This window comes from Bombina bombina, chromosome 5 (genome assembly GCF_027579735.1).
Source record: "Bombina bombina isolate aBomBom1 chromosome 5, aBomBom1.pri, whole genome shotgun sequence".
NCBI lineage: Eukaryota > Metazoa > Chordata > Amphibia > Anura > Bombinatoridae > Bombina > Bombina bombina.
This window is the reverse complement of record NC_069503.1, coordinates 947823295-947895383: the sequence shown is the minus strand read 5'-3', so window position 1 is coordinate 947895383 and position 72089 is coordinate 947823295.

The window sequence follows — 72089 nt, the reverse complement described above, 5'->3', positions numbered from 1 at the left end:
TTATAGTAGCGGTGCGGTCCGCTCGGCAGATTAGGGGTTAATAAGTGTAGGCAGGTGGAGGCGACGTTGAGGGGGGCAGATTAGGGGTTAATAAATATAATATAGGGGTCGGCGGTGTTAGGGGCAGCAGATTAGGGGTACATAAGGATAACTTAAGTAGCGGCGCTTTGCGGTCGGCAGATTAGGGGTTAATTATTGTAGGTAGCTGGCTGCGACGTTGTGGGGGGCAGGTTAGGGGTTAATAAATATAATATAGGGGTCGGCGGTGTTAGGGGCAGCAGATTAGGGGTACATAAGGATAACGTAGGTGGCGGTCGGCAGATTAGGGGTTAAAAAAAATTAATCGAGTGGCGGCGATGTGGGGGGGCCTCGGTTTAGGGGTACATAGGTAGTTTATGGGTGTTAGTGTACTTTAGAGTACATTAGTTAAGAGCTTTATGAAACGGCGTTAGCCCCGAAAGCTCTTAACTACTGACTTTTTTCTGCGGCTGGAGTTTTGTCGTTAGAATTCTAACGCTCACTTCAGACACGACTCTAAATACCGGAGTTAGAAAAATCCCATTGAAAAGATAGGATACGCAATTGACGTAAGGGGATCTGCGGTATGGAAAAGTCGCGGCTGAAAAGTGAGCGTTAGACCCTTTTTTGAGTGACTCCAAATACCGGAGGTAGCCTAAAACCAGCGTTAGGAGCCTCTAACGCTGGTTTTCACGGCTAGCGCCAAACTCCAAATCTAGGCCACATTTTATTTCCCCATAGGATTCAATGGGGCTGCGTTAGGAGCTTTACGCTGCTTTTTTGCAGGTGTTAGGTTATTTTTCAGCCGGCTCTGCCCCATTGATCCCTATAGGGAAATCGTGCACGAGCATGTTTTACCAGCTTACCGCTAACGTAAGCAGCGCTGGTTTTGAGGTGAGACGTGGAGCTAAATTTTGCTCAAAGCTCACTTTTTTGCAGCTAACGCCGGGTTTGTTAAAACCCGTAATACCAGCGTTACTGTAGGTGAGCGGTGAGGGAAAACTGCTCGTTAGCAACCAACAGCCTTACCGACAAAACTATTGTACCTAGTTAAAATAAATACAAAGTTGCCTGTAAAATAGAAATAAACCCTAAGCTAAATACAATGTAACTATTAGTTATATTGTAGCTAGTTTAGGGTTTATTTTATAGGTAAGTATTTAATTTTAAATAGGAATAATTTAGTTAATGATAGTTATTTTATTTAGATTTATTTAAATTATATTTAATTTAGGGGGGTGTTAGGTTTAGGGTTAGACTTAGGTTTAGAGGTTAATATAGTGGCGGCGATGTTGGGGGCGGCAGATTAGGGGTTAATAAATATAATGTAGGGTTTGGCTATGTTGGGGGCGGCAGATTAGGGGTTAATAAGTGTACGATTAGGAGTGTTTAGACTTGGGGTTCATGTTAGGGTGTTAGGTGTAGACATACATTTTATTTCCCCATAGGAATCAATGGGGCTGCGTTAGGAGCTTTACGCTGCTTTTTTGCAGGTGTTAGGTTTTTTTTTCAGCCGGCTCTGCCACATTGATTCCTATGGGGAAATCGTGCATGAGCATGTTTTACCAGCTTACCCCTAACGTAAGCAGCGCTGGTTTTGAGGTGAGATGTGGAGCTAAATTTTGCTCAACGCTCACTTTTTTGTGGCTAACGCCGGGTTTGTAAAAACCCGTAATACCAGCGTTACTGTAGGTGAGCGGTGAGGGAAAACTGCTCGTTAGCAACCCACAGCCTTACCGACAAAACTCGTAATCTATGCGATATTGTTTTATCATTATTATTTTTGTTTATTTATAAAGAGCCAACATATTATGCAGTGCTACTAGACCAGAGTGGGAGCGAGCTACATTTAGTTCAATGGCGCGAAGCACTTTTAAAAATCAAAGACCCGCTCAGAAGAGCCTGGAGTAGAGACTAGATAAGTCCAACTTTGCTAGCAAAAATCTCGGAAGGCTTTTGATTTACACTATGTGCAGAATTATATAACATTATTGTTTAAGTTTACTGCCCCTTAAAAAATGTTAAGATTTGTAGTTTTAGGAAACATATTTTCATAGGGCAAAATAAGGTCTGTATAGTAGTTTAACCCTATAGTTTTTGACTTATCTCAAATGAGTGGGTTATACTTTCTATGGGTTAAAAAGAATATGCATTTTTTTACTTCTATAATTTCCATTTGTTCTCAAAAATATGCTAAAATTCTGCTATGTGAATTAACAAATTAAACAAAAAATTCTGGAGCTACTTCATAAACAAGTGTTTTCCTTGCACAATTTTTTCTGGAATTTTATATTTCTTAAAAAGTGTTCTTTAAGGAATAGTTGTTATATATATACATACATACATACATACATACATACATAGAGACGTGCACTCACAGGAACAAACAACCAGCTCAATACTATTGTTAGACTGTTCTGTGACAATTTACCACCTGGGTGCAGCTTCTCTTTAGCCCAGTAATGCTTTTCACAGAGTAGAACTTTCCTTTTTCCCGCCTATTACGGTCAGTCCAGCGCTGACATGCCAGGCAATTCCTCTCTGAACAAGGAGAACAGCAACCCCAGACGATCATTTTGGCCGTCATTGGGCCTCGTCAGTGAGGTGTAGCCATATTCCTCTAATCACACTGTCCACATCAGGTTGCCCCTTTTTCCCTTAAGGAGACTAAATACATATAGACATATGCGCACTAACAGGAATGAACAAGTAGCTCAATACCATTGTTAGCTTGTTTTGTGGCGATTAACCACCTGGGAGCAGCTTTTTTTTAGCCAAGTAATTTTGTTTTGCATATGTATTATGACCCCGGGATAGTCTCCCTAAGGTGATGGGGGAAACCAGACGTGCTTAGAGGGATATGGCTGGACCTCACTGACAAGGCCAAAATGATCATCTGGGGTTGCCGGTTTCCTTGTTCAGAGGAAAATTGCCTGGTATTTCGGGGCTGGACTGAACTTGTTAGGTGGTATCAGACTGATATACTACAGGAAAGTTTTCCTCTGTGATAAGCACTATTAGGCAGAAAGAAGCTACTCCCAGGTGACAGTCGGGCCATAGAACAAGCTATTGAGCGGCTGTTTGTTTCTGGCAGACTGCTTCTCTTTCTGTTTTGCATATATATATTTTTTATTTATTTAATATAATTTTTAGTTTAATCCTTGTAAAGGCTTATGTCATGTTAACATTTTTTTTCTCTATGCTAGCCAAAGGGAAAGATATACATGTTTGGTATGATTAGTCTGAAAACACACTGGGTTTCTGATATTACCTATTTTGTACTTCAACCAAAGGCCTTTTTTTAATGTTCTATTAATTAAAATGTGTGTATTTTAGAAAACATATGTTTATAGGGTTAAATTGTACCTGTAGTGGTGTAGAGCTCTGATTGGGATTTTATATTGGTAACAAAACTCATTTTGAGCTAGCCTATGAAATGTTGCAAATTATGGGCTATTCTGACGATTAGCTATAGAAAATATAACCATATTTGATATCTGTGTGCTCAGGAGATGTGAGGCGTTACTATTAACTCCCTTTTGTAACACACACATTTTGTATTTTCTAATTTATATTTAGATGTATTTAGTATTATATGTGTGCATATTAATTGCACATTACATGGAAGACAAATTTAGGTTACAATGTAAAACAAAAGGAAAGTATGCAATTTTTCCTTCTTTGCTTTAATTGTTACAGTCAATAATAGAACTAATTGAAAGTCAATACATTTAGTACAGTGCATATTACAGTCTATCTTCCCTGCCTATATATCAATAGGTCATTCACAGTTAATTAAGTGAAGACATAATCAGCTTAATTTATGTAGTTCAGGGCCGTTAATGATGTCTTTGTACAGTACCTGATGTTTGGCTTGCCCATATAACTTGTCAGAAATGTCAAGCTTATACTGCAGATGTTCAAATTCAGCATTCCAATCCTTAAGCTGGGATTTCAAGCCTTTTTGTCAGTCCATAGCTGGCAAATAGTATGATCTTCAGCCTGAAAATAGGAAAAAGCCCAGTTAAAATAATGGATTAGGAAAGATGTGTGGCATAAACATATGAATTGATCTGTATTGCCTTTAAGGAAGCATGACAACATTATTTCTATTGAAACTGTTTATTTATATATATATATATATATATATATATATATATATACACACACACACATATACATACACACACATATACATATTCTAAAATAAAAAATTCTTGTAGATTTCTATTTTTTTTTTTTATTCTTGAAGGAATTTAAATGACTATTATTAAATGTTAGGTTTTATGTTTTTACAGTATGTACTAGATTACAAGTGTAACATATGTTAGTGTGGGATGCAATAATATTGAGGCTGTACTAACTAACTTGCATATTACAATTTGAAAGTAAATGGTTGTGATTGTGTACAAACATAAACTGCACTCAACAGATTAGTGTGCCTGAAGATCTAGCATAAAATGTAAGGGTAACAAAAACTAAAATTTGTCACCAAATACTCAAAAAACACATTAAAATAAACTATTAAACTCATATTTAAACGTTCTGATAAAATTATTTTATAGAAATATATGAATACAATTTTTTATAAGGGCTAAAAGGGATATGGTATATGGCAAGGTATTTGACTGTAAAGGGCAATAATTTGAGTGTCCCTAATTTGTAAAACTTGGCATGTGATCATAAAGCACAACTGCTAAAGTTGAACAAAAGTCTGTCTTTGTTCTGTCTACATCTGGCACCTTAATCCTCACTGCCCATCCTTCTTATGCTTTTGGGTGCTCAGAATCAGACAGATCAGACAAATATTTGCTTTTATTAGCCTGTATCTCTAAGCCACAATTAGCGTGGGTATCTTATTTTACCAGTTTATTGAACATATACTATGCTTTACCTGTTAATGTGAACATCAACTAGTTAAAGTGAGGAATAACATTTTTTTAGTACTTAAAGTGAAGGTAAAATTTGCTGTATTACTATAAACATATCTACAATACAGCACAAATAAATTGCACTTTAATTCATGAAATTTTTTAATTTTATCATTAATCCTATTTTTCCCCATTTTTATTATCAATCTATCAACCTTCCAATTCAACTCGTAATATTTTTTTTTTATCCTGCTGGTCACATTTTAACACCAGCCAATTGACTTTCTGGCCGTTAAGCGGCCGTCATTTGACCTCATCGCTATCTTCTATGCTCTATGCATGCGTTTGCTTGTTACCTATCCCTGGAAAACCAAGCGCGGCCCCGTTTCGCGCATGCTTCCTGCAAAATTTTTGAGATGAATGATGAGATGCCAAGATGAATGATGCCTGCGCTGTATCAAGCAAATACTGGCATTACCGCATGCGCATTGTGGACCGGCGTCGAGGATTTGCACATGCGCAGTGGTTTTCTTCACCATGCACAAGCATTGTAGACACTATAGAGCGGGTGAGACCGCTTTATACGGCATAAGCTAAGAAGTCAGGAAATGGACCATGGGCGGAGCTTGTAATGGAACGGTAGGGGGGAATAAAATCAATTTATTATCGAAATATGTAATGTTAAAAAAAAAATGTTAGCGACTGTGGATTTTACAAGGTGCTACATGACATACTGATTGCAGAACGAGCAAACTTTACCTTCACTTTAAGCGATGTGATTCAGTTGATGTTGGCAATAACTAGGTTAACATTAACAACTATCCAACATTAGGGTTAACAACTACATGTATACACATATCTGTATACACTTTTGAGCCCTTTCCTGTTAAATACATTGAAACATTAAATATTATTGTTACTCAATTTTAATAATTTTATAAGTGTTTTATTGTGTTTTGAATATAAATACTTTATATTACAATGTTTCTTACATAGAATAAATGTTATGTTTATGTATGAACATATATTTCTATATATATATATCTATATATGTATATATCCATAAAGCTATATAGGAATAGATATATAGATATGTATCTTCTTAAAAATAATCATATATGTGTATGTGTATATATATATATTTATATATATATATATATATATATATATATATATATATATATATATATATATATTATTTTATTACTCATTTTTTTAAATTAATTTATTTTAAAAAATATATATTTTTTCTCTCTGAGAAGATCATTGGAATGTAAAATATTAATAATTTCCTTCAGCTTTAGCACTCTTGGTCTAATGTAGTGTTAGCTCAACCAAATAAAGTCTTTGGTAAAAGAAGTTAACGTGGTTGCCATCATTAACTTTTTGCTTTCAACTTATAATATGCATGCTAACCCATCAGTGTTAAACTTTTACTTTCAGCGGATTTAGCACCCAAACGTAAACATTTGTATTAATGCTGTTTATTGATTCTATGGCAGAGTTTAATCTCAGTTTCCCTTCTTTCCATAGTACATAATGGTTGAAAATGCCATTATCGTGCTATTTGGTTGTACAATAAGTCGCTCGGATTGTCATAGAATATTCTGCCCTGCGAGGCGCCCAAATCTATATTTAGATATAATACATATTACTCATTTTATTAATTGCTTTCTATCAAAATAAACTTTTTGTAAAACATTAACTACTTTACCAGGATAGCAATGCCACCCTTTTTCTCTCTTCTTTTTACTATATTAAAAAACACTTGGTACTAAGATGTGTATGGTGTTTAATCCCCCCCTCTTGGCAATTCATGGTGCTCACATGAGATGCACACATCCCGGACAAGTGCTTCCAGGAAACTGGGGTAATACAGTGACTTTTCATACTGTGTGATTTTCTCTTTCAGCAGTTTCCCAAACTCCACAAAGTCACCTCATGAGGACGGATTCATAACATCAATTCAGGTAACAGGGACCCCAAAAGCTTCATTTGCTATCTCAAGATCTGAATCTTCCTGCAACTTCTTCAGCCTGAGTTTTTCTGATCCTCTGCAGTTAACTCAGGGTTTCCATCAGACACCTCTAACCTCTTTTTTCCTCTTGTCTTTTTTTCAGTTGCTTTTATTTTTCTTTTATTTTTTCGTTCAATTTCTTCTTTTCAGTAACTCTTTGTTTTAACTTTTCAGGCTCCTGTTTATTTGCATTGTCTACCTCCTCTTCAAGTTTCCCTTCTCTTCCAATAAATGAACGCGCACACAGTCACTGATACTCCCAGCGCAAATTAGCTAAGTGGTGCATTTTCTTTTTTGCTAAACGCCTAATAGCACACAATTCTATTGGAGGATTGTGAAAATGTCAGAAAAAAAAATTAATTGGCGACGGGAGAAGGAAGAGGGAAAAATACAGATATGAGTGGTAATAAACCTTATCATATGTAGAATAAAAAAAAAATCTCATGAATGAAAGTTAGGGTTAAATTTAGCGATGTTGAGCAGCTTAGCAGAGTTTACCATCGCTTTAATCATGTATAAAACATACTATTGAACAAAGCCACTTTTTAAAAAAAGAATCCACGCAAGACTTCTCTCACCAACTGTGACACCATAAACATTTACTTAACACATTTTATATCCAGACCTAATTTAATCCTTATGTTTCTGCTATTTTTTTTGGCCATTCACTTTAACATGTTATTATATATCACATAATTTGCATGGCAACATATTCTGTTCAGGGTGGATAAAAAACAATTGTAAAAATATATATCACCAAACTGCCTCCATTTGTAGCTACATACAACATGCTCCCTCCACATACTATTATTATCTGGTACCAAGGTTGATGTTTCACGGTTGCTTAAACTTTTTATAAACATTCTCATTTCTCAGAACAAGTAACTTTCCACTTGTTATGTTGCAATAGCATGGGCGTATATGAAGCCCGTGGTCTATTAAAGTGATTGTAAATCAAAGCTTATAACAAACGCTAGGATTTACCATCACTAGAAATCAAGTGGACTAGGGCGATCAAGCATGTATAAAAGGGTACTAAACTCACCCTTTCTGTGCCTTTGCACAGCTGTCAAGGAACCAGGATTCAGAAAAAGATGTAAATTGCTACATTAATCACACTTTTATTAACCCTTTTCGAAAACCGGGACATCCAGACAAAAACTTGCCCAAAATACCAGAGCATTTTTAGCATTTTTGCTATCACTCCATTTAAACAGAAATATTCTTTTTTTTTTTAATTTACTTATCAAATCTCTATATATAGATTTTCAGTAGACAACCCAATGTATTGATTTATGCCCATTTGGTTAATTTCATGCCACCATTTCACCACCGAATGTCATCAAATAAAAAAAAGAAAATTTATACTTACCTGATAAATGTATTTATTTCCGGATATGGTGAGTGCACGGCTTTAGCAATTACTGTTGGGAATATCACTCATGGCCAGCAGGAGGAGGCAAAGAGCACAACAGTTAAACTATTTAGTATCCCGCAAACCCCAGTCATTCGATCAAAAGGTAATGGAGAAAAAGAAGATACACAAAGGTGTAGAGGTGACTGAGGTTTATTAAAAAAATAACTGTATTAAAATCAAGGGCGGGGCCGTGGACTCCATATCCGTAAAGAAATAAATTTATCAGGTAAGCGTACATTTTCTTTTCTTTCCTAAGATATGGTGAGTCCACGGCTTCATCAATTACTGTTGGGAACCAATACCCAAGCTAGAGGACACAAGTGAATAGGGAGGGACAAGACAGGCAGATCTAAACCAAAGGCACCACCGCTTGAATAACCTTTCTCCCCAAAAGAAGCCTCAGCCGAAGCAAAAGTATCAAATTTATAAAATATGGAAAAAGTATGTAAGGAAGGTCAAGTTGCAGTCTTGCAAATCTGTTCCACAGAAGCTTCATTTTTGAAACCCCATGAAGAAGAGACAGCCCTTGTGTAATGAGCTATAACTCTCTCAGGAGACTGCAGCCCCGGAGTCTGAAAAGCAAACAAATTAAACTTCTCAACCAGAGAAAAGAGAAGTAGCAGTAGCTTTCTGATACAGAGAAAACAAACAAAAACAGAAGAAAGAATATTAAGCATGCACAACATCCAAATTGTGCACACACGTTCCTCAAGAGATAAGAATGAGGACACAGAGAGGGAACAACAAATTCCCAAACAATATTTCCACTTAGTATAAATAACCACCTTATCCGGAAAAATATAAAGTGAATCACACTGCAGAACCGAGTGTACCCAAACTCTCCGAGCAGAAGATATAGCAAAAAGAAAAAAAAACTTCCAAGATAATTTGAAATCTATGGAATGCTATGGCTCAAACTGAGCCTGCTGTAAAACCTAAAACCAAGGTTAAAGCTCCAGACTTAACACAGGCCTGATACTAACCAGGGTCTGACAAAAAGATTACATGTCTGGCACATCCGCCAGACACATGTGCAAAAAAAGATAACGCCAAAATCTCCCTCTTCAGAGAACTGACTGATGAACTGTCCTCCAGTCCTTCCCAGAGAAAGGTCAAAACCCCTAGGAATCCTGACCCTACTTCCAAGAGTAGTGCAGGGATTCACACCAATCAGGGAATTTATGCCCTACCTTTTGGTAAAAGTTACCAGTAACAGACTTGCGAGCCTGAATCATGGTCTCAATGACGATTCAGAAAAGCCACACTTAGACAGACCTACGCATTCAATCTCCAAGCAGAAAGCTTTAGAAAAAACAAAAGTTGGATGAAAGAATGGACCCTGAATTAGAAAGTCCTTCCTCAGGAACAACCACCAAGGTGAAAGAAATACATCTCCGGTAAGTCTGCAGTTTGTAAAGTGCACAGTCTCCCAGTGTGAGAGGACGCCACTCCTCATAGAGACCTGTAGAAAAAAGAAAGAACAGAGTAAACCTACTCTGGCTTTCTGTACTAGGGAAGCAACATATTAGGAAAATGCAGTGAGGCCCTCCCTACAAGTTCCTAACTGCTTTAAAGCCACTACTGCCCTACTGAAGAGACTAACGTGGAGTACGGCTAGACCCAATCCTTAAAAAAGGAGAAAGAACAGAGCAAGCATACTTTGGCATTCTAAAATAAAAACTCTTGATTTAAGTAAAGTAAATCCAATTTTCTTCAGACATCTAAACCTCACCTCCTCCATGCACTAAAGGCAAATATAATGACTGGGGTTTGTGGGAAGGGAAGTGATACTTAACAGTTTAACTGTGGTGCTCTTTGCCTCCTCCTGCTGGCCAGGAGTGATATTCCCAACAGTAATTGATGAAGCCGTAGACTCACCATATCTTAGGAAAGAAATGTGGTACTTTTTTTCACAAACTTTAAGTTACTCACAGAAATTATTTACATACTGCGTGTGCAATCATGTCACAAATGTTTGTAAAAGTTTCTCTGAGATGCCCTTTGTTCAGAAATAGAAGATATATATGGCTTTGCCATTGCTTTTTAGTAATTAGAAGGCCGCTAATTGCAGCTTTGCACCACACTTCTATTATTCCCGGCAGTGAAGAGTTAATTAGGTAGTTTAAAAGTTTAATTTTAGTTTTAGTGTAGAGATTAGCTTCCCATCTGACACTTCCTACCCCCTGACTCCTACCTGATCCCTCCAAAACAGCTCTATTTCCTCCCCCACCCCACACTGGTAACCCCTATCTTAGGTACTGGCAGACAGTCTGCCAGTATGAAAATATGATTATTATTTTTTTATAAAATATATATATTTTTTTATTATTCACAGTGTAGGATCCCCCATTAGCTCCCAACAGCCCTGATCCCCCAAACAGCTCTCTAAACCTTTCTCCTCTAACTGATACCCACCATCTTAGGTACTTGTTGTCTGCCAGTACCTATAAACTGCATTTTTTTTTTTTTTAAAGCTTTTTATTTTTTTTTAACAACTTTTCTGTAGCGTAGTGTCCCCCACCCATGATCTTTAGTTAGGGGGGCCCCACACCTTCAAATCCCATTTCCATTAGTGTAGCTGCCCCATCCCTCCCTGTCCCTTTGGTATTTTTTTTCCATAGAGTAGGGCCCCTCCCACTTCCTCCCAGTCCCTCCCGCCTCTGCTGTTGTGCCTTCCACCCGCCTCCTGCAGATACCTCCCGCCAGCACCAATAGAAGATCGTTACAGACAGTGACACAGTGTCACCGTCTGTAATGATCAGGCACCTGTACTCATATGGAGGCGGAGCTCCGATCGCGCTCCGGCTCCATATGTGGGAGATAGGTCAAGTTTCAGGAGCTCCAGATCTTGGCTGTAACTTAACAGCCAAGATTGCTGGAGCATTCTGAAGTGACAACATATATATACATGGTGCGGTACAATAGGGGTTAATAATAACAAAAATAATAAAGAGTCCAAAAGCCAAATGACAAGCCAGGAGTCAAAGGCAGTGCTGGCAATCCGATGACCTGGATCAGGAGCCAAAGCGAGTAGTCAGGCAAGCCGGGGTCAGGAACACAAAGATCAGCAGAGTCAGGAACAAGCCAGGGATCAGGAACAAGAGAGGGACGTCAAACAAGCCAGGTTATACACAGAATCGGGAGCACAGGAACTCAAAGATAAGTCAGAGATAACACAAGGGCAAAGTCAGACTGAACTGAGGGACTTTAAATAGTAAGTAATGACATCATAATTCTTGGTCTGCAACCTGTCTCTCACTGATGATGTTCTCTAGTTTGGCCATAAGAGGGAGCCTGGGTGTAGTGAGCAGCATTACACACTCGGCAGTAGGCGAGGAGAGAGAAAGGTGAGTAAAAATGGCAGCCAAGCAGCAAATTACAAACAAAAGCAGGGTCAAACCCTGACAATAGCACTAAACTCAGGGGCTCCGGCCGTCCATGGAACATCAAATAATTAAAAGTTTGGATTTACCATCACTTTAATCACATCTATGTATTGTAAACTATATAAGCTAAGCACTGGCTAATAATAAACATAACATATTTTAGAATGTACTAGCTATCGGTGTCTGATTTATTTTCCCATTATCTCGTATGGGTGAAAAACTGTTCCAGCTGAACTGCAGAATACTGATCAGTGTCAGTTTGTATACCCAGCCTAGGAAAGGACCTCTAACAATTATGTTGTCAGCAAGTGGGATTCGCATAGGGTAAGTAAAAATATTTATTTTATTCTGCTTCCCCTCTGTGAATCTGTCACTCAGGGTCTAGCCATTTTATATTTTAAAGGGGGTTAGAGTCCCGCAGTGCTAGGGTTAAAGTCCCACATATAAAGAAATATTTTAGATAGATAGATAGATATATGTGTCATTGGAGCTGAGTGGACACTAATTAATGTTTGCTGTTAAATTGCTTCTTGCTTCATTGCTATGCTAAGCTGTGTATAGGAATATTAACCAATTGTAATTACCATTATTGCTGCTATTATAGTTATTATAAATATGGGATCTGCTCACAGTACAAATTATAAGACCAAATTGGAGAAAATAGAATCCCAGATGTTCCTTCTAGACAAATTAGGTAACCATCCAGGAAGTAGAACCAGAGGTGGAAAAAACATAAGTTAGTTGAAATGACCAAGGAAATACCTAAGCAACAACAAACCCTGCTTGAGGATCCATGGATCTCACACAGTATCTGGAAAGTCAGAGAATGAAACAAAAAACATCATATCTATCTCTGGAAGAACCCAAAGATCAACTATCTGATAAAAGATATCCAGAAAAACAGACCACTTTTCTGGATCCCAAGACTAATAACTGAAAAACAGAAAAACTGTTTTACAGTTGGTCAATCCAGGAATATGAACAGAAGAAATAAAAATAACCATTTCCAGCGTGTTTGTAAAACTATATATGCTCAGAAAGCCGTTAAGTGTAAGCAGACAAAACATGAAACACAATTATAAAGGGGAATCAATTCAAATACAAAATATAACTGTCCCAAGGTCATATACATCACACACACACACACACACATATATATATATATATATATATATATATATATATATATATATACAGTATATATATATATATACATATATATATATACACACACACACACATATATATATATATATATATATATATTTATATATATATATACACCCAAACAGACACACATATAAAAATATACATGCATATATATACACATATATAGATATATGCATACATATACAGTGAATATAAAGTCTACACACCCCTGTAAAAATGTCAGGTTTCTGTGCTGTAAAAAATGAGACAAAGATAAATAATTTCAGAATGTTTTCCACCTTTTAATGTGATCCAAAAACAGTACAACTCAATTGAAAAACAAACTGATATCTTTTAGGTGGAGGGAAGTAAACAAAACAAAAAACTAATGTGGTTGCATTCTTATAACTGGGGATGTAGCTGTGTTTCGAATTAAGCAATAACATTCAAAATCATGTTAAATAGGAGTCAGTATACACCTGCCATCATTTAAAGTGCCTCTGATTAACCCCAAATAAAGTTCAGCTGTTCTAGTAGGTCTTGCCTAACATTTTCTTAGTCACATCCTACGGCAAAAGTCATGGAGAGAGCTTCCAAAGCATCAGAGGGATCTCATTGTTAAAAGGTATCAGTCAGGAGAAGGGTACAAAATAATTTCCAAGGCATTAGATATACCATGGAACACAGTGAAGACAGTCATCATCAAGTGGAGAAAATATGGCGCAACAGTCACATTACCATAAACTGGACGTCCCTCCAAAATTGATGAAAAGACGAGAAGAAAACTGGTCTGGGAGACTGCCAAGAGGCCTACAGCAACATGAAAGGAGCTGCAGGAATATCTGGCAAGTACTGGCTGTGTGGTACATGTGAGAACAATCTCCCATATTCTTCATATGTCTGGGCTATGGGGTAGAGTGGCAAGACGGAAGCCTTTTCTTACAAAAAAAAACATCCAAGCCTGGCTACATTTTGCAAAAACACATCTGAAGTCTCCCAAAAGTATGTGGGAAAAGGTGTTATGGTCTGATGAAACCAAGGTTGAACTTTTTGGCCAAAATACCAAAAGATATGTTTGGTGCAAAAACAACACTGCACATCACCAAAATAACACCATACCCACAGTGAAGCATGGTGGTGGCAGCATCATGCTTTGGGGCTATTTTTCTTCAGCTGGAACTGGGGTCTTAGTCAAGGTAGAGGGAATAATGAAAAGTTCCAAGTACCAGTCAATATTGACACAAAACCTTCAGGCTTCTGCTAGAAAGCTGAACATGAAGAGGAACTTCATCTTTCAGCATGACAAAGATCCAAAGTATACATCCAAATCAAGAAAGGAATAGCTTCGCCAGAAGAAAAGAAAAAAATTGGGTTCAGTGTCCCTGGTGCAGTTATATATTTTTTCTATATTCATTGAGAATTTGTGAGTGCTGAGTCAAGAAGCTTACACCCTATAAACTTTGATGCTGGATACTTTACCTTTTTTATCATAGTTGGGTATAAACACATACAAATTAATAAACACAACAAAAAGATAGATTGAAATGTTTAAAAATTGATAATTAGTTTTAATGAAATAAAAAAGTTTTTGTTCCCCCTACTTTAAATAAAAGAGTTTAAATACCTGTAGATTTAACCCCTTAACAACAGTGACATACTCTGTACGTCACTGGTCATTAAGGGATTGCCTGGGTATAATAGAGCGGGTCTTCTTGGTGTTGGTATTGAAAAAGACACCCCCATAGAAAGACCAGTGACATACAGGGTCATTAAAGGGTTAAATTTAAAAAATAAACAACACCACAAATCAAGTGAAAACATCTAGAAAATCTTAAAATGATCAACTCTATAAAGCAAAATAAGAACAGGAACCCATTTCTGAAGTTTGATGTTCAAACGTCTCTTTTGCTTAAAAATGCTATTAACAATTGATTTTGACTTAAGTAATGAGAATGCTTATACAAAAATCTTTAACATTTGGACTCAAGTTAAAAAAAAATTAAAAATCACTTCCAATTGTTTTTTACTGCTCTTGAAAAAGACAATTCAGTCGTTGAAACGCGTAGAGCCAATCTAAAAAGAGCCTTTAATATGTTTTACTAAATATTTGTTTGTTAAAACAAGTATTTTGCTGCCTTTCTTGGAAGTATTCTAAAGTTACCTACCACTTTTGAGGAGCCGGATTCCGAATTACTCGGAGTGAGTATACTGCACCTTATATCCATTTAAAGATACAATTACCTGCAGTGCAATATCCATTGTCTACAGATACTAAAGCACATTATGGGAAAATCAGGATAGAGATCCTTATGAAGAAGCTGAACTCTGAAATTTTCGGATGTGCACGATAATATATACGAGATTCAAGACCAGCGCCTCTTTATATTCAATCCACAAATCAAGTGAAAACTGCTAGAAAATCTTAAAATGATCAACTCTATAAAGCAAAATAAGAACAGGAACCCATTTCTGAAGTTTGATGTTCAAACGTCTCTTTTGCTTAAAAATGCTATTAACAATTGATTTTGACTTAAGTAATGAGAATGCTTATACAAACATCTTTAACATTTGGACTCAAGTTAAAAAAAAATAAAAAATCAATACAGCCATTCCCCATTTGCACTGCTTATTTGAGTTTTGTATACAAAAAAGCAAGACAAAGGCAAAATCAGATAAATCGATTACTATGTCAATAGAACATATAGCTGAATAATAGTGTTTTAAAGCAATTAAAAAAATTTGTAAACAGTGCATAGCTAATAACTTACAGTCCTAAATAATTTACGCTCTTTAATTTTTGATAATTTATTAAGAAACTGATAATAAAATCAAGAATAATTTCTACCTCTTACAGTATATCTAATGTGTTAAAGTAAAACATTTATCAACAAGCATTTTGTAATACATCACATTTCACTTTGGTGAAAACAGAATCCTGTTATTAGTAACTATAGCTATATATATGTATATACAGTATATATATATATATATATATATATACAGTATATATATATAAATAAATATATATATATATATATATATATATACACACATATTTATATATATAAGCACACACATACAGTATATAGATAGTTGTGGAAGACTTGTTTTTTGAGAGAAACAGGAGGATCTTTGGTTCCTAGACTGCCAAAATGAATGAAAACTATTGGAAGCCTTACCTTTCCTCTTAGATCTTTTGTTATGAGGATAAAAACATAAATTATGCTTACCTGATTATTTAATTTCCATCTGTGGGAATTAAGAACCTGGCCACCAGGAGGAGGCAAAGACACCCCAGCCAAAGGCTTAAATACCTCCCCTACTCCCCTCATCCCCCAGTCATTCTGCCAAGGGAACAAGGAACAGTAGGAGAAATATCAGGGTATTAATGGTGCCAGAAGATAAATAAATTTAGGTCTGCCCACCGGAGCAAATGGGCTGGAGCAGTGGACTCTCCTCCCACAGATGGAAATGAAATTATCAGGTAAGCAAAATGTATGTTTTCCATCTTATTGGGAGGAGAGTCCACTGCTTCATTCATTACTTGTGGGAAAAAATACCCAAGCTCTAGAGGACAGTGAATAAAAAAAAAATTGGAGGGTAAAAGGACCGCCTCATACTGAGGACACCACAGCCTGCAGAACCTTACTCCCAAAAGCTGCTTCCGCCGAAGCAAAAACATCAAATTTGTAAAAAAATGTGTAACTTCCACGGAGGAGACAACAACATCCCCACTAGTCCGTGAACCATATCCTTCGCGGCCAAGATGGAGCAATCAGTATCACTGACGCCTGCTTGATTCGAGTCACTACACTAGCAAGTAGTGGTAATAGCCATAAAAAATAAATTAGGTAAAACCTCCAATGCCCCGCTAATGCATCTGTTAGCTCCACCTGAGGATCCCTGTACCTCGACCCATATCTGGGTAACTTGGTAATGAGACGTCATAAGATCTTCCTCTTGCAAATTTCCGCAAACACTCAGGATGGTCTTGAGATGGACATCCCTTGGGACAGGTGATCCGGAAAAAAAAACACAAGAGAGCAATTCTCTCGATCTGTTGTCCAGAGAAATCTGTTGAGACATATCAGAATGATTGCCATTCCACTGCTTCAGCTTGCGCAGTTGCAACAGTCTGAAGTGAAACCTGGCAAAGGAAATGATGTCCATGCTGGACACATGAGACCAATAACCTCCATACACCGATCTACAGATTGCCTTAAGGAGGTCTGGAAGGTAAGACATGTTGAAGCAAGCCTGCAACATGTCTATGGAGACTATTATAGTACCTGGGAATTCCACCCTGGTACTCGATACAAGAAAACTCTCTCTAGATTTATCTTCCATCCATGGGAACAAAGAAGACAGAGGAGAAATTCTGAATGGTTCACTCTCTGAAAAACTTCTTAGAGAATGCCGCATTGGCAGGCAATCATACCAGGGGCAACTACTTGGAACGCAGTTATGCTCACCACTATACCAGCTAGACCAAACAGAAGATCAATAAACTGGAAGTGCTGGTCCAGGAACGCAAACCCTAGGAACTGGAAATGGTCCATGAGGATTGGTACGTGAAGGCAGCATCCTTCCGATCTATCATGGTAATGAACTGCCCTTCTCGAACGAGGGGAAGAATGGACCTATTATCTCCCTCTTGAACGAGGGGACAATTAAAAACTTGTTTAAGCAATGCAGGTCCAAATCGGATGGAAAGTTCCCTCCTTCTTTGGAACCATGAAAAGGTTTGAATAGTATCCCAAACCTCTCACTGCGATAGGCAGTGGACAATAACTCCTAAGAGAACAGATCCTGTACGCACCCCAGAAAGGCTTCCCTCCTTTCTGGTCAGGAAGACAGGAGAGAGAAGGAACTACCCTTGGGTGGCTGAGCCTTGAAACCTATCTTGTGACCCTGAGCTATGAACTCCAGGAACCAAGCGACTGAAAAGAGCGACAGTTTGCCCCTTACATGATCCAGAAGAGGACCAGGCACAACCCGTTCATGCCAACTTAGACTCGGTGGGCTTCTTGCTCTGCTTGGATTTATTCCAGGACTGAGCTGGCTTCCAAGAGCTCTTGGTTTGCTCAGGCTTAGTGAAGGACTGCTGACATGGACTTTATCAAAATGAAAAGAACGAAAATTGTCCCTTAGACTCGTTCATATTCTCTTGCGGTAGAAAGGCACCCTTGCCCCCTATGACCGTGTATATTATTGAGTCCAGGCCTGGACCAAACAAAATCATTCCCTTAAAGGGGAGGGAAAGAAGTCTAGACTTAGAAGTCATATCCGCAGACCATGACTTCAGCCAGAGCCAGACAGGCCTGAACAGGAAAGGCTGAAGCCTTAGAATTTTGGCAAATAAGTTGCCTAATAGCATCACAGATAAAAGAATTAGCAACCCTCAAGTCCTTAAATCTTTTCTGAGTAACGTCAAAGGGACCTCTCCACCCCAATCAAACCTATAAGGAGTCACACCAGAGGGTAGTTTTTCCAGCAATCGCGGCAATGGCCGCCTCCGGTTAAAACAAATTACTGTATGTTGAAAAAAACTTTCTTAACAGAGTTTCCACCCTTTATCCATGGGCTCTTAAAACAAAGAGCTATCCTCAAATGGGATAGTAATACGTTTAGCAAGGGTGAAGATAGCTCCATCCCCTTTAGGGACGGAACCTCACAACTCCATTAAGAGTCCAGGGCCGGGAACAATTTGTTAAAGGGAGAAGAGAGGAACAATCCATTGCCATTCATTCTTAATATGTTTGCCATCTAACAGGAGCAGGGAAGGATAAGGTACCACCCTGTCCTCAAACTCTATCCAATTTAGGAATTAAAGGTTCCTCAGGCAATTTGGCCCCTGGAACCACTGATTCACCAAAAAACTTCCTTTAAAAGAAAGAGCAAATTCCTAAATCTAAAGTCTGGTTCCTCTGCAGCTGGAGGTTTAGAGGCACAAAGAAAAGTATTCTCAAGCTGTAATCAATAAAAACAACCTTCACTGTGTATACAGGGTCCAAATAAGCAACGTTTCGGTCTGACACTTAGCCCTTTTTCAAGCTAAGTGTCAGCCCGAAACGTTGCTTATTTGGACCCTGTATACACAATAAAGATCGTTTTTATTGATCACAGCTGAAGAATACTTTTCTTTGTGGATCTTGCTGGGCTTGGTAAGCCTTCTTCATGCTTCTGTGAGTGGTGAGTGCTGTATTTAACCCCTTAATGACCACAGCACTTTTCCATTTTCTGTCCGTTTGGGACCAAGGCTATTTTTACATTTCTGCGGTGTTTGTGTTTAGCTGTAATTTTCCTCATACTCATTTACTGTACCCACACATATTATATACGGTTTTTCTTGCCATTAAATGGACTTTCTAAAAATACCATTATTTTCATCATATCTTATAATTTACTATAAAAAATTATAAAATATGAGGAAAAAATGGAAAAAAAACACACTTTTTCTAACTTTGACCCCCAAAATCTGTTACACATCTACAACCACCAAAAAACACCCATGCTAAATAGTTTCTAAATTTTGTCCTGAGTTTAGAAATACCCAATGTTTACATCTTCTTTGCTTTTTTGTAAGTTATAGGGCCATAAATACAAGTAGCACTTTGCTATTTCCAAACCATTATTTTTCAAAATTAGCGATAGTTACATTAGAACACTAATATCTTTCAGGAATCTCTTAATATCCATTGACATGTATATATATTTTTTTTTAGTAGACATCCCAAAGTATTGATCTAGGCCCATTTTGGTATATTTCATGCCACCATTTCACCGCCAAATGCGATTAAATACAAAAAATTGTTCACTTTTCACTAATTTTTTCACAAACTTTTCTCACTGAAATTATTTACAAACAGCTTGTGCAATTATGGCTTATATTGTTGTAAATTCTTCTCTGGGATCCCCTTTTTTCAGAAATAGCAGACATATATGGCTTTGGCGTTGCTTTTTGGTAATTGCCACTGCGCACTACACGTGTATTATGCCCAGCAGTGAAGGGGTTAATTAGGGAGCATGTAGGGAGCTTCTAGGGGTAATTTTAGCTTTAGTGTAGTATAGTAGACAACCCCAAGTATTGATCTAGGCCAATTTTGGTATATTTCATGCCACCATTTCACCGCCAAATGCGATCAAATTAAAAAAAACGTTACATTTTTTACAAACTTTAGGTTTCTCACTGAAATCATTTACAAACAGCTTGTGCAATTATGGCACAAATGGTTGTAAATGCTTCTCTGGGATCCCCTTTGTTCAGAAATAGCAAATATATATGGCGTTGCTTTGTGGTAATTAGAAGGCCGCCAAATGCCGCTGCGCATCACACGTGTATTATGGCTAGCAGTGATGGGGTTAATTATGTAGCTTGTAGGGAGCTTGCAGGGTTAATTTTAGCTTTAGTGTAGAGCTCAGCCTCCCACCTAAAACATCAGACCCCCTGATCCCTCCCAAACAGCTCTCTTCCCTCCCCCACCCCACAATTGTCCCCGCCATCTTAAGTACTGGCAGAAACTCTGCCAGTACTAAAATAAAAGCTATATTTGGGCTTTTTTTTTAAGCATATTTACATATGCTGCTGTGTAGGATCCCCCTTAACCCCCAACCTCACTGATCCCCCACCAAACAGCTTTCTAACTCTCCCCCTCTGCCTTAATGGGCGCCATCTTGGGTACTGGCAGCTGTCTGCCAGTACCCAGTTTAGTAACAAAAAGTATGTTTTGTTTTTTTTATTGCCCTTTTCTGTAGTGTAGCTTCCCCCCCCCAAGACCAACCCCCCACCCCTTCCAGAACCCTTAGACGATCATTTTTTTTTTTTTAATGTTTATTAACTTTTTTTTCTGCAGTGTAGCGGTTCCCTCCCTCTCCCGCCCCATGCACGCGCCCGCCCGCCGCCCCCGTGCACGCGCGCGCTCCTGTGTGTGCCCCTGTCTGTCCCGCCCCCGATCCCGCCCCCTCCACTCCACTCGGCACAATGATGGCCGCCCACCCGCCTCCCAGACTTGCTTCCACCCACCAACGATACCGGCCACCGATGTCCGGTGCAGAGAGGGCCACAAAGTGTCTCTCTCTGCATCGGATGGCCAAGGGGGGTTATTGCATCACTGCAATAACCGGAAAGCAGCTGGAAGCGAGCAGATCGCTTCCAGCTGCTTTCCAGACCAAGGATGTACGCCACACGTCCTCGGTCATTAACTGTATTTTTTTTTGAGGACGTGTGGCGTACATCCTTGGTTGTTAAGGGGTTAATTTGCCTTTTTCAGGAGGTTTAGAGGCAGCAGACTCCGACCCAGAATGTTCATACTCTGAAGTCTCCGAAAAAACTTCATCTTCTGATAACCATATCAGTTAAATCCAATAAATTATCTGATGTACTCTGGGAAGGAGTGCAATATGTAACCTTTCGCTTATGCTTAGCAGGGCAAGGTAAAGCATTAAAGGCCGCAGACACCACCGTCTGAGCTGCGCAGTAACGTCTGGTGAAAAAATGTCCCCCTCCAGATGAAGGATCAGCAATGCTACGGAAACTGCATGTGTAGAGAGATAAGCATGTAGGGTAGGCACCTCACTGGATGACAATTTCTCAAAGGTGAACGGCTCAGTGGTATCAAAAATGTTTGATATTATCACATTATCAAGTCATATGGAACATAATTGAGGGGGTGGAACTAAGGCCTCCTCACTGTCAGGTTAGGTGAAGTCCCTAATCAGACCTGAATGCTAGAATGATAATTAACAACACACTAGCACACTGAGTATAAACCAGGACCTGACCCCACGACAGCCTCTATGGAAAAGAACAATACAAGGTGAGATGTTACTCACGTAATCCAAGTAATACCACAAAGATGCTTGATTGAAGATAAGGGGTCAGGATTAAACGTAGTCAGGCAGGCAAGGATTTGGCAACGTAAAAACCAGCAACAAGGTAGATTCAGATTAGAGAGGGATTATCTGAGACGTGGTCAAGTAAGCAAAGTTTGTTAACAGTATATCAGGCAGTAACGTATACTCAGGTTTGAAAGGGTTAAACAGAGACGTGGTCAGGCAAGCAAAGTTTGTTAACAGTAAATCAGGCAGCAAAGTATCCTCAGGTTTGAAGGGGTTAAACCGAGACGTGGCCAGGCAAGAAAAGTTTGTTAACAGTAAATCAGGCAGCAAAGTATTCTCAGGTTTGAAGGGGTTAAACAGAGATGTGGTCAGGCAAGCAAAGTTTGTTAACAGTAAATCAGGCAGCAAAGTATCCTCAGGTTTCAAGGGGATAAACAGAGACGAGGTCAGGCTAGCAAAGTTCGTTAACAGAATATCAGGCAACAAAGTATCAAAATGAGTACTCACAAAGCCACAGCAAGGAAAAAGCAAACGGCATCAGGTGAAGAACAGGCCGGAATTTGAACACCAGAGTGATGTCAGCAGAATGGGACAGCTTCAGGGAGCGTGTCAGCAGAGTGAGACAGCTTCAGAGGCAAAGGATGTTGCTTAGCAACGCAGCAACAGAGCCTCAGAAGCGAGGAGCGTGACACTCACATTATAAACAGGAATTACTCTTTAGGATTAGAGGGCGTGCCCTCTAAGTAGCAGAATCCTCCATCTCTAGTCCATGACCCAGATAGTACAGAGAGTTAGGACTCCTCTCTGATAGACACCTGGTCAGGAAAGAGGGAAAGAATCATTTGGTGCCCAATGCAGGACTGTCCCTGCTATGAGAAAAAGTGTGCCAAGCTTGTAAGCTGTATGGTTCTCAAAGTTAATGTGAAATATGTATATTTCATAACAGCCTACACATAAAAGCATAAAATCAAATAAACATTTAAGATTATTCCCCACTGTTTAATAATCACCCTCAGGAGATATTAACCCTTGATTATATACAGATAAAAGGAGTCACACTGTGATCCTGTCTTCTAGCGTTATTATACATGTATAAAAAAATTAAATAATCTTACCAGAATCTATGCCGTGGAACAGAAACATGGCCTTTCAAGTGTGACAGGTTAGTAGCATCGCTCCTGACATGGACTTAAGAGCAGAAAGCAGGCAACGAAACTCATCAACTCTGATTGCTTATGGAGCTGTTAATCTGAGTCGGGATGGTTTTGCAGAGACGACACTCCCTGCATCTTAGGGCTCTAACTTTCACCCATGCTCTCACTGAGAGGCTAACAGCACTACTTAAAACTCCAGTCCCATTGTGAAGAGTACTACCCTCCATAATAGACTACTCTGAATCTTCCGACACTTCTCTGTCAACCTCCTGTGACGAAAGGCAAAGAATGACTGGGGGATGAGGGGAGTGGGGGAGGTATTTAAGCCATTGGCTGGGGTGTCTTTGCCTCCTCCTGGTGGCAAGGTTCTTAATTCCCACAAGTAATGAATGAAGCAGTGGACTCTCCTCCCATTAAGATGGAAAGCTCCTTTACCTTCTGTGACTGCCAACATAATAGTATCTAGATAAGGTCAAAATATTATCTTACTCTTAAAGGGAAGTCAAAAGCCTAGTCTTAGAAAAAATGTTAGCTGACCAAGATTTCGACAATAAGGCCCCTCTAGTTAAACCAGCTACAGTAATATTTTTTTCATTAATTCTGTCAACAATTGCATCACAGGTGAATGCATTTGCAGACCGAATCCAGTCTAAAGAATGTAGGGAATTCAATGTTTGTAATACTGACAATATTGTAGAGATATTAGAATCTCTAGAACAAGATACGTTAACATCAGATATGGGTGGGAACCAAAATACTATTAACAGTCGATTTAAGTCTAAATCCACCTTTATGCCGAATTTAAATAAAGTACCAGTAGATTCCACCTTTGTCAAATTGGTTGAAGGCAAAATAATGCAACGTAATAATGATTATCTCATTGTGGATAATTTAACACAGGGAGAAAGAAAGGCCCTCTATGAAATGGGTTCGAACAAAAACCTAACCATCAAGCAATCTGACAAGGGTGGAAACCTAGTACTACAAGACACAGCAAAATATAGAGACGAATGTTACAGACAACTTAATGACCAGACACAGTACAAACGTCTTAAAGAGAATCCAATTAATAATATTCTATCCAAATTAAGTACCATCTTACAATGTGGTTTAATGAATAATATTATCACCAAAGAGGAATATGAATTTTTGCTGCCAAAAAATCCAAAGATACCCACTTTCTATACCATTCCAAAGGTCCACAAAGAAAGATATAAATATCCACCGGGCAGACCAATTATTGCCGGTATTGATGGGCCTTTGGAAGGTATAGGACAATATATTGATCATTTTTTAAAACCTTTTGTTCAATATCTCCCTACCTATGTACAGGATACACCTGATTTTTTAAGAAAAATCAGCAGTATTAATGTTGAGGAAAACATGTTACTGGCAACAATAGATGTTGAGTCATTGTACTCTAGCATTCCCCATGCCAAAGGATTGCAGGCTACAAGATTCTATCTTCAGCAAAGAGGCAGTAACTTTCAGAGTCATACAGACTTTATTTGCGAACTATTGGAATTTGCCTTAACAAATAATTTATTTGCCTTTGATGATAGATATTTCCTGCAGCTAAGAGGCATGGCTATGGGGGCCAAATTTGCGCCCTCATATGCGTGCCTCTATTTAGGATTTTGGGAAAATCTTTATGTGCTTGACTCCTCCACTGTGAGTGACCACGTCTCTATGTGGCTTCGCTACATAGATGACGTGTTCCTCCTGTGGAGGGGGACTGATTCTCAGCTGGAATCATTTGTTGAATCCCTTAACAATGAAATATTTAATCTTAAATTTACACTAATTAAAGATCCAGGAACGATCAATTTTTTGGATGTCGCGGTTATGGTGAGTAATGGTACACTAATTACAAAGGTGTTTCGTAAAGCTACTTCAACAAACAGTATATTGAGGGCAGACAGCTTTCACCCAAAATATTAGATAAAAGGAATTCCTATTTCACAATTTTATCGTGTCCGTAGGAACTGTACAACAGATGCAGATTTCTTAGCAGAATCTAGAGAACTGACTAAATGGTTCGGTCAAAGAGGATACCCTAAAAAGCTTATTAGTCAGGCATATCAACGTCAAAAGAATCGCCCACAAGAAGATAGTATCTTTAGTACATCTAGGACTAAAGCTAGAGGAAAGGATCCCCAACAGGGGAAGATTAGATTTATTTCAACCTTCAATAAGAGCTGGGAGGATTTACGTAAGATAATGCAGAGATATTGGCATATCCTTCTTTCTGACACAAAATTGTGTGAAGCTCTTACCCCACAACCCCTTTTTACAGCAAGAAGGGCACCTAATCTACGAGACAGCCTGGTCCACAGCCACTTCATTCGACCACAAATGAGTGGCAGTTGGTTGGATGGAGTTGGCCGTGAACCAGGCTGTTACCCGTGCAAACAGTGTAAAGCATGTAATCACATAGAAAGAGCAAGATTTTTCTCAGATAGTAAAGGAATTGTCAATAAGATACGCTCCAAGATCACATGTAGGACTGAAGGCTTGGTTTATTTAGCTAAGTGTAGTTGCCCCCTTTACTATGTCGGTAAAACGACAAGGGCCCTACGTGATCGTACACTGGAACATCTTAGAGACATCGAACATGATGTCAATACATCTAGTGTAGCAAGACACTTTACTGAGTTTCATAACTCATCACCAAGTACCTTCAGGTTAATAGGAATTGACAAAGTTAGTCTGGGTACACGAGGAGGTGATGTCGACAATATCCTACTAAGACGAGAAAGTAGATGGATTTTTAATTTAGGTACCCTAGCCCCGAATGGTCTAAATGAGGAAAATAATCTGGGCCATTTTTTGTAAAGATAATTATTTATTAAGTCCTGAAATAATAATATATAACATATTTGGGAATAACAAATTATATTAATAATGTGGGGTTGGCAGGAGGATATCAGTGTAAATAGAAGTAAATAAGAGTGGGGGGAAAAACCTCCATAATGTATATAATTTAAATATAAGAATACTGTCACTTTAAGTGATCCGTGTGTTGCCAATGTTGCTAGGATGAATTATATATGGATCTTATCTGAGGACCTAGTATCTTAGCAAACATATTAAGTGATATGGAATCTAACTTAATAAACAAGAATGGATTAAACAGAAAAATGTATGGTTTATTTAAATGATTAGAAGCACATTTGTTTTGCATAGGAACTTATATTCACTGGCCTAATTTCCGGGGGCATTTGCACATGGTTCCGCTTTAAATATGAAGTAGGAAACTGAACTTATCATACACATGCCCGGAAGAAGCCGCATATCTGGTGAAACGTACGTCGGCAATTGCAATAGTTCAGTCTGATACTGAGTTTGTTTTTGGGAGCAACACTGTATGCAGCACTATTTGGAGCACTATTTGGAGCCATCTTCTCCTCAGTTTCTGGTCCAAAAAGGAAGTACTTGGAGATGCATACGGAGGTGTAGAGGGAGACGCTGTTGAGACAGTGAAGTCTTATCTGAGCCACGGCTAGCGTGTACTGGGATTGTCCGGTCTTCGCTGTGAGCGCATGGGATATCAGCTCCTTCCAGGATCGCCTCCAATTTTGTTCAAGTTTGCCCTGGGATTACAATTATATCATTGCATCTGGACAACTGAGGAGTCCACGTTTATTTGGAAACAGTGATAGTACACTGACTGAGTTATTTACAACACAGCGGAGGATAAGTATAATCGTCTATTAACTGTTCCCTACATATGAGCTGCATATTTATTATGATTTTGTGTTGTTACCTTCTATCTCAATTTTTCTGTTAATCGTTAGTCAGATATATTATAATTTAGATATCTACTAACATATATGTTTTGTGTGACCACTGTGCACAGTAGGTAGTTTATATGACACTGTAAACTATATATTTACCAGTAAAACTTAAAATTGGACTAAGAGTGCTGTTGTGAGGTATCTTTTTGTTCTTGTGTCTTTTATAAAGAATGTAGGGAATTCTCCTCTAGGGAATCACCAGAAATGTGATCTGACAAGACTGTCAAACTATAGAGTAGCGTCAGGCAATTTTAATAGCTGGTCTAAATAAAAACCCTGCTTGTTGATAAGACTCTTATTTTAAATCTACTGGATCCTTGAAAGAGGTACTGTCCTCCAAAGGAATAGTGGTACACTTCGCTAAGTGTACCTCCCAAAGCTCCAAAAGGTAAAGGAAACATTTTTGGATCTAGAAGCAGGATTATAAAAAATACATGACCTAACCATTTCCTTGGTAATTATCTCAGTAAAAGCATCCAGGACAGGAAAAATGTCAGGGGCCTTATGAGTAGGCTTCAAAATAAGGTCTTACTGTAAAACTTATTTTTCTTCCGCTGGAATAGCATCGTGAAAACATAACATACATAATACCTCTTTAAGTAATGTACATATATGTATATGTACTGTAATTTCCAATTTAAATATAAAAGAAGAGTCTGATTCATGCAAATACGAAATAACGCACTGAAAAGCACAAAAAACATTAACCCCAGCACAACCAAAGAGAGGCAATGGGATAGCACTATGTGCAAAGGAACTTCAATCCCACAGAAAATATTAAAGGAATACACAGTTCCCTGGCTATGATGTATAGTGTACCTGCTAATAGCCTGGGGGCTATGTAAGTGTACATAGTGAGATAGCACTTACCTGTACTGCGCCCATTCTTAGCACTTACCTGTACTGCGCCCATTCTACTGAGCTTACCTCTGCAGCTTTCATGACTCCAGTAGAAAAAGCCTATCCAGTACTGTGTACAATACAGCAGAGCATCACTGTAAAGAGTGTCTCAATGACCCAACAGCAGGAGGAGGCTAGGGGACCGGTCCCTGCGACACCTGTGACATACCTTTAATTCAGCTACTCTTCTGGTTGAAGTGATCCCATTTGTAAATATGGCTTTAAAGTGATTCCACACCAGTGATGGATTAGTAGTTCAAAAGCAGCATTCATTAGAACTTTAAGGTAAAGCTCAAGGTGGTATCAAAGGCTTATAACAAGGATAGGTATGGACTGATACTTTGCACCACCATTGACTTATAAGATTGCTGGGTTGACCACAGGGATATTAAACAATTTAACAGTGTAATATAAAATTCTTACGTTTGTGTAGTAAAAAAAGTATCTGCAGCGACTAATTTATTTTATCCCCTTTCTTGTAATATATAAAAAACGTTTTTTCCTGAGAATTGAAAGTGTACACTGAATAGTTCACAAGCCTCACTACTTCATATCTGTACTGTAATTGCTTATAGCAGGGGGCTCTATATGCAATAAAAATAAAAATGTACACTCCAGTATCTGCACCAGATTGGCTTCTAGACTATACTACACAAAACACAACAAAGTCTTGTAATTACAAAGGTCTCTCCACATAGACTTATACCAGGCTAAAGAAAGCCATTTTATTGTTTATGCACTTACCCTAAAGTGCACTAGATCAATGGCGCTTAAGCGAAGGTGCATTAAGAACACTTCAAATTCCTATGTTCACTAAGAATAAAATATTTGTATAATATATATATATATATATATATATATATATATATATATATCTTCTAATAAGAATCAGCACACACCAATCAGCATCATCCTGCTCATACATGTACGAACAGAAGATTTAAGTCCAGGCTTGACTTGTCCTTATGGGTATTACATAGCAAACAATCACAGTTCTTTGTAAAAAGCCTTTATTGAACACCAAATGATAAAACACATTTACATCCGTATGCCATAACATTTCAGCTCTATCGTGAGCCTTTGTCACATGGAGGCCAAAGCATCATAAACATATAGCACAATCAGTTCTTTAAATACCCACAAACAAATCACCTCATAAATGTGTACAGCTGTCCACCACTAAACGGCATATATTTAATGTGTTGCAGTGCGGCATCTGATGACGTCATCATCATAGTAACCATAGTAACAAGTGTAAACAGTGAACAGCACAACACACAGAAATCCTGTTGGGGCAATGTCAGCTGTAAGACAAAAATTAAAAACTTCCTAATATTCAAAACATTAATAAATCAAGTGTTAGGGGAGAAAACATATATTAACCTTATACATTTAGAATGGTAATCAGAATACAATCTATCATTTAGAGTATTCATATACTAATGGCATGTAAGTCCTTCAAGACACCAAACAATAACAATTAACGTTGCACCCTTGCTTGATTCAAAATTTCACAAGGAATAGGCAGAAACCTCCTCATAGAGAAGGGGAAGTCTGACATTTACATCCATAACTGCAGCCATAGTCCACCATAGTATTAAATCCCTGTGGTGTGTCTGTATCCAAGGTTAAAAATACATCTGGACTCCAATCTCAAGATTGATTGTGACCTATCACCCCCACGTCTTAAAGGTGGTACATGATCTATAAACATAGTCCTTAATGAGGAGATAGAATGTCCTGCTTGTTGAAAATGCTGTGCCACCAGCTGTTAGGATTTATATGCCTGTCATATCTCAGATTTATGATTGGCCAGTCACTCCCTAAAAGAAATAGTGATCTTAACTACATAATACAAGGAACAAGGGCAAATGATAACATAAATCACATACTCAGACAAACATGTAAATCTGTGTTCTGTTCGTATGAGGGTGATGGAATTTGTATCCAGTGATCATCCTGTAATACGTCACACAATTCTCCACATCGGTAACAACTCAGTTTTTCTTGTGGTAGGCACGTCTTCTTCTGATAACAATGAATAGGGTCTGTTTGTACAAGTAAATCACGCAGATTTGTTGGTCTCCTATAGACTAGTGTTTCTCAACTCCAGTCCTTAGGACCCTTAACAGGCCACATATTCATTATATTTTAACTAGAGCACAGGGGAAATAATCAGCTGATCAGTAATCATGGTTACTAACCTCCTTTCACCCTTCAGATAATTATTTCACCTGTTCTATAGTTAAGATATAATGAATATGTGGCCTGCTAAGAGTCCTGAGGACTGGAGTTGAGAAACACTGCTATAGACCATTCTAAGAGTTGGTAATCTCAAAAACGGGAGACTGGTATCAGCAGTGACTATAGGCCAATTATCTGTGATGATTTTCTGAACACTCCTTGAGGCAGGAGAATAGGTAGTGATACAATTCAGATGATCACTCGTATCATCTCTTGTTTTTTGCACAGTCAAATCCTCCTCAGTCCATTGTTGAACTGCAATACACTGTTAATTAATCAAAGCTTGATATCCTCTAGCCAAAATCAGGTGAGACATTTCCTGTAGTTGTACTATTTTGCGGGATTCCACAGTGTTTTTGCAAACGATCCGCAGGAGCTGCAAGAAGCTCACTCCATTTCTCTGAAATCATGTATGGTAACTTGAAAAGTGTTGTATAGAATTCTTATCAGTCGCTTTATTATAGAGTGTAGTCTTCAATTTTAGGCCTGTATCTGTTTGTATGTATAGATACCTTATCTGAATCAATTTTAAAATGAATTGTGTACTCAAGTGCATTTAACTCTTCAAACCAAAGTAATAATGTCTCAAGACGAGTGCCTCTCCAAATAAGAAAATAAGAAAAATATTGTAGATGTAGCAACGATAAAACCTTATGCAGTTCTGTCTAATAAAAAAAAGGTGTGTGTCCCTTCATACATCGCCATGTATATATTGGCATAAGATGGGGCCATATGTGACCCAATTGCTGTTCCCAAAATTTGTAAGAAGTACTCATCGTCAAGCTGGAAAAAAAATATTTTCCAGACAGAACTCCAAAAATATGCAATATGACTTCAAAAGGGGACATTTATAGTTGTCTTTCAATGCAAGTAATCCCCTGACCATCTCAATAATATGCTAATGTGGTATCACTGTATATAGGTTCTTCACATCCATAGTCAGTCATGTCGGTTTTTTGTACATCTTCAATTTGTTTCAGTAATTTAATAGTTCAGAGGAATCTTATAGAAAATAACAAATTAACATTACAACTGGTTGTAAGAAATGATTGATGTATTCTGCAAGGGGTTGTAAAAAAAGAACCCCAAGCCGTCCTATTGAGGGTTCTCCAATGATTTATGAATTTTTGGTATTAGATACATGGTGAGGCAAATTGGTTTATCCACTGTCAAATTAGGAAACTCATCATCATTATTAATGTCTAGGGAATATGACAATCTAAGGAACTTATCAACCTGTTTCTTAAACAAACCAGTAAGATTAGAGGGCAGTCTATGATAAGTAAACACCATCATTAAGTTTTCTAAAAGCCTCAACCCTATATTTGGAGTAATCTAGCACCACTATAGCTCTGCCCTTATCAGCTGGTCTGATCACAATATCCTAATCCATAGATAAGGATTTAATAGATATGGTGTCATATTAACCAAAACAGTCAGCTAGATTACAAGTTTTGCGTTGCGGTTTTTAACACTGAAAATATGGCATTTTCAGAGTTAAAACAGCACCGCAGCTATTACAAGTGTTGTCGTTATAGCTGTACCGCACACCTTTTAGCCTGTAACGCAACGTCAGTCCCGCACACGTAAAAATTAAGTTTTTTCATGGGATTCCCATAGCGCCGGTATTACGAGTTTTGCGGTAAAGCTAAAAAGTGAGCGCTGCAGCCTAAAATGACAAGATCTGTACTGCCATCTAAAGTCAGTAGTTATGATTTTTATGCTACAAAGCAGTAGCATAAAACTCATAACTAAACTGCTACAAAGTACACTAAACACCCATAAATTACCTATTAACTCCTAAATCGAGGCCCTCCTGCATCGCAAACACTATAATAAATTATTTACCCCTAATCGGCCGCTCCCGACATCACTGCCACTACAAAATGTATTAACCCCTATTCCGCCATTTGAATTAGCCAATAGGATTTTAGCAGCCCTATCTATCTATTGGGTACTTGTAAAGCGCAAACTAATCACCCGTGAGGGTCTCAAGGCGCTATGGGGGGGGGGGGGAGGGAAGATGATTCATTCAAAGAGCCAGGTCTTGAGGTCCTTCCTGAAGTTTGTAAGGGAGGTGGATTGTCTGAGGTGCAGCGGGAGGGAGTTCCATGACCTTGCTGCCATATAGGAGAAGGATTTTCCTCCAGCTGTTTTTTTCTTGATGCGGGGGATGACTGCGAGTGCTTGGTCGGCAGAGCTGAGTTGTCTGGAGGGGGTGTAGAAATTGACACAGTGGTTGATGTATTCAGGACCGATGTTGTGGAGGGCCTTAAATGCATGGGTTAGCAGCTTGAAGGTGATTCTCTTGTTGACGGGGAACCAGTGTAGGTTCCTTAGGTGTTCGGTGATGTGGTTTTGGCGAGGGATGTCGAGGATGAGTCTGGCCGAGGTGTTCTGGATGCGTTGGAGTCGTTTCTGGAGCTTGATGGTGGACCCGGCGTAGAGTGCATTGCCGTAGTCCAGTCGACTACTGACGAGGGCATGGGTGACAGATTTTCTAGTTTCAGTGGGGATCCACTTGAAGATTTTTCGCAGTAGTTGGAGTATGTGAAAACAAGTCGAAGAGACGGCGTTGACTTGGCGGTCCATGGAAAGTGATGAGTCGAGGATGACGCCTGATTTTGTGCGTGGTGTGTTGGAGGGTGTCCAAGGGCTGTGGGCCACCAGGAGTCATCCCATGCAGATTTGGTGGGTCCGAGGAGGAGGATTTCGGTCTTGTCAGTGTTGAGTTTGAGACGGTTGTTGTTCATCCAGGTGGCGATTGCTGTAAGTCCTTCGTGGACATTTTTCTTGGCGGTGGCGGGGTCTCGGGTGAGTGAGATGATTAACTGTGTATCGTCGGCGTAGGAGACAATGTTGAGGTTGTGTTGTCGGATGATGGTGGCAAGGGGGGCCATGTAGATGTTGAAGAGGGTGGGGCTAAGAGAAGAGCCTTGGGGTACGCCGCAGCTGATTGCTGTGGGATTGGAGGAGAAGGGTGGGAGTCTGACTTTCTGGGTTCTGCCACTGAGGAAGGAGGTGATCCATTCCAGGGCCTTATTGCGGATGCCAGCATCGTGTAGGTGCATCAGGAGGGTGCTGTGGGCTACAGTGTTGAATGCGGCTGAGAGGTCTAGAAGAATGAGCGCAGCAGTCTCTCCTTGGTCGAGCAGGGTGCGGATGTCGTCTGTGGCAGCGAGGAGGGCGGTCTCGGTGCTGTTATTGCTCCTGAAACTGGATTAGGAGGGGTCCAAGATGTGGTTGGTCTCGATGTGGTTAACAAGTTGTGCGTTAATGGCCTTCTTGATTACTTTGGCTGGAAAGGGGAGAAGAGAGATGGGGCAGTAGTTTTTAGGATCTATGAGATCAGCTGTGGGTTTCTTCAGCAGGGGTTTCAGCTCTGCATGCTTCCAGTCTTCTGGGAAGGTGCCAGTTTGATGGAGCAGTTTATGGTGAGGCAGAGTTTGTGGGCGATAGTAAAACCCGCTTTGTTGAATATGTGGTGCGGGCATGGGTCTGAGGGTGCTCCGGAGTGGATAGATTTCATGATTCTGAGTGCGTCCTCCGTGGTGAGGGGGCTCCAGGTAGTACGTAGAAGGTGGCGGGTGGTGGGTTTGGGTGAGGTGGTGGTCAGTGGGTCGGCGGTGAGTGGTGAGTTCTGGAGCTCAAGGCTGTCATAGATGTTGATGATCTTGCGGTGGAAGTAAGTAGCGATGTTGTCGCAGAGGTCCTGGGAGGGTGGGATGTCATTAGTATCACTGTTGGGTTTGGAGAATTCCTTGATGACTGTGAACAGCTCTTTGCTGTTGTGAGTTTTGGCGTGGATTTCTGTCTAGGATAGTGGTTTTCTTTGTGGTTTTGATGAGGTGGTGGTGGGTGGTGATGGCTTCTTTGTAGGCGGATTTGTCCGAGGGGGACTTGCATGATCTCCATATTCTCTCTAATCGTCTGCAGTGGCGTTCGGAGTCCTGGAGAGTGGGGGTGAACCAGCTGGCCTTGTTTCTATTGGCTGATTAAAAAATTTCAGACAATAGAAATACAAGGGACACCATCTTGAATCGCGTCCCTTGCATTGAAGATTCAGTGTACGGTGGCAACCATATGAAAAGGATGCTCTGCGCCGTATGTCTTCAGGATGGACACGTTCCTCACCGGCTGGATGAAGATAGAAGAAGCCGCCTGGATGAAGACTTTTTGCCGCCTGGATGAGGACTTCGCAGGCTGGATGAAGATAGAAGATGCTGCCTGGATGAAGACTTCTTGCCTCCTGGATGAGGACTTCGCAGGCTGGATGAAGATAGAAGAGGCCACCTGGATGAAGACTTGTTGCTGCATGGATGATAACTTCGCCGGCTGGATGGATCCTTCAAGCGGGACTTCAACAACTGTAAGTGGATCGTCGGGGGTTAGTGTTAGGTTATTTTTAAGGTTTTTTTGGGTGTTTTTTTTTAGATTAGGGTATAAGCAATGTAAAAGAGCTAAATGCCCTTTTAAAGGCAATGCCCATACAAATGCCCTTTTCAGGGCAATGGTTAGCTTAGATTATTTTAGATAGTTTTTTATTTGGGGGGGTTGGTTGGGTGGTGGGTTTTACTGCTGGGGGGTTGTATTTTTTTTACAGGTAAAAGATCTGATGTCTTTGAGGCAATGCCCCACAAAAGACACTTTTAAGGGTCATTTGTAGTTTATTCTAGAGTAGTTTTTTTATTTTGGGGTGTGTTTTTTTATGGGTATTAGAATCGGAATATTTTTTTTTATTTTTGATAATTTGTTTGTTTTTTTGCGTAATTTATATTTTTAGGGTTTTTTTGTTTTTTTTTTTAGGAAAAGAGCTGTTTATCTCAGGGCAATGCCTTACAAAAGGTCCTTTTAAGGGCCTCAAAATTGCCCTTTTAAGGGCCCTTGGTAGTTTGGTGGGTGGGGGTTTGTATATAGTGTTAGGAGGTGTTTGTATTTTTTTTGGAGTAAAAGAGCTGTTTATCTCAGGGCAATGCCCTACAAAAGGCCTTTTTAAGGGCCCCCAAAAGGCCCTTTTAAGGGCCCTTGGTAGTTTATTCTATAGTAGGTTTTTTATTTTGGGGTGGTTGTTTTTTAAGGCCTAGATTTAGAGTTGGGCGGTAGCCGTGAAAACCAGCGTTAGAGGCCCCGCTTGGGCTTGGATCAAGACATCGGAGGAGCTCTCCTGGATCGATCGGTGAACCTGGTATGGTGAAGATAAGGTAGGAAGATCTTCAGGGGCTTAGTGTTAGGTTTATTTAAGGGGGGTTTGGGTTAGATTAGGGGTATGTGGGTGGTGGGTTGTAATGTTGGGGGGGGGTTTGTATGTGTTTTTTTTACAGGCAAAAGAGCTGAATTCTTTGGGGCATGCCCCGCAAAGGGCCCTGTTCAGGGCTGGTAAGGTAAAAGAGCTTTGAACTTTAGTAATTTAGAATAGGGTAGGGCATTTTTTTATTTTGGGGGTCTTTGTTATTTTATTAGGGGGCTTAGCGTAGGTGTAATTAGTTTAAAATTGTTGTAATATTTTTGTGATGTTTGTAAATATTTTTTTATTTTTTGTAACTTGGTTCTTTTTTATTTTTTGTACTTTAGTTTATTTCATTGTATTTATTTGTAGATATTGTATTTAATTAATTTATTTATAGTGTAGTGTTAGGTTTAATTGTAGGTAATTGTAGGTATTTTATTTAATTAATTTATTGATAGTGTAGTGTTAGGTTTAATTGTAACTTAGGTTAGGATTTATTTTACAAGTAATTTTGTAATTATTTTAACTATTTTAGCTATTAAATAGTTCTTAACTATTTAATAGCTATTGTACCTGGTTAAAATAAATACAAAGTTACCTGTAAAATAAATATAAATCCTAAAATAGCTATAATATAAATATAATTTATATTGTAGCTATATTAGGATTTATTTTACAGGTAAGTATTTAGCTTTAAATAGGAATAATTTATTTAATATGAGTTAATTAATTTCGTTAGATTTAAATTATATTTAACTTAGGGGGGAGTTAGTGTTAGGGTTAGACTTAGCTTTAGGGGTTAATACATTTATTAGAATAGCGGTGAGCTCCAGTCGGAAGATTAGGGGTTAATGTTTGAAGTTAGGTGTCGGCGATGTTAGGGAGGGCAGATTAGGGGTTAATACTATTTATTATAGGGTTAGTGAGGCGGATTAGGGGTTAATAACTTTATTATAATAGCGGTGCGGTCCGCTCAGCAGATTAGGGGTTAATGAGTGTAGGCAGGTGGAGGCGATGTTGTGGGGGGCAGATTTGGGGTTAATAAATATATTATAGGGGTCGGCGGTGTTAGGGGCAGCAGATTAGGGGTACATAGGGATAATGTAAGTAGCGGCGGTTTACGGAGCGGCAGATTAGGGGTTAATAATAATATGCAGGGGTCAGCGATAGCGGGGGCAGCAGAATAGGGGTTAATAAGTGTAAGGTTAGGGGTGTTTAGACTCGGGGTACATGTTAGGGTGTTAGGTGCAGACGTAGGAAGTGTTTCCCCATAGCAAACAATGGGGCTGCGTTAGGAGCTGAACGCGGCTTTTTTGCAGGTGTTAGGTTTTTTTTTCAGCTCAAACAGCCCCATTGTTTTCTATGGGGGAATCGTGCACGAGCACGTTTTTGAAGCTGGCCGCGTCCGTAAGCACCGCTGGTATCGAGAGTTGAAGTTGCGTTAAAAAATGCTATACGCTCCTTTTTTGGAGCCTAACGTAGCCATTCTGTGAACTCTCAATAACAGCGGTATTTAAAAGGTGCGGCCAGAAAAAAGCCAGCGTTAGCTACGCACCCCTTTGGCCGCAGAACTCTAAATCTAGGCGTAAGGGTATTAGAATAGGATTAATCTTTATTTTTTTGGATAATTTCATTTGATTTTTTTTAGTAATGATAGTTTTTTTATTTTTTGTAATGGTAGTTTTTTTTTATTTTTTTGTAATGTTAGGGTTTTATTTGACATGTAAGTTTGTATTTATTTTAACTAAGTAGTTAGTAAATAGTTAATAACTATTTACTAACTAGCCTACCTAGTTAAAATAAATACAATTTACCTGTGAAATAAGAATAAAACCTAAGCCAGATACAATATAACTATTAGTTATATTATAGCTAGCTTAGGTTTTATTTCACAGGTATTTGGTTTTAACTAGGTATTTTTTAGTTAATAATTGTAAATTTAATTTAGATCTAATTTAATTATGTTAAAGTTAGAGGGTTAGGTTTAGGGTTAGTGTTAGGTTTAGGGTTAGGTTTAGGGGTTAATATAGTTTAATTTAGCTTGTTGCAATGTGGGGGGCTGGCAGTTTAGGGGTTAATAGGTTTATTTAGTTAATAATTGTAAATTTAATTTAGATATATTTTTATTATGTTAAAGTTAGGAGTTGTTAGGGTTAGAGTTACGTTAGGGTTAGGGTTATGTTAGGGTTATGTTAGGTTTGGGGGTTAATATAGTTTAATTTAACTTGTTGCAATGTGGGGGGCTGGCGGTTTAGTGGTTAATAAATGTAGTATAGTGGCGGCGATTTTGGGAGCGTCAGATTAGGGGTTAATAACTGTATACAGGCGTCAGCGATGTTAGGGGCAGCAGATTAGTGGTGTTTAGACGTAGGGTTTATGTTAGGGTGTTAGGTTTAAACAGTATTTTTATTTCCCTATAGACATCAATGGGGCTGCATTATGGAACTTTTGTTTCCGCGATCGCAGGTGTTAGTTGTTTTTTTTGCCGGCTCTCCCCATTGATTGTCTATGGGGAAATCGTGAATGAGCACGTCTCAGCAGCGCTCTGATTGTGTGTGGTATGGAGCTCAACGCAACCATATTGCACGCAAAAGGCGTATGTTTGAAAACTTGTAATGGCAGCCCTGCAGAAAATTAAATAACATAACTTTTGTGGCATTTTTTAATTTCTCTATAGTGCTCAAAACTCGTAATCTAGCTGTTTGTTATTTTGCACATTTTCAGAGGTAAGGGCAGAAGTACACATACGATTAAGTGTTTTAATTAAATTGTGTGTATTGGTAGGTCAAAAGGTACTAACACCCTCAAAGGGTTTTTGAACACATAGATTTATCCTAAAAAAAAGAATTACATGTAAATTGTGTGATATATATTTTATATATATATATATATATATATATATATATATATATATATATATATATATGTATATATACACACACACATGCATATTTGCATACAACATATTTATCCACATACAGGGGTGGAAAAATATCACTATGATTTACTAGTCAAGGATTAAAAGCTACTAGCCCAGAGGCTAAAAGTTAGTAGTCCACTCAATGTTAAAGATAGGAAAAAGGTCACATCGAGTGGACAAAAAGACAAATGAGATTTTAAGCCATATATATATATATATATACACATATATACATGGCTTAAAATCTCATGTGTCTTTTCCACCTCAGGAATAGCACTGTATATATATATATATATATATATATATATATATATATATATTTTATTTCTTTTTTTTAGTTTAGTATATTTCTATTTTAGGGTTTACTGCCTGGGTGTCATGCCTTTTTAACTTTGTATTTTTTGTTTTTTGTAGTTTTGCATGGTCCGGGCTACCGTACCATCTCACGTGCATGCGCAGTTGCACGATGGGAACACTGCAGTGTCCGGCACCAAGGGAACAGGTAACACTTAAATGTCTGATCTAATGTGTTTGTGTGTAAGTCTGAGGACAGGAGAGACCCCGAAAACGTTCACTCAAGTAAACTTTATGTTTATATTTGAAAAACGGAGAGTGCCTTGCTTTATTATCTACTATATGTAATTTGTCTGGAGTGCATCCCGGAGGTTGTCTATAAAGAACAGTGAGTGCTGGATCCACATTGGATTTATATATATACTAGTCCTAAAGCCTGTGTACAGGGGCCATTTTTTGCAGTACAGTGGTTCCACCCCTTGCTCTCTCCCATCTCTCTCTTGCTCTCTCCCCTCTCTCTCTTGCTCTCTCCCCCCTCTCTTGCTCTCTCTCCCCCCCTTTCTTTTGCTCTCTCTTTCCCCCCTTTCTTTTGCTCTCTCTTTCTCCCCCTTTCTTTTGTTCTCTTTCTCTCCTCCCTTTCTTTTGCTCTCTCTCTCTCCCCCCTTTCTTTTGCTCTCTCTCTCTCCCCCCCTTTCTTTTGCTCTCTCTCCCCTTTCTTTTGCTCTCACTCTTTCCCCTTTATTTTGCTCTCTCTCTCTCCCCTTTCTTTTGCTCTCTCTCTCCCCCCCTTTCTTTTGCTCTCTCTCTCTCTCCTTTCTTTTGCTATCTCCCTCCCCTATATTTTGCTGTCTCCCTCCCCTCTCTTTTGCTCTCCCTCCCCCCTCTCTTTTGCTGTGTCCCCCACTCTTTTGCCATCTCCCTCCCCCCTCTCTTTTGCCGTCTCCCTCCCCCCTCTCTTTTGTCGTCTCCCTTCCCCCTCTCTTTTGCCGTCTCTCCCCCCCCCCCTCTCTTTTGCCGTCTCCCTCCCCCCCTCTCTTTTGCTGTTTCCCTCCCCCCCCTCTCTTTTGCTCTCCCCCCTCTTTTGCTCTCCCCCCCTCTTTTGAGCTATCTCTCCCCCCTCCCCCTCCTCTTTTGAGCTATCTTCCCCCCTCCCCCCCTCCTCTTTTGAGCTATCTCTCCCCCTCCTCTTTTGAGCTATCTCTCCCCCCTCCCCCCTCCTCTTTTGAGCTATCTCTCCCCCTCCTCTTTTGAGCTATCTCTCCCCCCTCCCCCCTCCTCTTCTGAGCTATCTCTCCCCCTCCTCTTTTGAGCTATCTCTCGCCCCTCCCCCTCCTCTTCTGAGCTATCTCTCCCCCTCCTCTTTTGAGCTATCTCTCCCCCCTCCCCCCTCCTCTTTTGAGCTCTCTCTCCCCCCCCTCTCCCCTCCTCTTTTGAGCTCTCTCTCCCCCCTCCTCTTTTGAGCTATCGCTCCCCCTCCTCTTTTGAGCTCTCTCTCCCCCTCCCCTCCTCTTTGAGCTATCCCTCCCCCTTTGAGCTATCTTCCCCCCTCCCCCCTCCTCTTTTGAGCTATCTCTCCCCCTCCCCCTTTGAGCTATCTCTCCCCCCTCCTCTCCTCTTTTGAGCTATCTCTCCCCCCTCCCCCTTTGAGCTATCTCTCCCCCTCCCCACCTCCTCTTTTGAGCTATCTCTCCTCCTCCTCTCCCCACTCCCCTCCTCTTTTGAGCTATCTCTCCCCCTCCCCCTTTGAGCTATCTCTCCCCCCTCCCCCCCTCCTCTTTTGAGCTATCTCTCCCCCTTCCTCTTTTGAGCTATCTCCCCCCCTCCTCTTTTGAGCTATCTCTCCCCCTCCCCCCTCCTCTTTTGAGCTATCTCTCCCCCCTCCCCCCTCCTCTTTTGAGCTATCTCTCCCCCCTCCTCTTTTGAGCTATCTCTCCCCCCTCCCCCCTCCTCTTCTGAGCTATCTCTCCCCCTCCTCTTTTGAGCTATCTCTCCCCCCTCCTCTTCTGAGCTATCTCTCCCCCTCCTCTTTTGAGCTATCTCTCCCCCCTCCCCCTCCTCTTTTGAGCTCTCTCTCCCCCCCTCTCCCCTCCTCTTTTGAGCTCTCTCTCCCCCCTCCTCTTTTGAGCTATCTCTCCCCCTCCTCTTTTGAGCTCTCTCTCCCCCTCCCCTCCTCTTTGAGCTATCCCTCCCCCTTTGAGCTATCTTCCCCCCTCCCCCCCCTCCTCTTTTGAGCTATCTCTCCCCCCTCCCCCTTTGAGCTATCTCTCCCCCCTCCTCTCCTCTTTTGAGCTATCTCTCCCCCCTCCCCCTTTGAGATATCTCTCCCCCCTCCCCACCTCCTCTTTTGAGCTATCTCTCCCCCTCCTCTCCCCACTCCCCTCCTCTTTTGAGCTATCTCACCCCTCCCCCTTTGAGCTATCTCTCCCCCCCTCCCCCCTCCTCTTTTGAGCTATCTCTCCCCCTTCCTCTTTTGAGCTATCTCCCCCCCTCCTCTTTTGAGCTATCTCTCCCCCTCCCCCCCTCCTCTTTTGAGCTATCTCTCCCCCCTCCCCCCCTCCTCTTTTGAGCTATCTCTCCCCCCTCCTCTTTTGAGCTATCTCTCCCCCCTCCTCTTTTGAGCTATCTCTCCCCCCTCCCCCATCTCTTTTGAGCTATCTCTCCCCCCTCCTCTTTTGAGCTATCTCTCCCCCCTTCCCAGGTCCTCTTTTGAGCTATCTCTCCCCCCTTCCCCCTCCTCTTTTGAGTTATCTCTCCTGTACACACGGCCGCGTGCGGCCCCGTCTGGTCCTGCCCTTGACACGCCGGCCCCGCCCCCAACATGATGGCCCCGCCCCTGACACGCCCACATTATCCCCGGCAAACCCTGTTCTCGGTGGAGACAGTTGATGCAGAGAGATGCTTCTAACTGATCCTCACGCACCACTGTAAGGGTCCAGGTCTGGTGCCAGCTGTCAATATAACTCACATGCTGCTGCCTAAACTATGGAGCCACATGTGAATGTAAGCTGATCCTCACACGCCACTAACTATGCTACTAAGCTGATCCTCACTACTGGCGTGCAGGATCAGCTTACATTCACATCTGGCTCCGTAGTTTAGGCTGCAGCACATGAGTTATATTGACAGCTGGCACCAGACCTGGACCCAACTGCCCATGAACTGAGAAAAGTCAAGCGTGCAGCTGCCAAGATGCCACTTGCCACCAGTTTGGCCATATTTCAGAGCTGCAACATCACTGGAGTGCCCAAAAGCACAAGGTGTGCAATACTCAGAGACATGGCCAAGGTAAGAAAGGCTGAAAGACGACCACCACTGAACAAGACACACAAGCTGAAACGTCAAGACTGGGCCAAGAAATATCTCAAGACTGATTTTTCTAAGGTTTTATGGACTGATGAAATGAGAGTGAGTCTTGATGGGCCAGATGGATGGGCCCGTGGCTGGATTGGTAAAGGGCAGAGAGCTCCAGTCCGACTCAGACGCCAGCAAGGTGGAGTACTGGTTTGGGCTGGTATCATCAAAGATGAGCTTGTGGGGCCTTTTCGGGTTGAGGATGGAGTCAAGCTCAACTCCCAGTCCTACTGCCAGTTTCTGGAAGACACCTTCTTCAAGCAGTGGTACAGGAAGAAGTCTGCATCCTTCAAGAAAAACATGATTTTCATGCAGGACAATGCTCCATCACACGCGTCCAAGTACTCCACAGCGTGGCTGGCAAGAAAGGGTATAAAAGAAGAAAATCTAATGACATGGCCTCCTTGTTCACCTGATCTGAACCCCATTGAGAACCTGTGGTCCATCATCAAATGTGAGATTTACAAGGAGGGAAAACAGTACACCTCTCTGAACAGTGTCTGGGAGGCTGTGGTTGCTGCTGCACGCAATGTTGATGGTGAACAGATCAAAACAGAATCCATGGATGGCAGGCTTTTGAGTGTCCTTGCAAAGAAAGGTGGCTATATTGGTCACTGATTTGTTTTTGTTTTGTTTTTGAATGTCAGAAATGTATATTTGTGAATGTTGAGATGTTATATAGGTTTCACTGGTAAAAATAAATAATTGAAATGGGTATATATTTGTTTTTTGTTAAGTTGCCTAATAATTATGCACAGTAATAGTCACCTGCACACACAGATATCCCCCTAAAATAGCTATAACTAAAAACAAACTAAAAACTACTTCCAAAACTATTCAGCTTTGATATTAATGAGTTTTTTGGGTTCATTGAGAACATGGTTGTTGTTCAATAATAAAATTAATCCTCAAAAATACAACTTGCCTAATAATTCTGCACTCCCTGTATATATATATATATATATATATATATATATATATATATATATATATAAAAGCAAAAACCTCAAACTTTAGAATTTAGATCAACTGAAGCCTTAGAGGCCGAATTATCAAAGATCTTGCGGACCTGATCCGACAGTGCGGATCAGGTCCGCAAGACCTCGCTTGAATGCGGAGAGCAATACGCTCTCCGTATTCAGCATTGCACCAGCAGCTCACAAGAGCTGCTGGTACAACGCTGCCCCCTACAGACTCGCGGCCTATCGGCCGCCAGCAGGGAGGTATCAATCAACCCGATCGTACTCAATCGGGTTGAATTGTGGCGATTCCTGTCTGCCTGCTCAGAGCAGACGGACAGGGTTATGGAGCTGCAGTTTTTAGACCACTACTTCATAACTGCTGTTTCTGGTGAGTCTGAAGACTCGCCAGAAACACAGGCCCACAAGCTCCCTACGGAGCTTGATAAATGGGCCTCGTATTCTTAAAAGACCAATAAGTGCAACTGACCTAGTAAAATGAGCAGAAATCTGCTGCAGCAGAGGCAGACCTCTATCCAAAAAAATCTTAAAAAAACGTTTTAACCAAAAGGCTATAGAGACAGCAAAAGTCTTCCAACTTTTCCTAGGATAAGAAAGGGTAACAAAATAAGAGTTTGTCTAAAATCCTAGCAGCAGCAAATAAATATTCAAGTGCCCAAACAATATCCAAGTAATGCAAAGATCTCTCAGAAGCATGCCAAGAATAATGGCACAAAGAAGGAACAACAATCTCTCAGCTAAAGTTGTCTGAAGAAGCCACCTCATGAAATAAATGAAAATGAACACCGAAAAAGAAGCCTTATCTTGATGAAAAAGCAGGTTAATTTTTCTAGCAGAAGAAATAGCCAAAAGAAATAAGACTTTCCAAGAAAGTAGATAAATGACCAGACTATGCATAGGTTTAGAAATGAGGAGCCTGCAATACCCTTAACACCATAAAATTATTCTTTTGAGGAGAAATAGGCTTGAGCACAGATTAATATGAACCAGAGCCTGAACAAAACAATGAACATCAGTAATCTTTCTAAGGAACAAAACGGAAAAAGCAGAAAAACTGCCCCTAGAAAACTAGCAGATAGACCCTTATCTATACCATCCTGCTAAAGAAAAAAACCAACAGAATCGTATGAATTTTTGAAAGAATGCCAGGAAAAAAATGATAACACCATGAAATTAAAAGCCTTCCATATTTTCTTAGTTACTGGTTTGCAAGCCTGAATCAGAGTTTCAAACATAGAACAGAAAAAACCCTATGTCTAAGGATCAAGCAATCAATTTCCATTCCGTCAAGTGTAGAGACTTGAGATCCAGATGGAAAAACAGACCTTAAGATAAGAGGTCTGAAAGCAAATGAAAAGGCAAATAAGGCCAACAAAAAAAAATACAACAAAGATAATCTCCCCCTTTCAAGGGGAACGGTTATTAAAAAAGCTTGAAGAACCACATGAAGTTCTAAAACAAAAACTGGTAACCTAGCCTCTAGAGGAGACCAGACTCCTTACGCTCTATGAGAGAAAAACAGACACAAAGCAATCTGCTAAACAAATTGCAGATCTCTTACCACTGATTGCACCTAAACAGAAAAAGGGTTGCAAATGCAGTGAGCTACTAATGGAAAAGAAGCAGGATTCCAGGACAGCCACACCTTCTAAAGTTTATTCTGCATGATTCCACCAGCAAAAAACATATTAGGATAGAATATTTCTGCTAGATTTAGAGTTCTGCGGACAAAGGGGTGCGTTAGCTACGCGTGCTTTTTTATACGCTGGTATTTAGAGTTCACAGAATGGCTGCGTTAGGCTCCAAAAAGGGAGCGTAGAGCATATTTACCGCCACTGCAACTCAAAATACCAGCGTTGCTTACGGACACGGCCAGCTTCAAAAACGTGCTCGTGCATGATTCCCCCATAGGAAACAATGGGGCTGTTTGAGCTGAAAAAAAACCTAACACCTGCAAAAAAGCAGCGTTCAGCTCCTAACGCAGCTACATTGTTTCCTATGGGGAAACACTTCCTAAGTCTGCACCTAACACTCTAACATGTACCCCGAGTCTAAACACTGATCGGAACAGCCAATAGAATGCGAGCTCAATCTGATTGGCTGATCGGATCAGCCAATCGGATTGAACTTTATTCTGATTGGCTGATTCCATCAGCCAATCAGAATTTTCCTACCTTAATTCCGATTGGTTGATAGAATCCTATCAGCCAATCGGAATTCGAGGGACGCCATCTTGGATGACGTCCCTTAAAGGAACCGTCATTCGTCGGGAAGTCGTCGGTGAAGATGGATGTTCCGCGTCGGCGGGATGAACATGGATCCGGAAGAAAGAAGATTGAAGATGCCGTTGATAGAAGACTTCAGTCGGATCATGGACCTCTTCAGCTCCCGCTTGGATGAAGACTTCAGCCGGATCATGGACATCTTTAGCCCCCCGCTTGGGCTTGGATCAAAACATCGTAGCCAGGACGTATCGGTGTGATACCCGGCGAGGTGAAGATAAGGTAGGAAAATCTTCAGGGGCTTAGTGTTAGGTTTATTTAAGGGGGGTTTGGGTTAGATGTGGGGCATGTGGGTGGTGGGTTATAATTTTTTTGGGGGGGGGGGTATTGTAAGTGTTTTTTTTACAGGCAAAAGAGCTGAATTCTTTGGGGCATGCCCCGCAAAGGGCCCTTTTCAGGGCTGGTAAGGTAAAAGAGCTTTGAACTTTGTTAATTTAGAATAGGGTAGGGCATTTTTTTATTTTGGGGGGCTTTGTTATTTTATTAGGGGGCTTAGAGTAGGTGTAATTAGTTTAAAATTGTTGTAATATTTTTCTAATGTTTGTAAATATTTTTTTATTTTTTTTGTAACTTAGTTCTTTTTTATTTTTTGTACTTTAGTTAGTTTATTTCATTGTATTTATTTGTAGATATTGTATTTAATTAATTTATTGATAGTGTAGTGTTAGGTTTAATTGTAGATAATTGTAGGTATTGTATTTAATTAATTTATTGATAGTGTAGTGTTAGGTTTAATTGTAACTTAGGTAAGGATTTATTTTACAGGTAATTTTTTAATTATTTTAACTAGGTAAATATTAAATAGTTATTAACTATTTAGTAGCTATTGTACCTGGTTAATATAATTACAAAGTTGCCTGTAAAATAAATATTAATCCTAAAATAGCTACAATATAATTATAATGTATATTGTAGCTATATTAGGGTTTATTTTACAGGTAAGTATTTAGCTTTAAATAGGAATAAGTTATTTAATAAGAGTTAATTTATTTCGTTAGATTTAAATTATATTTAAGTTAGGGGGGTGTTAGGGTTAGACTTTACTTTAGGGGTTAATACATTTATTATAGTAGCGGTGAGATCCGGTCGGCAGATTAGGGGTTAATAATTGTAGGTAGGTGGCGGCGACGTTGGGGGCGGCAGATTAGGGTTTAATAAATATAATATAGGGGTCGGCGGTGTTAGGGGCAGCAGATTAGGGGTACATAGGTATAATTTAGGTTGCGGCGGTGTACGGAGCGGCAGATTAGGGGTTAATAATAATATGCAGGTGTCAGCGATAGCGGGGGCGGCAGATTAGGGGTTAATAAATATAATATAGGGGTCTACAATGTTAGGGGCAGCAGATTAGGGGTACATAGGGATAACGTAGCTTGCGGCGGTGTACGGAGCGGCAGATTAGGGGTTAAAAATTTTAATAGAGTGGCGGCGATGTGGGGGGACCTCGGTTTAGGGGTACATAGGTAGTTTATGGGTGTTAGTGTACTTTAGAGCACAGTAGTTAAGAGCTTTATGAACCGGCGTTAGCCCAGAAAGCTCTTAACTACTGACTTTTTTCTGTGGCTGGAGTTTTGTCGTTAGATTTCTAACACTCACTTCAGCCAAGACTCTAAATACCGGCGTTAGAAAGATCCCATTGAAAAGATAGGATACGCAAATGGCATAGGGGGATCTGCGGTATGGAAAAGTCGCGGCTGCAAAGTGAGCGTTAGACCCTTTCCTGACTGACTCCAAATACCAGCGGGCGGTAAAAACCAGCGTTAGGAGCCTCTAACGCTGGTTTTGACGGCTACCGCCCAACTCTAAATCTAGCCGTCAATGTCTCCTAAAAAAGGCACCCTCTAAGATGGATATGGGCACAGTTAAAATAACATAAGTAAAAAAGCCTGCACAAAAAATAAAAACCTGATAAGAGACAATTAAGATCCCTAAACACTGATTACCATCAACAATGTTCCTAAAACCTTATAAAAAAAGAAGGAGCTGCAGCCAAATCAAACAAAAAGATGGCAACAAACAGTGAAGTCTAAGAATGCCTAACAGAGCAAACAAAGGTAATCCTAGTAAATAAGGATGTGTAGGTATAGGTAATATTACAAATTACTTCCATAATAACATAAAAATAGGACATAAAATAGGTCAATTAAACTCGGCAATAATGGTCGGTAGACTACTCATACTGAAATACTGGAAATCTAGTAAAGCCCCAACTTTAACAGAATTCATTCAAAAACTGAAAAACCTACTGATTATGGAGCAAATGGACACATCAATAAATTCAGAAACACAAGTCAATGGTTTTATACTAAAATGGTGGAATGTAATTGCCAGCTTTCCGAAGGAAATACAATTACAACTGATTACCCCCCTTCGGGGGTCAGTGTCTATGGAGCTTACAATTGCCAATAAACAACTCTTAGATGATATAGCCTAGGTCTGAACTGGTACAGAATGCAGAGTGCAGACGATACGGAGTCGGGATGGCTGGGGAGATGTGGGGGGCGAGAGAGAGCGAATTTCTGTCCCCCCTTTTTCCTTTTTTTTTTTTTCTGTTCTGTTTTAAGACAATAAGGTCCCACTGTATAATTGACTGTGGTGAAAGATTATGAATAAGTAACCAAATAAGCCTTCTGGTTGAATTTTATATTGTTGGTAATATAGGAATTTTCATATAAATCATTAGATTTAGCGATAGAATACTTCCATATGATGAATAACACGACATGATTAGTAAAAGATAAGCAAGCTATACTTTATGCTATACTGTTATTAAAATGTAAATGTCTTTGTTTATAATGCTCATGATGGAGGGGATTGTCCGCTATTCTGAGCTCTCTTGACCAATGTTATGGACAATAATCGATCATATGGACTTTGCTTTTGAAAGGTGGGACTAATCATTTTGACCCGATCTGATTTGATCTGATGTCACTCCAGATATTTTTGGTTACTGTGCTCTGAGTTATGTATTTACCTCCTTATATTGATTTACAGCACGATATGATTCTCTTTTTTTCTTTTTTTTTTTTCTTCTCTTTGTTTGTCCAATAACTTTCAATAAAGAAATATAAAAAAAAAAAAAGAAAAAAAAAAAGATGGATATGGGTACAGTTAAAATACCATAAGTAAAAAAGCCTGCACAAAAAATAAAAACCTGATAAGAGACAATTAAGATCCCTTAACACTGATTACCATCAACCTTATCAAAAAAATAAGGAGCTGCAGCCAAATCAAACAAAAAGATGGCAACAAACAGTGAAGTCTAAGAATGCCTAACAGAGCAAACAAAGGTAATCCTAGTAAATAAAGATGTGTAGGTATAGGTCCTATTACAAATTACAAAGGGTAGAGAGAGGGCGCCACAATAGCGTGATACCGTCTGGAAATGCAGGTGTAGATGAGAGTAAGTAATGTGCTTACCAGAAAATATGGCACTGTGCTGTGACCAGTGCGTGGAAGCTTGCTAGCACTTAGCAGTGGCTAGTACACTGTGGAAACAAAGCTCCAAAAGCTCTTCTCCTGGTTTCAACTTGGTATACACCTCCTGGTGACTGGATTTCAATTACTAAAAAGAAAGCCTTTGCGTGTTGTTCTATTAGTGTTGGAGTAGCACAACACAGACAACTTCATAGATAAAATAGCTTTATTGTTATGATGCGTTTCTCAACCCCAACTGGGTTGTTTCATCAGATAAAAAGCGAATGCAATCATTTGCAATTGTTAACAATTTATACACATTGTATGTTTCAAAAGGAAGTTGTCATAGGGTATTTTGTCCAATAGAAATGCATTTGTACAAATTAAAAGTTAGAAGGCTTTCAAAGTTAAAAAGAACATCTATATACGCAAGAATCTGTGTTATATATAATATTTGTTACATTGTAAAAATAGAAAGACATATAATCAACTCTATACTCACTGAAAATTGACATGCATGTAATCTCACTTAATACTCCATTATAGCAAAACATTTTTAGTAAACTTAATCTTATATAAGAAAGATAAAGTTTTGTTTGATTACAAGAGTGAATCAAAAAACGAATATATACATGTGTAAACAAATAATGTAAAAATATTTCTTTGTTTGGAGTATATTGTTTATAAACTGTTGCTCAGTAATCGGTTACCTTTGCCCAGGGTTCTATTAATAATAGCATTCCCGTTTAATTGATCACTATCTGGATTGTAATTGTATCCTGTTGCAACATAAGTGGTCTGTACTATAATGGTTAAACCTAATGGACTGCCTATTGCTAAGCCAATAGTGTCCTATATGTCTGTCGGCTTGTATGGCTGCTGATAAAAGATTTCACCTAAAAAGTTGAAATTTGATCTGTGTGATGTTATTGCGTCATTGGTCTCTAAACGGTTGGACTAAATTTTTCATTGGTTATATTGTTGCCATAATCTTAATTAATTGTATATACCATCATAGATGGAAGTAATTCTGTTCGCTATATGTTTGCGCATGAAGGACCTATTAGAAACAATTGAGATCTAATGGTAAATTTGACCCTGCACAATTGACATCTAGTAATACATTTTTCCCTAAATAGTGTGACTGTATATAAAGTAATAAAAATGTTATTTCACTAACGGAAAAAATGTAGATGTAAATGGAAAAATAAAAATAATTTCTAGCTCATCAAAGGAGTTGTTTTATAACGTGTATAAACGGTGGGTGTTATTAACATCGTTCCGAATTTAGATATAAAATCGGTGTTTGATTGTGTGGTGAATGTTTGAACCATGGTTGAAACATAATATTTTAGTAATGAAAAAAGTTATTGTGTAAAAATGGTATGTGAATAGGGTAAAGAATAAGTTGTATGAATATGTGACTGTATTGGTGGTGAGTGATTGTTATTGTGTATAAATGTTAATAATAAGGAAATGGATTGTGTATTGACGGTGTTAAAAAGATGTAATTTAGCACTGGAAAAAATATTATATTAACAATAATATTGTAAATACTGTGTGTTCCCATGTTCATAGTGGTTAAAAAATTTTGATGTAAATAATTGTATTATGAGAACTTGTACAATTTGTCCATATGAAAAAGAGATATAAGAAATATTCCAAAAAAATATAAAAATATTATAAACAATATACTCCAAACAAAGAAATATTTTTACATTATTTGTTTACACATGTATATATTCGTTTTTTGATTCACTCTTGTAATCAAACAAAACTTTATCTTTCTTATATAAGATTAAGTTTCCTAAAAATTTTTTTTACTATAATGGAGTATTAAGTCATTAGACCGCTGCTTCTTACACCCTACGTCACCTCTTAGCTGGCGAGACAAAATCATCGAGAGCACGCTTGCTCTCTGTGATTGACAGCCCCTTCGGTCACGCGATTGAAGGGGCGGGCATTACACACTCCGATTAGTGTGTAATGATACATACGGGCAAGCGGATCAACAGATCCGCTGCCCGTGTGTAGCAAAGGCGGGCAGACAGCTTCGCGAGTTGAGAAGCTGTCCGCCCGCCATTTAGTACATGGTGCCCTTAGTATATTGCAATTAAAAATATACATGGTAAAAATTCAGCATCTACAAAGAGATTTCCTCTAAATGATCTGCTTGCTACACTGAGAACTGTAAAAGTCCTGTAAGACTGTCTTAGGATTTAAACATGCAGTATAAAAAGTATATTCCTACATAGGCATGGAAAATATTGTGTACACTAAATAATAGTATAGGACATATAATATCTCCAATGCTACCAAGACACAAAGGTTTACATATAAAGAAATAATATGTGAACTGATGTACATGCAGTAGACATATACAACCTAATAAGAATTGTATATAAAAACATATTTTCCTGTACACACATATAAACAGATATCCACTGGGGAATTATATGTAGGAAGACACGCACACACACACACACATATATATATGTATATCTATATATACACACACACACACACATAAGTACATATGATAAAACATTATGGGCTAGATTACAAGTGGAGCGCCCACAATAATATGCATTGGTATTACAAGTAAATTGCAATACGAAAGCAAGCAAAACGTACGTGTTAATATGTGTATATTCACATATTAACACATAAATATATATGTATATAAGCATATGCATATATATATATATATATATATATATATATATATATATATATATATATATATATATATTTACATTGCGTTCTATGAGAACACAGAGTTCCCATAGACAGCAATGTAAAGGCGCTGTTTTTTTTTCTAACACCCCACTCCCACCAACTTTAACCCCTTAGTGACCAGACCACTTTTCAATTTGTTGACCATCTGGGACCAAGGCTATTTTTGCATTTCTGCGATGTTTGTGTTTAACTGTAATTTTCCTCTTAATCATTTACTGTACCCACACATATTATATACTGTTTTTCTCGCCATTAAATGGACTTTGGATTATTTTCATCATATCTTATAATTTACTAAAAAAAAAATATAAAATATGAGGAAAAAATGAAAAAAAATGCACTTTTTCTAACTTTGAGCATCAAAATTTCTTACACATCTACAACCACCATAAAATACCAATGCTAAACAGTTTCTAAATTTTGTCCTGAGTTTATAAATACCCAATGTTTACATGTTCTTTGCTTTTTTTGCAAGTTATAGGGCAATAAGTACAAGTAGCACTTTGCTATTTCAAAACCATGTTTTTTCAAAATTGGCGATAGTTACATTGTAACACCAATATCTGTCATGAATCCCTGAATAACCCTTCAAATGTATATATATTTTAAAAGAAGACAACCTAAGGTATTAAACTTGGGGTATTTTGACTTTTTTCATGCAATCATTTTACCACCAATCTATGCCAAAGTTTGGGGGGGGGGGGGAAAATAATTAGATTTTTTGACAAAATAGCAATTTAAGAATACATTTACTGATAATATTAAGGGTTACTGCCAAATAACACCCTCATATGTCTTCAGCAGCATCTCCTGGGTACAGTGATACCACCCATGTATAGGTGTGTCGGGTTCTCGGGGGGCTAAAAGCTCTTATTTTTAGGGAGCGCATTCCAGTTTTTCAACTTGGAATTTTCACATCGGTCATCATGCACCCATGTCCTATTTGGGACATTTCTGAAGCTGGTCAATGGAATTTATCCCCATCAAACCATATATTTTTGAAAAGTAGACACCCTAGGGTATTTCAAATGCTTGTATTTTAACACTTTCCATGCACTAATTCAACCACCAGTCTTTGTCAAACTTTTGGGTAGTCATTATTTTGTGTTATTTTTCACACACATTGTACTTTAGGCATGGATTCTCAGTTCCTGTTATGTGTTACTACCAAAAAACCCCTCAATATGTGTTCAACAACATCTCCTGAGTACAGTGATACCACCCATGTATAGGTGTGTCGGGTTCTCTGGGGGCTAAAAGGCCTTAATTTTAGGAAGCGCATTCCAGTTTTTCAACTTGGAATTTTCACATCGGTCATCATGCACCCATGTCCTATTTGGGACATTTCTGAAGCTGGTCAATGGAATTTACCCCCATCAAACCATATATTTTTGAAAAGTAGACACCCTAGGGTATTTCAAATGCTTGTATTTTAACACTTTCCATGCACTAATTCAACCACCAGTCTTTGTCAAACTTTTGGGTAGTCATTATTTTGTGTTATTTTTCACACACATTGTACTTTAGGCATGGATTCTCAGTTCCTGTTATGTGTTACTACCAAAAAAAACCTCAATATGTGTTCAACAACATCTCCTGAGTACAGTGATACCACCCATGTATAGGTGTGTCGGGTTCTCTGGGGGCTAAAAGGCCTTAATTTTAGGAAGCGCATTCCAGTTTTTCAACTTGGAATTTTCACATCGGTCATCATGCACCCATGTCCTATTTGGGACATTTCTGAAGCTGGTCAATGGAATTTACCCCCATCAAACCATATATTTTTGAAAAGTAGACACCCTAGGGTATTTCAAATGCTTGTATTTTAACACTTTCCATGTACTAATTCAACCACCAGTCTTTGTCAAACTTTTGGGTAGTCATTATTTTGTGTTATTTTTCACACACATTGTACTTTAGGCATGGATTCTCAGTTCCTGTTATGTGTTACTACCAAAAAAAACCTCAATATGTGTTCAACAACATCTCCTGAGTACAGTGATACCACCCATGTATAGGTGTGTCGGGTTCTCTGGGGGCTAAAAGGCCTTAATTTTAGGAAGCGCATTCCAGTTTTTCAACTTGGAATTTTCACATCGGTCATCATGCACCCATGTCCTATTTGGGACATTTCTGAAGCTGGTCAGTGGAATTTACCCCCATCAAACCATATATTTTTGAAAAGTAGACACCCTAGGGTATTTCAAATGCTTGTATTTTAACACTTTCCATGCACTAATTCAACCACCAGTCTTTGTCAAACTTTTGGGTAGTCATTATTTTGTGTTATTTTTCACACACATTGTACTTTAGGCATGGATTCTCAGTTCCTGTTATGTGTTACTACCAAAAAAACCCTCAATATGTGTTCAACAACATCTCCTGAGTACAGTGATACCACCCATGTATAGGTGTGTCGGATTCTCTGGGGGCTAAAAGGCCTTAATTTTAGGAAGCGCATTCCAGTTTTTCAACTTGGAATTTTCACATCGGTCATCATGCACCCATGTCCTATTTGGGACATTTCTGAAGCTGGTCAATGGAATTTACCCCCATCAAACCATATATTTTTGAAAATTAGACACCCTAGGGTATTTCAAATGCTTGTATTTTAACACTTTCCATGCACTAATTCAACCACCAGTCTTTGTCAAACTTTTGGGTAGTCATTATTTTGTGTTATTTTTCACACACATTGTACTTTAGGCATGGATTCTCAGTTCCTGTTATGTGTTACTACCAAAAAAAACCTCAATATGTGTTCAACAACATCTCCTGAGTACAGTGATACAACCCATGTATAGGTGTGTCGGGTTCTCTGGGGGCTAAAAGGCCTTAATTTTAGGAAGCGCATTCCAGTTTTTCAACTTGGAATTTTCACATCGGTCATCATGCACCCATGTCCTATTTGGGACATTTCTGAAGCTGGTCAATGGAATTTACCCCCATCAAACCATATATTTTTGAAAATTAGACACCCTAGGGTATTTCAAATGCTTGTATTTTAACACTTTCCATGTACTAATTCAACCACCAGTCTTTGTCAAACTTTTGGGTAGTCATTATTTTGTGTTATTTTTCACACACATTGTACTTTAGGCATGGATTCTCAGTTCCTGTTATGTGTTACTACCAAAAAAAACCTCAATATGTGTTCAACAACATCTCCTGAGTACAGTGATACCACCCATGTATAGGTGTGTCGGGTTCTCTGGGGGCTAAAAGGCCTTAATTTTAGGAAGCGCATTCCAGTTTTTCAACTTGGAATTTTCACATCGGTCATCATGCACCCATGTCCTATTTGGGACATTTCTGAAGCTGGTCAATGGAATTTACCCCCATCAAACCATATATTTTTGAAAAGTAGACACCCTAGGGTATTTCAAATGCTTGTATTTTAACACTTTCCATGCACTAATTCAACCACCAGTCTTTGTCAAACTTTTGGGAAGTCATTATTTTGTGTTATTTTTCACACACATTGTACTTTAGGCATGGATTCTCAGTTCCTGTTATGTGTTACTACCAAAAAAAAACTCAATATGTGTTCAACAACATCTCCTGAGTACAGTGATACCACCCATGTATAGGTGTGTCGGGTTCTCTGGGGGCTAAAAGGCCTTAATTTTAGGAAGCGCATTAAAGTTTTTCAACTTGGAATTTTCACATCGGTCATCATGCACCCATGTCCTATTTGGGACATTTCTGAAGCTGGTCAATGGAATTTACCCCCATCAAACCATATATTTTTGAAAAGTAGTCACCCTAGGGTATTTCAAATGCTTATATTTTAACACTTTCCATGCACTAATTCAACCACCAGTCTTTGTCAAACTTTTGGGTAGTTATTATTTTGTGTTATTTTTCACACACATTGTACTTTAGGCATGGATTCTCAGTTCCTGTTATGTGTTACTGCCAAAAAACACCTCAATATGTGTTCAACAACATCTCTTGAGTACAGTGATACCACCCATGTATAGGTGTGTCGGGTTCTCTGGGGGCTAAAAGGCCTTAATTTTAGGAAGCGCATTCCAGTTTTTCAACTTGGAATTTTCACATCGGTCATCATGCACCCATGTCCTATTAGGGACATTTCTGAAGCTGGCCAATGGAATTTACCCCCATCAAACCATATATTTTTGAAAAGTAGACACCCTAGGGTATTTCAAATGCTGGTATTTTAACACTTTCCATGCACTAATTCAACCACCAGTCTTTGTCAAACTTTTGGGTAGTCATTTTTTTGTGTTATTTTTCACACACATTGTATTTTAGGCATGGATTCTCAGTTCCTGTTATGTGTTACTGCCAAAAAGCACCTCAATATGTGTTCAACAACATCTCCTGAGTACAGTAATACCACCTATGTATAGGTGTGTTGGGTTCTCTGGGGGCTAGAAAGCCTTATTTTTAGGAAGCGCATTCCAGTTTTTCAATTTGGAATTTTCACATTAGTCATCATGCACCCATGTCCTATTTGGGACATTTCTGAAGCCGGTCAATGAAATTTACCCCCATAAAACCATATATTTTTGAGAAGTAGACCCCCTAGGGTATTTGAAATGCTGGTATTTTCACACTTTCCATGAACTTATTTAACCACCAGTCTTTGTCAAACTTTTGGGTAGTCATTTTTTTGTGTTATTTTTCACACACATTGTACTTTAGGCATGGATTCCCAGTTCCTGTTATGTGTTACTGCCAAAAAACACCTCAATATGTGTTCAAAAACATCTCCTGAGTACAGTGATACCACCCATGTATAGGTGTGTTGGGTTCTCTGGGGGCTAGAAGGCCTTATTTTTAGGAAGCGCATTCCATTTTTTACACTTCCCCTTTTCACATCCCATGCACCCATGTTCTATTTAAGACATTTCTGAAGCCGGCCAATGTAATTTACCCCCATAAAACCATATATTTTTGAAAAGTAGACATCCTAGGGTATTTCAAATGCAGGTGTTTTAACACTTTCCATACACTAATTCAACCACTAGTCTTTGTCAAACTATTGGGCATTCATTTCTTTGTGTTATTTTTCACATACATTGTACTTTAGACATGGATTCACAGCTCCTGTTATGTGTTACTACCAAAGAAGACACCAATATGTGGTCACCAACATCTCCTGAGTTCAGTGATACCACCTATGCATAGGTTTGGTGGCTTGTTTGGGCGGTGCAATGCCAAATGTCTGACATGTGTTTGTGATTTTTTTTCACATTTAACATATTTTCTTTGCCTATTGTCTTTTTTGGGGGTCTTTTAACATACCCCAATTTATTTGTTTTCCATAAATGTGATTATATTTAAAAAGTTGACCCCCCAAGGTATTATACATGGAGTGGTTTGATGACTTTGATGCAACCGTTTTAGCCCAAAAAATTGGAGAAAGTATATGGTGGTAATTTTTCAATTTTCATTGTTACAGACACATTGCTTTTTTACTATGATTTAGGAGAGACTGTTGTAAGTTATTGCAAAAGAATACTTCAGGTTGTTTTCTGCAAGGCACCCTGAGTACACCTATGCCCCCCATGCATAGGTTTGCCAGGATTTTGGGAAGGTTATGTTACATGATTTTAGTTATTAAAAATGAGAGTATTTCTTCTGATAGGCCTATCTTTAGTTTGGGGCCTATCACATACCCCACTTTTATTTATTGCATTCAAAGTGTATATTTTTTAAATGTTGACACCCCAAGGTATTGTATATGGTGTGCTTTGATGCCTTTGAAGCAACCGTTTTAGCCCAAAAAATTGGAGAAAGTATATGGTGGTAATTTTTCAATTTTCATTTTTACAGACACATTGCTTTTTGACTATGATTTAGGAGAGATTGTTGTAAGTTATTGCAAAAGAATACTTCAGGTTGTTTTCTGCAAGGCACCCTGAGTACACCTATGCCCCCCATGCATAGGTTTGCCAGGATTTTGGGAAGGTTATGTTACAATTTTATGACTTGTGATTTTAGTTATTAAAATTGAGAGTATTTCTTCTGATAGGCCTATCTTTAGTTTGGGGCCTATCGCATACCCCACTTTTATTTATTGCATTCAAAGTGTATATTTTTTAAATGTTGACACCCCAAGGTATTGTATATGGTGTGCTTTGATGCCTTTGAAGCAACCGTTTTAGCCCAAAAAATTGGAGAATGTGTATGGTGGTAATTTTTCAATTTTCATTTTTACAGACACATTGCTTTTTGACTATAATTTAGGAGAGACTGTTGTAAGTTATTACAAAAACATACTTCAGGTTGTTTTCTTCAAGGCACCCTGAGAACACCTATGTCCCCCATGCATAGGTTTGACAGGGGTTTTGGTTAAAAAAAAACAGGCCCAATGTTAGAAAAAAATAGAGTAGTGAAATGTAAAAATCTGGCACAGTAAAAGTAAAAAAAACATCTAACTGTAAACATAACCAAAAAAAAATATATATATATGTAACAGCAAATGTATTTATTTTTTTAAAAATTGACCATTGTATGGTACCGCTTGAAGCAGTCCCCAATGCAGAGTGCAGGCTGTCCAGGGCAATCAGGACAGTAATATATGGTGTCCCTTCTCTTCCCCCTCTTGGTACAGACTCTGCATTTTTTTTGTGGTTTCTGCTTTGTGGCAGTAGGGGGGATTTTAAAAATAAAATGGGTAGCCCCAACTCTGCTCTCTCCCATCACCGCCCGGGGAGCAGGTGCATCATGGTACAAAATCCCCGTAATAATCTGGAGCTGAAACTGTAAAAAAGTCTTTTTAACTCTGGGGTTTGCTTTTTTGAACAACAAAAAAGCGTTGTGGGTTGCAATCTGCATAAGGTAAATTGCAACCTTTTTGTACCAGGCCCTTGTCTTCCGCATAATTAGGTAGGGCTGCAGCAGCTGATCAGCCAGATCAACCCCACCCATATGCCGGTTATAAGACTTGATGCACACTGGCTTCCTTATGATCTCAGCTCTGCCACGTACAGAAACCGCCACTGTCCTCTCTGTGTGGATGGTGGTAAGAAGGTATACATCCTTCTTGTCTCTGTACTTCAGTGCCAACAGCTCCTCTTGGCGCAGAGCTGAGGTCTCCCCCCTTCGTAGCCGGGTGCGTACAAGCTGTCCTGGGAAACCTGCGCGGTTCTTTTTAATTGTACCGCAAGCTACTGTATCAAAGCAATACAGTAGCTTGAACAAAAGGACACTTGTATAAAAATTGTCTAAGTACAAGTGATACCCTTTGTTTATTAGGGGTAATATCAGGTCCCAGACAATCTTGCCAGTGGTTCCCATATGTTCTGGGCAACCTGGAGGGTCAAGGTGGCTATCCTTTCCCTCATACACCCGGAAGGCCTGAGTATACCCAGTCTCGCTGTCACAGAGCTTATACACCTTTACCCCATATCTGGAGCGTTTGGAAGGAATATACTGCTTGAATCCCAGCCTTCCCTTATACTTCATTAGGGATTCATCAACGCATATATTCCTTCCAGGTGTATAAGCCTCTGCAAACCTGGCAGAAAAGTGGGTTATCAGGGGGCGGATTTTATACAGCCTGTCAAATTGGGGATGCTCCCTAGGGGGGCACAGGCTGTTGTCGCTGAAGTGCATGAAATGCAGAATCATTTCATACCTCTTCCTCGACATAGTCTGGGAGAAAATGGGGGTAGAGCAGATGGGGCTAGTACTCCAGTAGGAGCGAATGGAGGGTTTCTTTATGATGCCCATCAGCATAGTCAATGCCCAGAATTTTTTTAATTCTGGCACATTGATGGGGGCCCATTGCTGCTTTGCCAAATATGTTCCAGGCTTTGCAGCACGGAACTGATGGGCATATAAATTAGTTTGGGCGACAATGTTCCCCAATATATCATCGCCCAGAAACACTTCCAGAAACTGCTGGGGGCTAAAACCTGCCACATCTATATTTATGCCAGCATTTGCTGTGAAGGGTGGGATATCTGGCCTCTGGAGATGAGGCGTTACCCACTCTTCAGCAGCAATGGCAGCAACACGCCTCCTTCTGGCAGGGGGGCTAGCAGGGGGGCTGGCAGGGGGGCTGGCAGGGGGGCTAGCAGCCACAGATACATCACTATCAGTTGAGACTGCATCTAGTGATGTATCTGAGCACATGGCAGGGTCAAAATTGGGGTCTGAGTCAGAAATAGACATGGCATACGCCTCCTCAGCACTATATCTTTTCTGTGACATTTTTGTATCTGTCACAGAAAACAATTACTAAAAAAATTAAATTAACTAAATTAATTAACTAAATTAACTAGCAAAAATGTACAGCTATGCTACTGCCAGTGATTTATAGCGATCACTGGCAAGCTAGAGGTTAATGGCTCTGAAAATTAAATTAAATTAACTAAATGTTTCTGAAAAGAGCCTTTGGGTTTTTAAAAAATTACAACAACAAAATTAACCCCTAAAAAAATGCACAGACAGCAAAAAAGTACAGCTATGCAACTGCCAGTGATTTATAGCGATCACTGGCAAGCTAGGGGTTAATGGCTCTGAAAATTAAATTAAATTAACTAAATGAATTAACTAAATTAACTAGCAAAAAAGTACAGCTATGCTACTGCCAGTGATTTATAGCGATCACTGGCAAGCTTGGGGTTAATGGCTCTGAAAATTAAATTAAATTAACTAAATGTTTCTGAAAAGAGCCTTTGGGTTTTTAAAAAATTACAACAACAAAATTAACCCCTAAAAAATATGCACAGACAGCAAAAAAGTACAGCTATGCAACTGCCAGTGATTTATAGCGATCACTGGCAAGCTAGGGGTTAATGGCTCTGAAAATTAAATTAACTAAATTAATTAACTAAATTAACTAGCAAAAAAGTACAGCTATGCTACTGCCAGTGATTTATAGAGATCACTGGCAAGCTATGGGTTAATGGCTCTGAAAATTAAATTAAATTAACTAAATGTTTCTGAAAAGAGCCTTTGGGTTTTTAAAAAATGACAACAACAAAATTAACCCCTAAAAAAATGCACAGACAGCAAAAAAGTACAGCTATGCAACTGCCAGTGATTTATAGCGATCACTGGCAAGCTAGGGGTTAATGGCTCTGAAAATTAAATTAAATTAACTAAATGTTCCTGAAAAGAGCCTTTGGGTTTTTAAAAAATTACAACAACAAAATTAACCCCTAAAAAAATGCACAGACAGCAAAAAAGTACAGCTATGCAACTGCCAGTGATTTTTAGCGATCACTGGCAAGCTAGGGGTTAATGGCTCTGAAAATTAAATTAAATTAACTAAATGTTTCTGAAAAGAGCCTTTGGGTTTTTAAAAAATTACAACAACAAAATTAACCCCTAAAAAAATGCACAGACAGCAAAATGCAGCAAAAAAAAAGTGCACCTATGCTACTGCCAGTGATATATAGTGATCACTGGCAAGCTATGGGTTAATGGCTCTGAAAATTAAATTAAATTAACTAAATGTTTCTGAAAAGAGCCTTTGGGTTTTTAAAAAATTACAACAACAAAATTAACCCCTAAAAAAAATGCACAGACAGCAAAATGCAGCAAAAAAAAAAGTGCACCTATGTTACTGCCAGTGATATATAGTGATCACTGGCAAGCTAGGGGTTAATGGCTCTGAAAAGAGCCTTTGGTTCTATATTTTTTAACAAATAAAAGAAATAAATCTCTCTCTCTGCTAAATACAGGTCTCTCTCTCTCTCCAACAAAATGGCAAGTGAGGAGAGGGAGGGAGATCCACACTGATCATAGTCAATATTTACAAATATTGACATGATCAGACAAATGGGGTATTTTATTATTATTTTTTTTTTAGGGTGGGAGGCTCAGATTGGGTGACCCTAGCTTGCCCCTATGATGAGGCAGGCTAGGGACACCCCCAGAGGCCCCATGATGCACTGGGCATCGCCATCTTGGATGCCTAGTGAAGGGGGAGGGGGGGGCTATTTAGGGCTTTTTTTTAATATACGTTTTTTTTTTTTTTTAATTATTACTTTTATTTTATAACTAACTAAGTGCCTCGACCCACCGAGGCACTTAGCACACAATCAGAGCATCGAAAGCGTGTCCGATCGCTTCCGATGCTCTGAAACACTGCCGGGCTCCACGTGGAGCGAAACCGGAAGTGATCACTCGTGGGGGAGTGATCAATCCGGTCCCGGCACTCGGGAACAGTATTGCAGGATGCCTAGACCTCAAGGCAAGCCTGCAATACTGTTAGAGCAGCTGGAAGCGATTCCGATCGCTTCCAGTGCTCTGTTAAACCGACGACGTATGCCATACGTCCTCGGTCGTTAAGTGCTTTTTTTTTGAGGACGTATGGCATACGTCGTCGGTCGTTAAGGGGTTAAAGTCCCAAAACTGCCTAGTGCATTTTTTTTTATTATTTACAAAAAAAGCTAGATTTTTTTTCATTAAAAACTACAACGCCCTTAATTTTGAGGGCATTTGGGGCACTTTTAGGAAATTAACCAGAGATTGGATCTTTGGTTAATCTTCTGAGCACTAACTGCTACCGGGAGCTAGCAATAGCAATAACCAGCCACTTGTAATGGCTGGTTAATTATCGCGCTCCCACAAACTGGCAAATTTCCCCATTTGCGGGAGCGCGATAATTTAGCACTCCACTTGTAAACTATCCCTAGCCCTTTATATATATATATATATATATATATATATATATATATATATATATACACACATATAAAATAAAATGTACAGGACTGAACATTAAAAAATATATGAAAAAAACAGATTCTTTTATTAGAAAATACTCAAAATGTAAACCTATCCACATAACCATACAGTAAGTGAAAGCAATATTATGCTATAACTCTATAGTATATTAGTATTTCCTTAATGACTTTAAAATAAACAGTATATTATATATATTTATATATAATCTTCATAATTAAAGATATTTATAAATTAAATAAATACATATAGAGTGTAACATAAGGCAATTATCAGAGAACCTACACATAGTCAGTCCTTTGCAGCAACACAGATAATTTGGGCAGAGGAGACATTCTGCACAAATTCTGCAACATATTCAGGAAAATCCCCAAATTTGTTCTTATGCTACTTAAATACAGGGATAGCCACCAAACAATCTTGATAACTAAATGACCTAATGTCCATATGACATAACTTGCATTAACAGTATATTAACCACGTCAGGTTACGTGTGTGATTGCTGAGCAGAGTTTCTGTGCTGAGATTTGAACCTGTCTCCTCTCTTGGTATTTAGTTTAGTATGCTACCTACTGAGCTATTCAAAATCTTACACACACTGGATTTATATTCAGGGAAAACAGTGTTTGAAGCCCCTTGAGTGTCATACACAGAACAAAATCCCTTATTGGAAGTAGTAGTTTATGGCTGATTTAATGCAACCTTAGAGATAAACAACTTTGACAAAGTTGAAATAACCTAGTACTGGAACAAATCTGTATAATACAAACAACAGTGGGGACAGTTTTTGTTCCATAAAACAGTGGAAAAACAGAATACAATTACCAGATATACACATATATTTAAAAAAATAAGTAGAGAGCTTTCAACAAATGCTCTGACACTCTTTAATCTTAGTTTTAATACACTAAAAAACACAAGACTGCAGACTGAAAATGCTAAATAAACCCCCCTGGCAGCACTTTACATGAATACTCATCCCTTTCTAGCAACTAAATTAATGATTAGATGCATCAAACTAGATGAATTACAGACCAAGAAAACTGTACTGCTTATCTATACTGCAGTAGGCCTCAGGGAATTTGAAAAAAAAACCAGAAAGTCGTGGGGGGGTGGGGCTAACAGCCAGAGTGAAGAAAGAAAGACAAAAAAAGAAAATGGAACAAACCATTTCCTATGAGGTGAAACAAAGAAACAAAGAATCTTAAACCACACCCCAAATACATCCCTCTGACAAGCACTGTACTCTGAGGGGAAACCAGGCTTAAATATAGACTGAAAATCCGTTTCTCTGAAGACTCAACAGTACATCTTCATTCTTCATCCACCTCCAGCAGAGGCAAAGTAAAGACTCAGGTATATGTGATGTGGGAGAAGTTTTACAGAGCTCTTAGGGTTTGGGACTCTTTGCCTCCTCCTAGTGGTAGAGAAGGGTAATTCCTATGAGTAATGGATCATGGATTCTCACCACCTCTATGAAATAAATATTCATGATTTCATGTTGGGCTAGTGCACTTGAGAATATGCAATTGGGTTTGCAGGTAGTTTCTTTTTCCCACTTTTTTTGTTACATTGACTTCTGTGAGGGAACACTTTAATGCGACTTTTTGTGCGCATTGCAATTGGGTTTGCAGGTAGTTTCTTTTTCCCACTTTTTTTGTTACATTGACTTCTGTGAGGGAACACTTTAATGCGACTTTTTGTGCGCATTGCAATTGGGTTTGCAGGTAGTTTCTTTTTTCCACTCTTTTTGTTACATTGACTTCTGTGAGGGAACACTTTAATGCGGCTTTTTGTGCGCATTGGGTTAACGCTTGTGTGAAAACAGTTAACTTTCCACTTCTGATATGAGCTCTACCCAATGAGCAAAAAACCTAAGCTCTACCGGAAGCGGTAAATACTGCTCCACTTGTAATCTTGCCCTTACATGGAAAGGAAAGCTTAAAGATTAACCATTAGCACACTCACACTATCGAAAAGCATTAAAAATAAAACAAATAGAATTTAAAAATCCAAGATTTTAGCAAAGGTGAATAAGTAAGTCTGCTTTAGTAATTCCAGAGAGTGCTAAAACTGACTTTGCTATCTTAAGTAATTCCAGAGAGTGCTAAAACTGGCCTTGCTAATTTTAAGGTATTTAAACTAAAATTAATGTGACCAAAATATTCTTAAAACTGCCTAGAACATATGTGTTGTATAAATATGTTTCCAGACTATGTGAATAATGTGTACATTTTCATTCTAATAGCCAGTGGGCTATGAAGGTGCAATGTACTTACCTGTCAAAACCTTCATCTACTGACTGCATCTAGTAGAAGGGCTCAATCTAGGCAGTGTAAGCACAGTGCTAAGGATCTCACAATGAACAGCATTCTACAACTCATGGGACTGGTAGATAAATCTGCATTTCAACTGGGAAGGGCTGTGGATCACACAAGGAGCTGCACAAGGTAGACATTTCACTTGGGAGGCCTTTGACTTGTCACTGGCGGGCTAAGAACTTCTTGTCTTAACCCTATCCCTCGTAAGCACTATGAGGAAGAAATGGGTCTCGGATTGGTTAGAGCATCTCTGTTAAAGAAGAATAGATCAGCACTTCAAAATTTACCTCAGTCCATCATGGAGGCATAAAATCAACTGAGGATTCAGGACAAGTGGCAGAAATGTAAAGCTCTGATATGTTGAGGTGTTTTTGTCGCCTCCTAATTATGTCTGATGAAAGAAAATTATTTATTATCTGTGGCATCACTCACTACGGAATAATGCCCATGGTATTGGAATGGTATATTCAACAAGCTTCTTCATGATCAGGATTTACTAGTTTGCTGTTCTGTCTTGTTTACTGTCAACCAAGATCATTTACACAGGTTTAAATAAATAAAAATCCCAAATATAGCATTTTGAAAAATCCAAATTTACAATCTTGTATGTAGCCATCTTCTTACAGTAACAGAAATAAGGCAAAGATGGACCTCATTTTATACAGTGAGGTTTGTAACTTTCACAGATAATTTAAATCTGGTAACATTGATTTAACAATATACACCCTGAAAAAGAAGATGATGTAAGATGTAAATTAATTTCCCAGTGAGCTATTCTTTATTTCTGATTAAACTTTCTCAAAATCAACAAATTAGGTTTTTTTGAAAAAATAAATTATACAAAAAAGAGTTTTATAATATTAAAAGTTTTTAAAAAAATAATGAGTAAGCATACCCAGTATACTCATTAAGCCCAAAGGCATTCAGATCTTATCAGAAACACCACTCTATCCAATTGCAGCACAAGAAAAGAGTTGAATGCCACGAGCGTTCGCCTTATTCAATATTTAGAACCAAACGAAGGATCTGAATGCACATGTCTATTATTAAGTTAATGCAATTAAAAGAACACATATTCCCTCATTCAGCAGGCAGGTAATACCTTATGATTTGGTAACCTAAACTTGACAGTTGGAGAAGGAGGAAAAAATAAGGACAGGTCATAGTTTGCAATGCTTTTAATCCATATTTCCCAACCAAAGCACTTCATCTCCAGATGAGGTATGGTAACCTATATTCCAACAGCTCAGGATCCTCTCCAGAGTGCTCTCAACTACTATTTGAGTATGTCTTCTAACTATATTACTTTCAAACACTTCCCCTCCATTCTGAGTCTTCTTTTAGTATCTAAGCCTGTTAATCCAGTAGTGATGTCGCAAATTGTTCGCCGGCGAATAGTTCCCGGCGAACATAGCTTGTTCGCATTCGCAACGGCGGGCGAACATATGCAATTTTTGATCCGCCCCCTATTCGTCATCATTGAGTAAACTTTGACCCTGTATCTCATAGTCTGCAGACACATTCCAGCCAATCAGCAGCAGACTCTCCCTCCCAGACCCTCGGAGCTCCTGGACAGCAGCCATTTTAGATTAATTCGGAAGCTGTATTGTTAGTGAGAGGAGGGACAGTGTAGCTGCTGGTGATTTAATAGGGAAATTGATAGCTAGGCTAGTGTATTCAGTGTCCACTACAGTCCTGAAGGACTCATCTGATCTCTTCTGTAAGGACAGCACCCCAAAAAGCCCTTTTTAGGGCTAGAACATCAGTCTGTTTTTTTTTTCCTGTGTAATCTAATTGCAGTTGCCTGCCTGCCAAGCCACTTGCCCAGTGCCACCACTCATATCTGGTGTAACAGTAGTGTAATTTTTTTTACTGTGAAACATCAGTCTGCTAGTATAATCTAATTGCAGTTGCCTGTCTGCTAGCGTGTGTGCAAGGCCCATTTGCCCAGTGCCACCACACATATCTGGTGTAACAGTAGTGTAAATTAAAAAAAAAAAAAACTTTTTTGACTGTGAAACATCAGTCTGCTTGTGTAATCTAATTGCAGTTGCCTACCTGCCAGCGTGTATGCCAGGCCCACTTGCCCAGTGCCACCACTCATATCTGGTGTAACAGTAGTGTAAATTTAAAAAAAAAAAAATTTTTCATTGTGAAACATCAGTCTGCTAGAGTAATCTAATTGCAGTTGCCTGCCTGCAAGCGTGTGCGCCAGGCCCAATTGCCCAGTGCCACCACTCATATCTGGTGTAACAGTAGTGTAAATGAAAAAAAAACTTTTGACTGTGAAACATCAGTCTGCTTGTGTAATCTAATTGCAGTTGCCTGCCTGCCAGCGTGTGTGCCAGGCTCACAGCGTATACTGTGCCCACTTGCCCAGTGCCACCACTCATATCTGGTGTAACAGTAGTGTAAATTTAAAAAAAAAAAACTTTGACTGTGAAACATCAGTCTGCTAGTGTAATCTAATTGCAGTTAACTGCCTGCCAGCGTGTGTGCCAGGCCCACTTGCCCAGTGCCACCACTCATATCTGGTGTAACAATAGTGTAAATTTAAAAAAAAAACTTTTTTGACTGTGAAACATCAGTCTGCTTGTGTAATCCAATTGCAGTGGCCTGCCTGCCGGCGTGTGTGCCAGGCCCACTTGCCCAGTGCACCACTTATATCTGGTGTAACAGTAGTGTAAATTTAAAAAAAAAAACTTTTTCGACTGTGAAACACCAGTCTGCTAGTGTAATCTAATTGCAGTTGCCTGCCTGCCAGCGTGTGTGCCAGGTTCACAGCGTATACTGTGCCCACTTGCCCAGTGCCACCACTCATATCTGGTGTAACAGTAGTGTAAATTTAAAAAAAAACTTTTTGGACTGTGAAACATCAGTCTGCTTTTTTGTGTCAGGCTCACAGCGTATACTGTGCCCACTTGCCCAGTGGCACCACTCATATCTTGTTTAATAGTAGTGTAAGTGTGCATTTAAAACAAAAAAAACTTTTTGGACTGTAAAACATCAGTCTGCTTTTTTGCGTCAGGCTCACAGCGTATACTGTGCCCACTTGCCCAGTGGCACCACTCATATCTTGTTTAATAGTAGTGTAAGTGTACATTTAAAAAAAATGACAGACAGAGGCAGGCCACCCCGCAGGTGTCGTCATGGTGGTGGTGCTGTGAATCCCTTTGGCCCTAGAATAATGCCCAGTGTTAAGAGGCCACGTCCCATGAACTTGAAAAATTCTTAGGACATTGTTGACTTTTTAACACAGGACACCCAATCTTCTATAGCTTCCACTCCGAACCTTGACGCGCCATCCTCCTCCAGCTTATCTTCGGGCACCTCTCAAGTTACAACTCGCCCGCCTGCCGCCACCACCAACACCTGCACCACAGCTGCTTCACTTGATCTGTCAGAGGAGTTATTTACACATCAGTTGGAAGAAATGAGTGATGCCCAACCATAATTGACAGAGGATGTAGATAACAGTGATATGTCTCAGTCAGGCAGCATTACAGACATGGACGTACGGTGTGATGATGATGATGTTGTACCCGCTGCTGCTTCCTTTGTTGATTTGTCAGATACAAGTGAAGCGGTTGATGATGACGATGCGTCCGTGGATGTCATGTGGGTGCCCGCTAGAAGAGAAGAAGAACAGGGGGAAAGTTCAGATGGGGAGACAGAGAGGAGGAGGAGGAGACGAGATGGAAGCAGGGGGAGGTCGTCGCAAGGAGCTAGTGGCACAGTCAGACAGCATGCATCGGCACCCGGGGTAAGCCAGACAGCACGCCAATCAACGCATGCTGTTGCCACCACCAGAATTCCATCATCGCAGAGCTCAGCAGTGTGGCATTTTTTTTGTGTGTCTGTCTCTGACAATAGCGATGCCATTTGCAACCTGTGCCAAAAGAAACTGAGTCATGGGAAGTCCAACACCCACCTAGGTACAACTGCTTTGCGAAGGCACATGATCGCACATCACACATGCCTATGGGATCAACACATGAGTAGAAGCAGCACACAAACTCAAAGCCGCCATACTCCTCCTGGTCCAGCATCTTCAGCCACGTCAACCACTGCTGTCCTCCTTGCCCCCTCTCAACCATCCGCCACTCCGTCTCTCTTCCGAAACAGTTCCTGCTCATCTGCCCACAGTCAGGTGTCTGTCAAGGACATGTTTGAGCGTAAGAAGCCAATGTCCCAAAGTCACCCCCTTTCCCGGCGTCTGACAGCTGGCTTGTCTGAACTCTTAGCCTGCCAGCTTTTACCATACAAGCTGGTGGAGTCTGAGGCGTTCAAAAAATTTGTAGCTATTGGGACACCGCAGTGGAAGGTACCAGGCCGAAATTTCTTTGCACAAAAGGCAATCCCCAACCTGTACTCGATTGTGCGAAAGGAAGTAATGGCATTTCTGGCACACAGTGTTGGGGCAAGGGTCCATCTGACCACTGATAGCTGGTCTGTAAAGCATGGTCAGTGCAGGTATATTACCTACACTGCGCATTGGGTAAACCTGCTGATGGCTGCCAAGCATGGAATGCATGGCTCTGCAGAGGAGTTGGTGACACTGCCACGACTTGCAGGCAGGCCTGCTGCCACCTCCTCTACTCCTCCTACTCCATCCTCTTCCATAACCTCCTCGGCTGAGTCCTCTTCTGCTGCTGCGTCTTGCTCCACATCAACGGCACCCCCCAGCTCCCCAGGTACTATTCCACATCCCGGATACGGCAGTGTTACGCCGTCTTGGGGTTTACTTGCCTGAAAGCAGAGAGTCACACCGCAGCAGCACTCCTGTCCACCCTGAAAGCACAGGTGGATCAGTGGCTGACTCCGCACCAACTGGAGATCGGCAAAGTGGTTTCTGACAACGGAAGTAATTTGGTGGCGGCATTGAAATTGGGCAAATTGACACATGTGCCGTGCATGGCACATGTGTGTAATCTGATCGTACAATGCTTTGTGCATAAGTACCCAGGCTTACAGGACGTCATGAAGCAGGCCAGTAAGTTGTGTGGCCATTTCAGGCGTTCCTACACGGCCATGGCGCACTTTTCAGATATCCAGCGGCGAAACAACATGCCAGTGAGGCGCTTGATTTGCGACAGCCCGACACGTTGGAATTCAACACTCCTAATGTTTGACCGCCTGCTCCAACAAGAAAAATCCATGAACGAGTATTTGTATGACTGGGGTGCTAGGACAGCCTCTGCAGAGGTGGGATTTTTTTGCCACGTTACTGGACGCTCATGCGCAATGCCGTAGGCTCATGCGTCCTTTTGAGGAGGTGACAAACCTAGTCAGTCACACCGAAGGCACCATTCAGCGACATCATACCATTTGTTTTCTTCCTGGAGCGTGCCCTGCGAAGAGTGCTGGATCAGGCCGTAGATGAGCGTGAAGAGGAAGAGTTGTGGTCACCATCACCACCAGAAACAGCCTTATCAGCATCGCTTGCTGGACCAGCGGCAATGCTGGAAGAGGATTGTGATGAAGAGGAGTCAGAGGAGGAATGTGGCTTTGAGGAGGAGGAGGAGGAAGACCAACCACAACAGGCATCCCAGGGTGCTTGTTGTCACCTATCTGGTACCCGTGGTGTTGTACGTGGCTGGGGGGAAGAAGATACCTTCAGTGAGATCACTGAGGACGAGGAACGGGACATGAGTAGCTCGTCATCCAACCTTCTGCAAATGGGGTCTTTCATGCTGTCGTGCCTGTTGAGGTACCCTCGTATAAAAAAGCTGAAGGAAAACGACCTGTACTGGGTGTCCACGCTACTAGAACCCCGGTATAAGCATAAAGTGCCTGAAATGTTACCGAATTACCGCAAGTCGGAAAGGATGCAGCAGTTCCAAAATAAATTAAAAAGTATGCTTTACACAGTGTATAAGGGTGATGTCACAGCACAACAGGAATCTAACAGGGGAAGAGGTGAAAGTAATCCTCCGACTCCCACGACCATGCCGGCAAGGACAGGACGCTTTACAGACGTGTTGTTGATGGAGGACATGCAGAGCTTTTTAACTCCTATGCATCGCCACAGCCCTTCGGGGTCCACCCTCAGAGAACGACTCGACCGACAGGTAGCAGACTACCTCGCCTTAACGGCAGATCTCGACACTCTGAGGAGCGATGAACCCCTTGACTACTGGGTGTGCAGGCTTGACCTGTGGCCTGAGCTATCCCAATTTGTGATAGAACTTCTGGCCTGCCCTGCTTCAAGTGTCCTGTCAGAAAGGACCTTCAGTGCAGCAGGAGGTATTGTCACTGAGAAGAGAAGTCGCCTAAGTCAAAAAAGTCTAGATTACCTCACCTTTATTAAGATGAATGAGGGATGGATCCCAAAGGGACTGACATTGGGTGATACATTCGAGTAAAAAAGGCCTGATGAATACCGGGTGACTTGCGTGACTTATCCGCCACCAACTAGGGTTCAAGCTGCAATGTTTTAGGGCACTTTCTGCCTGGGAAACAAACATCAATTTTTCTGGCCACTGCTACAGCAGCGGCTAAAACAATACCGAATTTTTCAGGCATGTTTACATGCCAAATTTTTCTGGCCTCTGGTGCTGCACTGTGGCTTCAAAAACCAAACCAAAAAAAGGCACGTAACAGGGATTAAACTGAAAGGAATAGTACTACTTAACACACCACTCCTATCTGGTAACACATTAGATTGCACGCGCAGTGCCCCAAATTTGAAGTAGGAGGACCGACCAAGCATCTGCCTCTGGGAACCTTACCATGGGTCTCAGACTGCACATCTTGTAATTCTCTGTCTGGGAAATTATCTATCTATCAAATCTATCTATTTATCTATCAAATCTATCTATCTATCATATCTATCAAATGTATCTATTGCATCTATTGATCCATCTATCTAATCTATGTATCTATCTATCTATCAAATCTATCTCGTCTGCCAAATGTCCGTCGGCTAAAAGTCCGGCCACGATTGCACGTGCAGTGCCTCAAATTTGAAGTAGGAGGACCGACCAAGCATCTTTTTCCATCTCCCGGTTCCTAAAATCATTGCCATATACACGTCCCCTGATTGGGGACGTAACAGGGATTAAACTGATAGGAATAGTACTACTTAACACACCACTCCTATCTGGTGGCACAGTAGATTGCACGCGCAGTGCCCCAAATTTGAAGTAGGAGGACCGACCAAGCATCTTTTTCCATCTCCCGGTTCCTAAAATCCATGCCATATACACGTCCCCTGATAAGGGACGTAACAGGGATTAAACTGATAAGAATAGTACTACTTAACACACCACTCATATCTGGTGGCACAGTAGATTGCACGCGCAGTACCCCAAATTTGAAGTAGGAGGACCGACCAAGCATCTTTTTCCATCTCCCGGTTCCTAAAATCCATGCCATATATACGTCCCCTGGCGCCGCAACTGCCTCTGGGAACCTTGTCTATCTATCAAATCTATCTATTTATCTATCAAATGTATCTATCTAACTATCTATCGTATCTATCAAATGTATCTATTGCATCTATTGATTTATCTATCTAATCTATGTATCTATTTATCTATCAAATCTATCTATTTTGGGGCCGGACTGTTATCTGGCAGCCACTTGTGTTTTAGCCAAATGTCCATCTGCCAAATGTCCGTCAGCTAAAAGTCCGGCCACGATTGCACGCGCATTGCCCCAATTTTGAAGTAGGAGGACCGACCAAGCATCTTTTTCCATCTCCCGGTTCCTAAAATCCATGCCATATACACGTCCCCTGGTGCCGCAACTGCCTCTGGAAACCTTACCATGGTTCCCAGCCGGAACATCTTGTAATTCTCTGTCTGGGAAATTATCTATCAAATCTATCTATTTATCTATCAAAACTATCTATCGTATCTATCAAATGTATCTATTGCATCTATTGATCTATCAATCTAATCTATGTATCTATCTATCTATCTATCTATCAAATCTATCTATCTCGTGGCCGGACTGTTATCTGACAGCCACTTGTGTTTCGGCCAAATGTCCGTCGGCCAAATGTCCGTCTGACAAATGTCCGTCGGCTAAAAGTCCGGCCACGATTGTACCCCCATTGCCCCAAATTTGAAGTAGGAGGACCGACCAAG